Genomic DNA, 72,089 nt, shown 5'->3' with positions numbered 1-72,089 from the left:
CACCCACCATTCTCATTGTTTATTTCCATTATTCTCCACCACACCCACCATTCTCATTGTTTATTTCCACCTCTCCACTAAGTTTTTCACTATATAAAGAGAGGTGATGAGAGGAGGAGAAAAAAAAAAAAAAACACATTGTTTTTGGATAGTTTTCAATGAAATTATCCAATGAAATTTCATAGAGTCGATCTGCTTGGATGTCTGACGGCATACCACCCAGCAGAGTCGCCAGACTGTGGGACAGGATCCCGCGAGAGGGGTGGGGCGCGAGCCGCCATGCACTCTCTTGGTGTCTAGTACCCACGCGATTGGCGTGTGCTTCTTAGTGTTGATTTAGATTCGTCTTTTATGTGAACTTGGGATCACTAAGGCAATCCGAATTCCACATAAAAAAGACTGACAGAGTCGCCACCTAGATGTGGGATCTAGGACCCGTAATTAACCAGAAATCTAGACTCGCTACCTGGTTACAAAAATGGAAGGTATGGGGATTTATCCACCACATGCACCATTCCTGCCCGATAATCGGTCTTCGATTCCAAAAGCTAACTCTTTTAAATTTATTTTAAATGGCTCATTCAACTCTATGTTAATATGTTATCTACGGGACATGCATCCTATGATTTAATTTCAATGTGAATCCTAAATGTGTATTTTGATTTCTTGATTTGTCTGGATTCAATCTAAGTGCAAGTTCTCCTAAGATTCTAATCTCATGGAAGATCCTAAGTGATTTAATTAAGAATTTACAATAAAATTAAAATACAAAACACCACAATTTGTTGTGGTGCCGACTCGCGGTTGGTATGCCATCTGACATCCAAGCTGCCTACGTACCCAAGCCTCACTGGGATCAGAGTCGACGTAGTTCGGTGCACCTAAGCCAAGCTACTTATGCCTAACTCAACTAGGACACCGACCTAGACAGAATTGACTGTTTCAACAGTTTTGAGAGAAGTTATTTAATTCAAGTTGAGGATTTTATTATCTTAGGATTTCATCTGAGATGCTATATGATTCTTATCTAAATGCAAATTGTTCCTTAGACTAATGCAGGTTTGCCTACATCCTAGGTTACTAGGCTCGTCTTAAGGAAAGATTGGGTGACTAGTGTGACTAGACCTATGGCACGGTTGTTATACATAACAAACGTCCGTGATGAGGCTGGACTCCTAACTCTAGGACTCCCTAAAACTTAGGACACGACACAACACTAGTGTTCCTAAATTGGGCTCTAATGGTTCTTAGATTGGAAACCATAATCCAATGGTTCCGGAAGACTCGAGACAAATCAATTCAAATTCTTGAAGTTAATTAATTTCAGATTTCATGGATTTTCGATTTATGGACACTTGAGGATTACCAATGGTTCTAGGGTTCACCAATTTCGGCCCAGAATAGCATCCAAGGAAGGGAATCGTGCGTTCTTTCCTTGCGCAATTTAATATTTAGGTTATAACATCTTATTGCCTGGCATATCTCAGGATTTCCGTGGACAGTAACCTCGGAGCCAACAACATGCTATAGCTTAAGTATTCAAATTGTCAAAGATCGGTTGCAATTGGGATACGATTATGGATGCACTGACCATTTTTCCAGGGAATTCTAATGATCCTAAGATTTCTGTTTCAATGGATTAAGGAGTTAATGTGTGACAGAGATTTAAGGTTCTTTAGAAATATTCAGATGATTTTCAATTAATTTCGGATTTTCAATGAATTTTATCAATTTTAAACATATGAGTGATTTTACAAGTGAAATTGTAGCAAACGAATTCGAAATGAGTTGAAATTTCTACAGCAGCAAGATATGATGAAATGTAGCTTACGGAAAGAGTTTTACAGATTTTTACATTAAGCTCATATTTAATTTCGATTTAACAATTGATTGACCAGATTGCACAAATAACACAGAAACCACTAGAAATATGAATCTAAATTCAATGAAATTTCTACATTAATAAGATATAAGTAAAAATAACATACTGAGAAATTTTCATGAATTTTGGAAACCATTTACTATCAGTTTCAGATTTTTTAATTTTCAGACCAGATTATGAATTAACCCTACATCCCATATGAAAACAGATCCAAATCACTTGAAACTTTTACAGTAACTAGAAATGTGAGATTGAAGACTACTGTAAAAATTTTAAGAATTTTAGTTGTGATCTGATGTCAGTAACAATTCCTCCAAAAGCTGGTAAATTTCAAAGAAAGCATAAAATAATATACCAAACAAATTCTCAAAATTCTCAAAATTTCATGGTAGAATGTACTGGTATCATATTAGTTTCCCACGAAATTTCATTAATTTTGGAATTCATTTAGTATATATTTTATTTTCGAAACACTCATGGAGATCATGATTTTGAGCATACATATTTAATTTTCAACTAAATCCAATTAAATACTAAAAATCATGCAAATATACCAAATAATTCTAGAAAAATCTAAAAATTAAGTACCTACCTGTGATCGAAATCCTCGCCGAATCCGAGAGCCGAAAAATTCAAAAATCGCACCGCCGCTTGATCCGCTTCCGCTTTCTTTCTCTTTTTCTTTGTTTTATTTTCTTTTATATTTTTTTTTATATGGAACAAGGGAGAGAGATGGGGAGAAACAAATAAGGAGAGAAAGTAGATAATGATAGTGTGAGAGTGAGAGAGTGAGAGATATTGAGGGAGAGAAAGAGAAAACTATCCAAAAACAATGTGTTGTTTTTTTTTTTTCTCCTCCTCTCATCACCTCTCTTTATATAGTGAAAAACTTAGTGGAGAGGTGGAAATAAACAATGAGAATGGTGGGTGTGGTGGAGAATAATGGAAATAAACAATGATAATGGTGGGTGTGGTGGAGAATAATGGAATATATAATGGTAATGGTGGGAATTGTGGTGGGGAATAATGGAATATATAATGTGAATGGTGGGTGTGGTGGAGAATAATGGAAATAAACAATGGTAATTGTGGGAATGGTGGTGGGAATAATGGAATATATAATGGTAATGGTGGGAATGGTGGTGGGAATAATGGAATATATAATGGTAATGGTGGGAATGGTGGTGGGGATAATGGAATATATAATGGTAATGGTGGGAATGGTGGTGGGAATAATGGAATATATAATGGTAATGGTGGGAATGGTGGTGGGGATAATGGAATATATAATGGTAATGGTGGGAATGGTGGTGGGGATAATGGAATATATAATGGTAATGGAGATAATGGTGTTATTTTAAAGGGAAAAATGAAGTTAGTGGAAATGGTAGAGAAAGTTAAGTCATGCTAATGGTGAGTCCCACATCAGCGGGTTCCGCACAAGCGGGTCCCACATCAGCGGGCCCTACACAAGCGGGTCCCACATCAGCGGGTACAAATTCTCCCTAGTTTAGATTTTTCTGAATAATCCTTCTCAACATTTAGCGGGAAAATGCGAAACACGACGGAAATGACCAAAAATATTTAGAAATGTAACAAACGGATGCGGGAAAGAAAGACATTGGAAAACCGACGGAAAACAAACCCTAATTTCTTTATCGATTAAGGTAGAGCAAAATGGGGTGTCTACAGATGCCCCTCTTTGGTAGAGATGACGTAGTCATCGAATACCAAAGTCAAAATGACAGAGCCATTTTGCGTAGCTTTAATCGACAAAAGACTCTACACAAAACGGAACTTAGACGCAAACATTTACTACCTAATGCAAGGCCCTAAATGAAATCCTAGAATTAGAACATAATAAGAAATCCTGATGCGGTGCCGTTTACAAACGAGCAACGAGAGAATGAGATACCACTTTCGAATGGATTCCGAAGAGAAAGAACAAAGATCGTTCTCAAGCGGTTTTTTTTTTTTTTTTTTTTTTTTTAAGAAAATGAGACATCTTTCACAAGCGGGCTCAAGGAGGATAAGAGACCATTCACAAATGGATTCAGAAAATGAGGTACCGTTCACAAACGGGCTCAAGGAGAAGACGAGACCATTCACAAATGGACTCGAAAATGAGGTACCGTTTACAAACGGGCTTAAAGAGAACACATGACCATTCACAAATGGACTCGAGAAACGAGGCACCGTTCACAAACGGGCTCAAGGAGAACATGAGACCATTCACAAATGGACTCAGAAAATGAGGTACCATTCACAAACGGGCTCAAGGAGAATAAAAGACCATTCACAAATGGGCTCAGAAAATGAGGTACCGTTCACCAACGGGCTCAAGGAGAAGACGAGACCATTCACAAATGGATTCGAGAAACGAGGCACCGTTCACAAACGGGCTCAAGGAAAACATGAGACCATTCACAAATAGACTCAGAAAATGAGGTACCGTTCACAAACGGGCTCAAGGAGAATAAAAAGACCATTCACAAATGGGCTCAGAAAATGAGGTACGGTTCACCAACGGGCTCAAGGAGAAGACGAGACCATTCACAAATGGATTCGAGAAACGAGGCACCGTTCACAAACGGGCTCAAGGAAAACATGAGACCATTCACAAATAGACTCAGAAAATGAGGTACCGTTCACAAACGGGCTTAAGGAGAAGACGAGACCATTCACAAATGGACTCGAGAAACGAGGCACCGTTCACAAACGGGCTCTAGGAGAACATGAGACCATTCATAAATGGACTCGAGAAATGAGGCACCGTTCACAAATGGGCTTAAGGAGAAGACGAGACCATTCACAAATGGACTCGAGAAACGAGGCACCGTTCACAAACGGGCTCAAGGAAAACATGAGACCATTCACAAATAGACTCAGAAAATGAGGTACCGTTCACAAACGGGCTCAAGGAGAAGACGAGACCATTCACAAATGGACTCGAGAAACGAGGCACCGTTCACAAACGGGCTTAAGGAAAAGACGAGACCATTCACAAATGGACTCGAGAAACGAGGCACCGTTCACAAACGGGCTCAAGGAGAACATGAGACCATTCATAAATGGACTCGAGAAATGAGGCACCGTTCACAAACGGGCTCAAAGAAACAAGATAGCTTCAACAACGAAGAATTTAGAGATTTTTCATAAACTTGAATTTGACGTAGGATTGGATTTGATGAATTTTTGATTTTTCAGAAATAAGGCACCGTCCACAAACGGGCTCAAGGAGGACATGAGATCATTCACAAATGGACTCAGAAAAATGAGACACCGTTCACAAACGGGTTCAAGGAGAAGACGAGACCATTTACAAATGGACTCGAGAAAAGAGGCACCGTTCACAAACAGGCTCAAAGAAACAAGATAGCTTTGATTGATGAATTCAACAACGAAGAATTTAGAGTTTTTTCATGAACTTGAATTTGACATAGGATTGGATTTGATGAATTTTTGATTTTTCAGAAATAAGGCACCGTCCACAAACGGGCTCAAGGAGGACATGAGACCGTAAATGGACTCAGAAAAATGAGACACCGTTCACAAACGGGTTCAAGGAGAAGACGAGACCATTTACAAATGGACTCGAGAAACGAGGCACCGTTCACAAACGGGCTCTAGGAGAACATGAGACCATTCATAAATGGACTCGAGAAATGAGGCACCGTTCACAAATGGGCTCAAAGAAACAAGATAGCTTCAACCACGAAGAATTTAGAGATTTTTCATAAACTTGAATTTGACGTAGGATTGGATTTGATGAATTTTTGATTTTTCAGAAATAAGGCAGCGTCCACAAACGGGCTCAAGGAGGACATGAGACCGTGGGACAGGATCCCGCGAGAGGGGTGGGGCGCGAGCCGCCATAAAAAAGACTGTGGGACAGGATCCCGCGGGTGGTAAAATTTCAAGTTTAATATGGTATTGCTAACCGATCGACTCTTCCTAATCCTTTACCAGCAAATTGGCGAACAGATCAACACTGCGAATACCATAGAAATTCTGGCCATCTCACTGATAATTGCATTGCCCTAAAATTCAGAATCCAGAGGTTGCTCGACAATAAAAGCCTTGTGTTTGAGCCAAGTCCCGTTGCTACCAATAACCCATTATCAAATCATGCAGTACTGCCGCCAGCCGTTCGCAATGCTTAAATAACTGAAGGTTCAAAGGGGCACAGGTCCGGTTGCAATGAAAATAATCAGAAGTTGAAAGTACCATTTATGAGCCAGCTTTCGCCGAGCCTCCGAAGCTAGACAGTTGCGGCAGTTAAAGTTTTAGTCGTTTATTATTTTATTTTGAGTCAGCCATCATGGTCAGTACAATTGTTGAGTCCGGTTCTACAGTTCAAGGTTAATGCCTAGTCCAGGCAAGTTATCTTTTGCTTTTCTTTTAGAGTTGTGAATCCTGAACATGTTCAGGATAGGTTGTGAGATGTAGTATTTTTTTCTTTAAATAAAATTTCAGTTCCAATAGTTCACTTGTGTCTATTTCTTAAGTGTGCTTCTGATCTTAAAATAAGACTCCCTCCTCAAATGAGGACAAAATTGACGAAACTCCACTTGAGTCACAACGATTACTTGAACAAGAGGAGGAGCGCCAATCTCAGCCTTTCAAAGATGAAATTAAAGTGGTAAACACTGGTACTGAAACCTTGATCCAGTAAATGCCGATTGAAAATACATTACCCTCTGAAGAGTGTGAAGAATTGGTAAACCCATTTTGAGGATAAAAAGATGGTCCAGTAAGCGTTACCATTAATGCCAAGAGAAAGACCCAGGTAGAAGGTTCAAGAAAGAATGAAGTGAATATCATATGCTATGCAAAGGGCATGGAGTGGAAACAACTTTCATATTTCCAATCAATGACCTTGGTTCTCAAATTCATAACATGAAGCTAACAAATTCAAGATAAGAAGTTCAAGAGCAAGTATTGAAAAGTGGTCATCAGATATCAAGAGTTACAAATCCATAAATGGACGATGTCAAAGAACAAGTTTCGCTCTATGAAAGTCGAAAGCACGTATTAGAATCTTGAAAGAAGAAGATCCATTATCTCTTACCTGGAAATGCCGTCAAACTCCGAAAAAAAAAAAAAACAACACATTGTTTTTGGATAGTTTTCTCTTTCTCTCCCTCAATATCTCTCACTCTCTCACTCTCACACTATCATTATCTACTTTCTCTCCTTATTTGTTTCTCCCCATCTCTCTCCCTTGTTCCATATAAAAAAAATATAAAAGAAAATAAAACAAAGAAAAAGAGAAAGAAAGCGGAAGCGGATCAAGCGGCGGTGCGATTTTCGAATTTTTCGGCTCTCGGATTCGGCGAGGATTTCGATCACAGGTAGGTACTTAATTTTTAGATTTTTCTAGAATTATTTGGTATATTTGCATGATTTTTAGTATTTAATTGGATTTAGTTGAAAATTAAATATGTATGCTCAAAATCATGATCTCCATGAGTGTTTCGAAAATAAAATATATACTAAATGAATTCCAAAATTAATGAAATTTCGTGGGAAACTAATATGATACCAGTACATTCTACCATGAAATTTTGAGAATTTTGAGAATTTGTTTGGTATATTATTTTATGCTTTCTTTGAAATTTACCAGCTTTTGGAGGAATTGTTACTGACATCAGATCACAACTAAAATTCTTAAAATTTTTACAGTAGTCTTCAATCTCACATTTCTAGTTACTGTAAAAGTTTCAAGTGATTTGGATCTGTTTTCATATGGGATGTAGGGTTAATTCATAATCTGGTCTGAAAATTAAAAAATCTGAAACTGATAGTAAATGGTTTCCAAAATTCATGAAAATTTCTCAGTATGTTATTTTTACTTATATCTTATTAATGTAGAAATTTCATTGAATTTAGATTCATATTTCTAGTGGTTTCTGTGTTATTTGTGCAATCTGGTCAATCAATTGTTAAATCGAAATTAAATATGAGCTTAATGTAAAAATCTGTAAAAACTCTTTCCGTAAGCTACATTTCATCATATCTTGCTGCTGTAGAAATTTCAACTCATTTCGAATTCGTTTGCTACAATTTCACTTGTAAAACCGCTCATATGCTTAAAATTGATAAAATCCATGGAAAATTCGAAATTAATTGAAAATCATATAAAAATTCCTAAAGAACTTTAAAATTCTGTCACATGTTCACTCCTTAATCCATTGAAACAGAAATTTTAGGATCTTTAGATTTTCCTGGAAAAATGGCCAGTGCATCCATAATCGTATCCCAATTGCAACTTGATCTTTGACAATTTGAATATTTAAGTTATAGCATGTTGTTGGCTCCGAGGTTGGTGTCCACGGAAATCCTGAGATTCTGCCAGGCAATAAGATGCTATAACCTAAGTATTAAATTGCACAAGGAAAGAGCGCACGATTCCCTCCTTTGGATGCCATTCAAGGCCGAAATTGGTGAACCCTAGAACCATTGGTAATCCTTAAATGTCTAGAAACTGAAAATCTTCGAAATCTGAAACTCATTAACCTCGAGAACTTAAATCGATTTATCTTGTGTCTTTCGGAACCATTGGATTATGGTTTCCAATCTAAGAACCATTAGAGCCCAATTTAGGAACACTGGTGTCGTGCCGTGTCCTAGGTTTTAGGGAGTCCTAGAGTTAGGAGTCCAGCCTCATCACGGACGCTTGCTATGAATAGCAACCGTACCATAGGTCTAGTTACACTAGTCACCCGATCTTTCCATAGGACAAGCCTAGTAAACTAGGATGTAGGCAAAACCTGCATTAGTCTAAGGGACAACTTGCATTCAGATAAGAATCATATAGTATCTTAGATGAAATCCTAAGATAATAAAATCCTCAACTTGAATTAAATAATTCCTCTTAAAACTGTTGAAACAGTCAAATCCGTCTAAGTCGGTGTCCTAGTTGAGTTAGGCATATGTAGCTTAGCTTAGGTGCACCGAACTACGTCGACTCTGATCCCAGTGAGGCTTGGGTACGTAGGCAGCTTGGATGTCTGATGGCATACCACCCGCGAGTCGGCACCACAACAAATTGTGGTGTTTTGTATATTAATTTTCTTGTAAATGCTTAATCAAATCACTTAGGATTTTTCATGAAATTAGAATTTTAGGAGAACTTTCACCTAGATTGAATCCAGACAAATTAAGAAATCAAGATACACATTTAGGATTCACATTGAAATTAGATCATAGGATGCATGTCACTTAGTTCGCACAATAACATAGAGTTGAATGAGCCATTTAAAATAAATTTAAAAGAGTTAGCTTTTGGAATCGAAGACCGATTATCGGGCAGGAATGGTGCATGTGGCGGATAACTCCCCATACCTTCCATTCTCGTAACCAGGTAGCGAGTCTAGATTTCTGGTTAATTCGGGTCCTAGATCCCACATCTAGGTGGCGACTCTGTCAGTCTCTTTCGTGTGGAATTCGGATTGCCCTAGTGATCCCAAGTCCACAGGAAAGACGAATTAAAATCAACAATTAAAAATGCACACGCCAATCGCGTGGGTACGAGAGACCAAGAGAGAGCGCGGCGGCTCGCGCCCCACCCCTCTCGCGGGATCGTGTCCCACAGTTTGGCGACTCTGCTGGGGAAAGTTAGGAGGCCTCGAGTCGATCGGTTAGACATTTAGTCGAACCGATGGCTAGACTAGGCATATAGTCATCCCGTGGTTTTCATTAGGTTGCACGGCCTAGTTACACATAGGATTGTAGGAACCACCTGCATTAGCTTAAGGCTAATCAATCTGCATTTAGTTAGGGCATATAGGATGTCCTAAAATCCACCATTCATTGGAATTTAAATAATAGTTCAAGAAGCTTTAATAACTAGTCCGGTCTTTTAGATCGAGTCTAGGATAGAGGTCTAGGTGTCTTAGGCATCATAATTTTGAATAGGGCATCGAACTACGTGGGCTCCGATTCTTCCCGAGGCCGGGATACGTAGCGCAGCTAGGATGGATGGCCATTCTGGTCCGAGTCCAGTCCTGCATTAGAGTTAGGACTTGTCGTGTCCCGTCATACATAGCATAGATTTGTGTCTCATGTTTTGATATGTTTTCTTACTTTCTTGTACTGATACTATACCTTTGGTTGTAGCTTGCATGTGCGTGTCCACCAGAAACTTAGACACCCATTAGGCATGTCACTCATAACCTAGCTTTGCTTAGGTGACACATTTTTCATTTCATTTTACGTGTTTATTTCTCCATTCTCAGGAAATGCATGCTTAGGTAGACGATTCCTGAGGATTGTTCCCATTTCACATGATTTTTACTCAAACTTCTTTGGAATTAATGAAAATGGCATAAGAGACCAAGTGCTTGCACTCGGGCGAATTGGGGGTGCTCTCAGACCTTCCCCATTCGTAACCAGGCACGAACCCATATATATTTCTGGTTATCCATTGCACAGAGGATTTGATTTTAGGGTTCCATGGCCTATCCATGGATGGCGACTCTGAGTTTATTTCAGGTATGTCTCGGTTTCGAACCTCGGTTCCGGATCGAGACATATCTCTTTCTTTTTTATATCGCCACTCGTGCTATGCTGTGAGGGTGGCATCCGTTTCGAGAGTTCCTTGGCAGAGCTCTCCTTCACATTGTGGAGATCTTAGAGGATTGCTGTGGGGACCTCGCGTCCCTCGCCGCACATCGTATCCTCCGGATCGGGGTCCACAAGCGCCCTTCTGAGGAAGAGCAGGTCCAAATAATCATGAAAAATATTTCCCCCAGCTCCAGTATCACATGTCGTTGCAGTATTATCCGGACTTCAAACACTTTATCGTGGCAGGTACCCAAATAGAGGAGGCTATGGCTCAAGGTGTGTTCAACCGAAGTAACCCGAATACCAAAGAATTCAGGAAGCCTCCATCAGCTGAAATTAATAACCTTTCCCGCTCCAAGCCTCAGCCTTCAAAACCTCAGAACCCCATGGTGATGGGTTATACCCAACCTGCTGTCACACCTCGGCCACAGGCCCAGACAGAATTTACCCCTCTCCCCCTTCCGCCATCTGAGATACTCAAGGAGTGTTTAGCCTCAGGTCGCATAATCCTGCCCGACATTAGGGCTCTTCCTAATCCTTTACCAGCAAATTGGCGAACAGATCAACACTGCGAATACCATAGAAATTCTGGCCATCTCACTGATAATTGCATTGCCCTAAAATTCAGAATCCAGAGGTTGCTCGACAATAAAAGCCTTGTGTTTGAGCCAAGTCCCGTTGCTACCAATAACCCATTATCAAATCATGCAGTACTGCCGCCAGCCGTTCGCAATGCTTAAATAACTGAAGGTTCAAAGGGGCACAGGTCCGGTTGCAATGAAAAGAATCAGAAGTTGAAAGTACCATTTATGAGCCAGCTTTCGCCGAGCCTCCGAAACCAGACAGTTGCAGCAGTTAAAGTTTTGTCATTTCCTATTTTATGATTGAGTCAGTCATCATGGTCAGGACAATTGTTGAGTCCGGTCTTACAGTTCAAGGTCAATGGCTAGTCCAGGCAAGTTATCTTTTGCTTTTCTTTTGATTGAGAGTTGTGAATCCTGAGCATGTTCAGGATAGGTTGTCAGATGTAAGAACTTTCTCTTTAAATAAAATTTGAGTCCCAATAATTCACTTGTGTCCGTTTCTTAAGTGTGCTTCTGATCTTAAAATAAGACTCCCTCCTCAAATGAGGACAAAATTGATGAAACTTCACTTGGGTCACAACAATTACTTGAACAAGAGGAGGAGCGCCAATCCCAGCCTTTCAAAGATGAAATTGAAGTGGTAAACACTGGCACTGAAACCTTGATCCAGTAAATGCCGATTGAAAATACATTACCCTCTGAAGAGTGTGAAGAATTGGTAAACCCATTTTGAGGATAAAAAGATGGTCCGGTAAGCGTTACCATTAATGCCAGGAGAAAGACCCAGATAGAAGGTTCAAGAAAGAATGAAGTGAATATCATATGCTATGCAAGGGGCATGGAGTGGAAACAACTTTCATATTTCCAATGAATGACCTTGGTTCTCAAATTCATAACATGAAGCCATCAAATTCGAGATAAGAAGTTCAAGAGCAAGCATTGAAAAGTGATCATCAGATATCAAGAGTTACAAATCCATAGATGGAGGATGTCGAAGAACAAGTTTCGCTCTATGAAAGTCGAAGGCGCGTTTTAGAATCTTGAAAGAAGAAGATCTATTATCTCTTACCTGGAAATGCCGTCAAACTCCGTAAAAAAAAAATAAAAATAAATAAATAATCAGTACCAGAGGGACTCTAGTAAACTAGATCGACTCCCAATCTAAACATCGGAAGGCCTTCTTTGGCCGAATAAATCCCAAAATCAGAACCCAATGTCAAAACAAATACATGTTTGCAAACCCTTTTGAGCCTGAATGAAATTTTCTTGAAAACCCATCAAACTAGGGGCATTCGCCCCGAACTACGCGAGACCTGATCCCTACACTGGGGTACGTAGGCAGCTCGGTTAAACTGAGTTCGGTCGATTCAAAAAAGAAAAGCAATTCAATCAATCAAAAAAAAAAAAAAAAAAGAAATTCAATCCTTTCAGAAAAAAGAGGGACAAGTTCCTAAAGAAGAGAAGTCAATTATTCCAGAAAGAAGAGAAAAAAAAAAGAAAAATCAATAAACCTTCGAACAATTTATCTTCAAACTAGGGGCATTCGCCCTGAACTACACACGACCTGATTCCTACCTTGGGATATGTAGGCAACCTGTTCACAGGTTCGGTCGAAATCTTTGTTGAACCTTAAGCCATTCTTTGAAAAGCCCTATCCTACCTATAAAGTCCTTCCGATGTTCAGAACTAATGATCTAGGTCCCGAAAAAAAAAAATGATGATGAATAAAAAAAAATGGAGTTTGAAGATCTGCTAGACTGAAAACCTGAAAGGGCGGTTTAGGCAAAATTTAAGATCATTCCCTGCTAAGTTGAAAACGCGAAAGGGCGGCTTAGGCAAAAGCTAAGGGGATAGCCTGCTGAATCGAAAACCTAGAAGGGCGGTTCAGGCAAAAGCTAAGGGGATAGCCTGCTGAATCGAAAACCTAGAAGGGCGGTTCAGGCAAAAGTTAAGGCTACCACGGTCCGCCAAGTTAAAAACCCTGAAGAGGTGACTTGGTCATGGTAAGAGAATCATTGTAAGAAGGCTACAGCCGGTATCAGGACTGAAGATCAACTGAAGTTCAAGCAAATTCAAGTGACATCCTCAAAACTGGGGGGCATTGGAGCTAAGCAATCCTAGGAGTTGTAATTAAATCATTGAGGCATTACTGTTTTAAGGAAAAAGTCCAGTGTTTACCAATTGAAAAAAATATTCCTTGAAAGGATAGACTTACCAAATAAAACGTTAACTAAGTTAGAAGCATTACTGTGTCTGTCAGTATAGTTAATCAATCGTTGTTATTCTATGTTCATTCCTTCAGAGCTCCTCAATCCTTTGAGTAGTGTCTTTTATCTAAGTTTTCTCTTTAAAAAGAGTCAATCGTCGTCCTTGTGTCCAAAATGATGCAACTGTCTCGGTGAAGGAGGCCCGGCTTCGTCAGCTCCCTGCGATTGTACCTGAAAGAGCTTGAGAATCCAGTCAAACAGCTTCATTTCAAAGATGATCAACTCAGAAGAGTTCAGAAGTAGAAACATCAGAAAGCCCAGCTTCCGTAAAAAGATCATACCCCAGGAAGGCATCTTAAGCTTGGAAGAGCCTCAGATGCAATGATGGTCGAGCCAATTTCTCAGAAAGATGAACCGTTAAAATTCAGAATTTCCTTCCAGTTAGTTAAATACTTTCCTGGTCAAGAAATGTTTATCTAAACACCTATCAAGAGGCAAGTCCCACTTTTCCATGATTATATCCAAGAGAGCCGTTGTTCTAGATTACCAATTTCAAGTGTCTTGTTCAAGGTTTCAGTCATCCAAATCCCCAAAGACAAGACCAGCAGTCTCTTTGAGAAAAATCTTGTTGAAGTTTCATAAAAGTGTTTCTAATCCATTCTTGTTAGTAATGGTTCTTTGGTTTGCCGTTTCATCATTCGTCACGGTTTGCCGTTTCATCATTCGTCAAAGTCCTAGTTTCCGATATCTTTGTCAAGCACGATCTGTAACATCCCCGATTTCATTAAGTTCAAAAAATCAAAAATTCATCAAATCCAATCCTATGTCAAATTCAAGTTCATGAAAAATCTCTAAATTCTTCGTTGTTGAAATCATCAATCAAAGCTATCTTGTTTCTTTGAGCCTGTTTGTGAACGGTGCCTCTTTTCTCGAGTCCATTTCTAAATGGTCTCATCTTCTCCTTGAACCCGTTTGTGAACGGTGTCTCATTTTTCTGAGTCCATTTATGGTCTCATGTCCTCCTTGAGCCCGTTTGTGGACGGTGCCTTATTTCTGAAAAATCAAAAATTCATCAAATCCAATCCTATGTCAAATTCAAGTTCATGAAAAAACTCTAAATTCTTCATTGTTGAATTCATCAATCAAAGCTATCTTGTTTCTTTGAGCCCGTTTGTGAACGGTGCCTCGTTTCTCGAGTCCATTTGTGAATGGTCTCGTCTTCTCCTTAAGCCCGTTTGTGAACGGTGCCTCGTTTCTCGAGTCCATTTGTGAATGGTCTCGTCTTCTCCTTAAGCCCGTTTGTGAACGGTGCCTCGTTTCTCGAGTCCATTTGTGAATGGTCTCGTCTTCTCCTTGAGCCCGTTTGTGAACGGTACCTCATTTTCTGAGTCCATTTGTGAATGGTCTCTTATTCTCCTTGAGCCCGTTTGTGAACGGTGCCTCGTTTCTCGAGTCCATTTGTGAATGGTCTCGTCTTCTCCTTAAACCCGTTTGTGAACGGTGCCTCATTTCTCGAGTCTATTTATGAATGGTCTCATGTTCTCCTTGAGCCCGTTTGTGAACGGTGCCTCATTTTCTGAGTCCATTTGTGAATGGTCTCTTATTCTCCTTGAGCCCGTTTGTGAACGGTGCCTCATTTCTCGAGTCCATTTGTGAATGGTCTCGTCTTCTCCTTAAGCCCGTTTGTGAACAGTACCTCATTTTCTGAGTCTATTTGTGAATGGTCTCATGTTCTCCTTGAGCACGTTTGTGAACGGTGCCTCGTTTCTCGAGTCCATTTGAGAATGGTCTCATCTTCTCCTTGAGCCCGTTTGTGAACGGTACCTCATTTTCTGAGTCCATTTGTGAATGGTCTCGTCCTCTCCTTAAGCCCGTTTGTGAACGGTACCTCATTTTCTGAGTCCATTTGTGAATGGTCTCATCTTCTTCTTAAGCCCGTTTGTGAACGGTACCTCATTTTCTGAGTCCATTTGTGAATGGTCTCATATCCTCCTTGAGTCCGTTTGTGAATGGTACCTCATTGTCTGAGTCCATTTGTGAATGGTCTCTTATCCTCCTTGAGCCCGCTTGTGAAAGATGTCTCATTTTCTTTAAAAAAAAAAAAAAAAAAAAAAAAAAAAACCGCTTGAGAACGATCTTTGTTCTTTCTCTTCGGAATCCATTCGAAAGTGGTATCTCATTCTCTCGTTGCTCGTTTGTAAACGGCACCGCATCAGGATTTCTTATTATGTTCTAATTCTAGGATTTCATTTAGGGCCTTGCATTAGGTAGTAAATGTTTGCGTCTAAGTTCCGTTTTGTGTAGAGTCTTTTGTCGATTAAAGCTACGCAAAATGGCTCTGTCATTTTGACTTTGGTATTCGATGACTACGTCATCTCTACCAAAGAGGGGCATCTGTAGACACCCCATTTTGCTCTACCTTAATCGATAAAGAAATTATGGTTTGTTTTCCGTCGGTTTTCCAATGTCTTTCTTTCCCGCATCCGTTTGTTACATTTCTAAATATTTTTGGTCATTTCCGTCGTGTTTCGCATTTTCCCGCTAAATGTTGAGAAGGATTATTCAGAAAAATCTAAACTAGGGAGAATTTGTACCTGCTAGTGTGGGACCTGCTAGTGTGGGACCCGTTTGTGTGGGACCCGCTGGTGTGGGACCTGCTAGTGTGGAACCTGCTAGTGTGGGACCCGTTTGTGTGGGACCCGCTGATGTAGGACCCGCTTGTGTAGGGCCCGCTGATGTGGGACCCGCTTGTGCGGAACCCCCAAAGTGGGACTCACCATTAGCATGACTTAACTTTCTCTACCATTTCCACTAACTTTATTTTTCCCTTTTAAAATAACACCATTATCTCCATTACCATTATATATTCCATGATTCCCACCACCATTCCCACCATTCCATTATATATTCCATTATTCCCACCACCATTCCCACCATCCCATTATATATTCCATTATTTCCATCACCATTCCCACCATTCTCATTATCTATTCCATTATTCCCACCACCATTCCCACTATTCCATTATCTATTCCATTATTCCCACCACCATTCCCACTATTCCATTATATATTCCATTATTCCCACCACCATTCCCACCATTACCATTATATATTCTCCACCATACCCACCATTCTCATTTTTTATTTTCCACCTCTCCATCTTCTCCCACTAAGTTTTTCACTATATAAAGAGAGGAGAGGAAGAGGGGATGAGAGGAAGAAAAGAGGACCAAGGTGGCTCATCTCATAAAAATCCTTCTTCCAATCACTTCCTCTATCAACAGTGAGGGAAACAAAAAAATAAAAAAAATAAAAAAGAAGAAAGAGAAAGCGAAAGACGGCGGAGCGGATCGGCGGCGGCGATTGTTCTTAACTCTTGGATTGGGCGGAGATCTTCACCACAGGTAGGTACATTGTTTTTCGAATTTTTCCGAATTTTTCCGCAAATCGTGTTTTAAAAATAGAAAACTCTTCAAAAAAAAAACATCTTTTGACAAAGAAACATAAATTATATACTAAACAGACTCCAAAATTAATGCAATTTCGTGGAAAAATACTATGATACTGACACATTCTACCATGAATTTGTAACGATTTTTGGAGTTTATTTGGTATATTATTTAATACTTTCTTTGAAAATTATCAGATTTTGTGAGAATTGTTACTGACACTAGATCACCATTAAAATTCTTCCAATTTTTACAGTAGTCATATATTCCATATTCCTTGTTTCTGTAAAAGTTTCAAGTTCTTTGGATCTGTTTTCATATGGGATGTAGTGTTAATTCACAATCTGGTCTGAAACTTGTAAAATCCGAAATTGGTAGTAAATAGCCTTTAAAATTTATGAAATTCTCACAGCATGCTATGTCTATTCATATCTTATATCTGTAGAAATTTCATAGAATTTAAATTTCTATTTCTTGTAGTTTCTGTGTTAATTTGCAATCTGGTCATTGAATTGATAAATCAAGATTAAATATGAATTTAACATAAAAATCTATAAAACTCATCCAGTAAGCTACATACATTCCCATCTTGCTGCTGTTGAAATTTCAAATCATTTCGAATTTATTTGCAACAATTTCACTTGTAAAACCACTCATAGGCTTAAAATTGTTAAAATCCATTGAAAATTCGAAATTAATTAAAAATTATTGTAAAAATTCCTAAAGAACTTTTAAATTCTGTCACATGTTCACTCCTTAATCCATTGAAACAGAAATTTTAGGATCTTTAGATTTTCCTGGAAAAATGGCCAGTGCATCCATAATCGTATCCCAATTGCAACCGATCTTTGACAATTTGAATATTTAAGCTATAGCATGTTGTTGGCTCCGAGGTTACTGTCCACGGAAATCCTGAGATTTGCCAGGCAATAAGATGCCATAACCTAAGTACTAAATTGCACAAAGAAAGAACGCACGATTCCCTTCCTTGGATGCTATTCTGGGCCGAAATTGGTGAACCCTAGAACCATTGGTAATCCTCAAGTGTCCATAAATCGAAAATCCATGAAATCTGAAATTAATTAACTTCAAGAATTTGAATTGATTTGTCTCGAGTCTTCCGGAACCATTGGATTATGGTTTCCAATCTAAGAACCATTAGAGCCCAATTTAGGAACACTAGTGTTGTGTCGTGTCCTAAGTTTTAGGGAGTCCTAGAGTTAGGAGTCCAGCCTCATCACGGACGCTTGCTATGTATAGCAACCGTACCATAGGTCTAGTTACACTAGTCACCTCATCTTTCCCTAAGACATGCCTAGTAGACTAGGATGTAGGCTAACCTGCATTAGTCTAAGGGACAACTTGCATTTAGATAAGAATCATATAGCATCTTCGATGAAATCCTAAGATAATAAAATCCTCAACTTGAATTAAACAACTTCTCTTAAAACTGTTGAAACAGTCAATCCCGTCTAGGTCGGTGTCTTAGTTGAGTTAGGCATATGTAGCTTAGCTTAGGTGCACCGAACTACGTCGACTCTGATCCCAGTGAGGCTTGGGTACGTAGGCAGCTTGGATGTCTGACGGCATACCACCCGCGAGTCGGCACCACAACAAATTGTGGTGTTTTGGATATTAATTTTCTTGTAAATACTTAATCAAATCAGTTAGGGCTTTCCATGAAATTAGAATTCTAGGAGAACTTTCACTTAGAATGAATCCAGACAAATTAATAAATCAAGATACACATCTAGGATTCACATTGAAATTAGATTCTAGGATGCATGTCACTTAGTTCGCACATTAACATAGAGTTGAATGAGCCATTTAAAATAAATTTAAAAGAGTTAGCTTTTGGAATCGAAGACCGATTATCGGACAAGAATGGTGCATGTGGTGGATAACTCCCCATACCTTCCATTCTCGTAACCAGGTAGCGAGTCTAGATTTCTGGTTAATTATGAGTCCTAGATCCCACATCTAGGTGGCGACTCTGTCAGTCTCTTTCGTGTGGAATTCGGATTGCCTTAGTGATCCCAAGTCCACAGGAAAGACGAATTCAAATCAATATTAAAATGCACACGCCAATCGCGTGGGAACGAGAGACCAAAGGAGAGCGCGCGGCGGCTCGCGCCCCACGCCCCTCTCGCGGGATCATGTCCCACAGTCTGGCGACTCTGCTGGGACATGATCTAGACTTGAGCCCGTTTGTGGACGGTGCCTTATTTCTGAAAAATCAAAAATTCATCAAATCCAATCCTACGTCAAATTCAAGTTTATGAAAAATCTCTAAATTCTTCGTTGTTGAAGCTATCTTGTTTCTTTGAACCCGTTTGTGAACGGTGCCTCATTTCTCGAGTCCATTTATGAATGGTCTCATGTTCTCCTTGAGCCCGTTTGTGAACGGTGCCTCGTTTCTCGAGTCCATTTGTGAATGGTCTCGTCTTCTCCTTGAGCCCGTTTGTGAACGGTACCTCATTTTCTGAGTCCATTTGTGAATGGTCTCTTATTCTCCTTGAACCCGTTTGTGAACGGTGCCTCGTTTCTCGAGTCCATTTGTGAATGGTCTCGTCTTCTCCTTAAGCCCGTTTGTGAACGGTGCCTCGTTTCTCGAGTCCATTTGTGAATGGTCTCGTCTTCTCCTTGAGCCCGTTTGTGAACGGTACCTCATTTTCTGAGTCTATTTGTGAATGGTCTCATGTTCTCCTTGAGCACGTTTGTGAACGGTGCCTCGTTTCTCGAGTCCATTTGAGAATGGTCTCATCTTCTCCTTGAGCCCGTTTGTGAACGGTACCTCATTTTCTGAGTCCATTTGTGAATGGTCTCGTCCTCTCCTTAAGCCCGTTTGTGAACGGTACCTCATTTTCTGAGTCCATTTGTGAATGGTCTCATCTTCTTCTTAAGCCCGTTTGTGAACGGTACCTCATTTTCTGAGTCCATTTGTGAATGGTCTCATATCCTCCTTGAGGCCGTTTGTGAATGGTACCTCATTGTCTGAGTCCATTTGTGAATGGTCTCTTATCCTCCTTGAGCCCGCTTGTGAAAGATGTCTCATTTTCTTAAAAAAAAAAAAAAAAAAAAAAAAAAAAACCGCTTGAGAACGATCTTTGTTCTTTCTCTTCGGAATCCATTCGAAAGTGGTATCTCATTCTCTCGTTGCTCGTTTGTAAACGGCACCGCATCAGGATTTCTTATTATGTTCTAATTCTAGGATTTCATTTAGGGCCTTGCATTAGGTAGTAAATGTTTGCGTCTAAGTTCCGTTTTGTGTAGAGTCTTTTGTCGATTAAAGCTACGCAAAATGGCTCTGTCATTTTGACTTTGGTATTCGATGACTACGTCATCTCTACCAAAGAGGGGCATCTGTAGACACCCCATTTTGCTCTACCTTAATCGATAAAGAAATTAGGGTTTGTTTTCCGTCGGTTTTCCAATGTCTTTCTTTCCCGCATCCGTTTGTTACATTTCTAAATATTTTTGGTCATTTCCGTCGTGTTTCGCATTTTCCCGCTAAATGTTGAGAAGGATTATTCAGAAAAATCTAAACTAGGGAGAATTTGTACCCGCTGGTGTGGGACCTGCTAGTGTGGGACCCGTTTGTGTGGGACCCGCTGGTGTGGGACCTGCTAGTGTGGGACCTGCTAGTGTGGGACCCGCTGATGTGGGACCCGTTTGTGTGGGACCCGCTGATGTGGGACCCGCTTGTGTAGGGCCCGCTGATGTGGGACCCGCTTGTGCGGAACCCGCTGATGTGGGACTCACCATTAGCATGACTTAACTTTCTCTACCATTTCCACTAACTTCATTTTTCCCTTTAAAATAACACCATTATCTCCATTACCATTATATATTCCATTATCCCCACCACCATTCCCACCATTACCATTATATATTCCATTATCCCCACCACCATTCCCACCATTACCATTATATATTCCATTATTCCCACCACCATTCCCACCATTACCATTATATATTCCATTATCCCCACCACCATTCCCACCATTACCATTATATATTCCATTATTCCCACCACCATTCCCACCATTACCATTATATATTCCATTATTCCCACCACCATTCCCACAATTACCATTGTTTATTTCCATTATTCTCCACCACACCCACCATTCACATTATATATTCCATTATTCCCCACCACAATTCCCACCATTACCATTATATATTCCATTATTCTCCACCACACCCACCATTATCATTGTTTATTTCCATTATTCTCCACCACACCCACCATTCTCATTGTTTATTTCCACCTCTCCACTAAGTTTTTCACTATATAAAGAGAGGTGATGAGAGGAGGAGAAAAAAAAAAAACAACACATTGTTTTTGGATAGTTTTCTCTTTCTCTCCCTCAATATCTCTCACTCTCTCACTCTCACACTATCATTATCTACTTTCTCTCCTTATTTGTTTCTCCCCATCTCTCTCCCTTGTTCCATATAAAAAAAAATATAAAAGAAAATAAAACAAAGAAAAAGAGAAAGAAAGCGGAAGCGGATCAAGCGGCGGTGCGATTTTTGAATTTTTCGGCTCTCGGATTCGGCGAGGATTTCGATCACAGGTAGGTACTTAATTTTTAGATTTTTCTAGAATTATTTGGTATATTTGCATGATTTTTAGTATTTAATTGGATTTAGTTGAAAATTAAATATGTATGCTCAAAATCATGATCTCCATGAGTGTTTCGAAAATAAAATATATACTAAATGAATTCCAAAATTAATGAAATTTCGTGGGAAACTAATATGATACCAGTACATTCTACCATGAAATTTTGAGAATTTTGAGAATTTATTTGGTATATTATTTTATGCTTTCTTTGAAATTTACCAGCTTTTGGAGGAATTGTTACTGACATCAGATCACAACTAAAATTCTTAAAATTTTTACAGTAGTCTTCAATCTCACATTTCTAGTTACTGTAAAAGTTTCAAGTGATTTGGATCTGTTTTCATATGGGATGTAGGGTTAATTCATAATCTGGTCTGAAAATTAAAAAATCTGAAACTGATAGTAAATGGTTTCCAAAATTCATGAAAATTTCTCAGTATGTTATTTTTACTTATATCTTATTAATGTAGAAATTTCATTGAATTTAGATTCATATTTCTAGTGGTTTCTGTGTTATTTGTGCAATCTGGTCAATCAATTGTTAAATCGAAATTAAATATGAGCTTAATGTAAAAATCTGTAAAACTCTTTCCGTAAGCTACATTTCATCATATCTTGCTGCTGTAGAAATTTCAACTCATTTCGAATTCGTTTGCTACAATTTCACTTGTAAAATCACTCATATGTTTAAAATTGATAAAATTCATTGAAAATCCGAAATTAATTGAAAATCATCTGAATATTTCTAAAGAACCTTAAATCTCTGTCACACATTAACTCCTTAATCCATTGAAACAGAAATCTTAGGATCATTAGAATTCCCTGGAAAAATGGTCAGTGCATCCATAATCGTATCCCAATTGCAACCGATCTTTGACAATTTGAATACTTAAGCTATAGCATGTTGTTGGCTCCGAGGTTACTGTCCACGGAAATCCTGAGATATGCCAGGCAATAAGATGTTATAACCTAAATATTAAATTGCGCAAGGAAAGAACGCACGATTCCCTTCCTTGGATGCTATTCTGGGCCGAAATTGGTGAACCCTAGAACCATTGGTAATCCTCAAGTGTCCATAAATCGAAAATCCATGAAATCTGAAATTAATTAACTTCAAGAATTTGAATTGATTTGTCTCGAGTCTTCCGGAACCATTGGATTATGGTTTCCAATCTAAGAACCATTAGAGCCCAATTTAGGAACACTAGTGTTGTGTCGTGTCCTAAGTTTTAGGGAGTCCTAGAGTTAGGAGTCCAGCCTCATCACGGACGTTTGTTATGTATAACAACCGTGCCATAGGTCTAGTCACACTAGTCACCCAATCTTTCCTTAAGACGAGCCTAGTAACCTAGGATGTAGGCAAACCTGCATTAGTCTAAGGAACAATTTGCATTTAGATAAGAATCATATAGCATCTCAGATGAAATCCTAAGATAATAAAATCCTCAACTTGAATTAAATAACTTCTCTCAAAACTGTTGAAACAGTCAATTCTGTCTAGGTCGGTGTCCTAGTTGAGTTAGGCATAAGTAGCTTGGCTTAGGTGCACCGAACTACGTCGACTCTGATCCCAGTGAGGCTTGGGTACGTAGGCAGCTTGGATGTCTGACGGCATACCACCCAGCAGAGTCGCCAGACTGTGGGACAGGATCCCGCGAGAGGGGCGTGGGGCGCGAGCCGCCGCGCGCTCTCCTTTGGTCTCTCGTTCCCACGCGATTGGCGTGTGCATTTTAATATTGATTTGAATTCGTCTTTCCTGTGGACTTGGGATCACTAAGGCAATCCGAATTCCACACGAAAGAGACTGACAGAGTCGCCACCTAGATGTGGGATCTAGGACCCATAATTAACCAGAAATCTAGACTCGCTACCTGGTTACGAGAATGGAAGGTATGGGGAGTTATCCACCACATGCACCATTCTTGTCCGATAATCGGTCTTCGATTCCAAAAGCTAACTCTTTTAAATTTATTTTAAATGGCTCATTCAACTCTATGTTAATGTGCGAACTAAGTGACATGCATCCTAGAATCTAATTTCAATGTGAATCCTAGATGTGTATCTTGATTTATTAATTTGTCTGGATTCATTCTAAGTGAAAGTTCTCCTAGAATTCTAATTTCATGGAAAGCCCTAACTGATTTGATTAAGTATTTACAAGAAAATTAATATCCAAAACACCACAATTTGTTGTGGTGCCGACTCGCGGGTGGTATGCCGTCAGACATCCAAGCTGCCTACGTACCCAAGCCTCACTGGGATCAGAGTCGACGTAGTTCGGTGCACCTAAGCTAAGCTACATATGCCTAACTCAACTAGGACACCGACTTAGACGGATTTGACTGTTTCAACAGTTTTAAGAGGAATTATTTAATTCAAGTTGAGGATTTTATTATCTTAGGATTTCATCTAAGATGCTATATGATTCTTATCTGAATGCAAGTTGTCCCTTAGACTAATGCAGGTTTTGCCTACATCCTAGTTTACTAGGCTTGTCCTAGGGAAAGATCGGGTGACTAGTGTAACTAGACCTATGGTACGGTTGCTATTCATAGCAAGCGTCCGTGATGAGGCTGGAATCCTAACTCTAGGACTCCCTAAAACCTAGGACACGGCACGACACCAGTGTTCCTAAATTGGGCTCTAATGGTTCTTAGATTGGAAACCATAATCCAATGGTTCCGAAAGACACAAGATAAATCGATTTAAGTTCTCGAGGTTAATGAGTTTCAGATTTCGAAGATTTTCAGTTTCTAGACATTTAAGGATTACCAATGGTTCTAGGGTTCACCAATTTCGGCCTTGAATGGCATCCAAAGGAGGGAATCGTGCGCTCTTTCCTTGTGCAATTTAATACTTAGGTTATAGCATCTTATTGCCTGGCAGAATCTCAGGATTTCCGTGGACACTAACCTCGGAGCCAACAACATGCTATAACTTAAATATTCAAATTGTCAAAGATCAAGTTGCAATTGGGATACGATTATGGATGCACGGGCCATTTTTCCAGGAAAATCTAAAGATCCTAAAATTTCTGTTTCAATGGATTAAGGAGTGAACATGTGACAGAATTTTAAAGTTCTTTAGGAATTTTTATATGATTTTCAATTAATTTCGAATTTTCCATGGATTTTATCAATTTTAAGCATATGAGCGGTTTTACAAGTGAAATTGTTGCAAATAAATTCGAAATGATTTGAAATTTCTACAGCAACAAGATGAAAATGTATGTAGCTTACAGGATGAGTTTTGCATATTTTTACATTAAATTCACATTTAATCTTGATTAAACCATTAAATGTCCAGATTGCACAATTAACACATAAACTAGTAGAAATATAACTCTAAATTCTATGAAATTTCTACAGAAATACTATATGAATCAAAATAGCATGCAGTGAGATTTTCATGAATTTTAGAAATTATTTACTACCAATTTCGGATTTTACAATTTCCAGACCAGATTATAAATTAACACTACATCCCATATTAAAACAGATCCAAATCACACGAAAATTTTACAGTAACAAGTAATATAGAAGATAAGACTACTGTAAAAATTTTATGAATTTTAATGATGATCTGATGTTAGTAAAAATTCTCCTAAAATCTGATACGTTTCAAAGAAAATATTAAATAATATACCAAATAAACTCCAAAAATCTTTACAAATTCATGGTAAAATGAATCAGTAACATATTATTTTCCCACGAAATTTCATTAATTTTAGAATCTGTTTGGTATATAATTTAATTTTTCTTCGTCAAAAGATGTTTTTTGAAGAGTTTTCCATTTTTAAAACACAATTTGCGGAAAAAATCAGAAAAATTCGGAAAAATACAGAAATATTTTGAGAACAATGCACCTACCTGTGGTGAAGATCTCCGCCCAATCCAAAAAAATATAAAAAATCCTGCCGCCGCCGATCCGCTCCGCCGTCTTTCGCTTTCTCTGGAGTGTTTAGAGGGAGTGATTGAGGGAGTGAAGAGATAATGGAAGAAGAATATTAGGGAGAGGGATGGAAGAATATATTGAGGAAAGGGATTGGAGGGAGTGATTAGAAGAGATAATGGAAGAGAAAGAGATAATGGAAGATAAATTTCTTTTTTTTTTTTTTTTTATGGATGGGAAGGGAGATATATATAGGGAGAGAAAGGGAGAGAGAGAGAGATGTTGGTGGAGAGCTCATCATGTTGTCCCTCTTAGTGGAGAATCCATCATTATTGTTCTTAGTGGAGGGCCCATCATGTTTCTTAGTGGAGAGTCCATCATTATTGCTCTTAGTGGATGGCCCATCATGTTTCTTAGTGGAGAGTCCATCATTATTGCTCTTAGTGGAGGGCCCATCATGTTTCTTAGTGGAGAGTCCATCATTATTGCTCTTAGTGGAGGGCCCATCATGTTTCTTAGTGGAGAGTCCATCATTATTGCTCTTAGTGGAGGGCCCATCATGTTTCTTAGTGGAGAGTCCATCATTATTGCTCTTAGTGGAGGGCCCATCATGTTGTCTTAGTGGAGAGCTACCATCATTGCTCTTCATAAGAGGCCTCACAAGAGGCCCCACTGAGGCCCCCCAACGCGGGCCCCACAATGTGGGCCCTCGGTTGATTCGATTTTAAACAAATGTTCAATGCGAGTCCAAATTTAATCAAAATGCATCATGCGGCCCCACCAAATGGGTCCAACTTTCTCGATCCAAATTTAATCGAAGCACCCAATGCGGGCCCACCAAACGGGTCCCAATTCTCTCTGGTTTAGATTTTTCTGAATAATCATTCTCAACATTTAGCGGGAAAATACGAAACACGACGGAAACGACCAAAAATATTTAGAAATGTAACAAACGGATGCGGGAAAGAAAGATATTGGAAAACCGACGGAAAACAAACCCTAATTTCTTTATCGATTAAGGTAGAGCAAAATGGGGTGTCTACAGATGCCCCTCTTTGGTAGAGATGACGTAGTCATCGAATACCAAAGTCAAAATGACAGAGCCATTTTGCGTAGCTTTAATCGACAAAAGACTCTACACAAACGGAACTTAGACGCAAACATTTACTACCTAATGCAAGGCCCTAAATGAAATCCTAGAATTAGAACATAATAAGAAATCCTGATGCGGTGCCGTTCACAAACGGGCAACGAGAGAATGAGATACCACTTTCGAATGGATTCCGAACAGAAAGAACAAAGATCGTTCTCAAGCGGTTTTTTTTTTTTTTTTTTTTTTTAAAAAAGAAAATGAGACATCTTTCACAAGCGGGCTCAAGGAGGATAAGAGACCATTCACAAATGGATTCAGAAAATGAGGTACCGTTCACAAACGGGCTCAAGGAGAAGACGAGACCATTCACAAATGGACTCGAAAATGAGGTACCGTTTACAAACGGGCTTAAAGAGAACACATGACCATTCACAAATGGACTCGAGAAACGAGGCACCGTTCACAAACGGGCTCAAGGAGAACATGAGACCATTCACAAATGGACTCAGAAAATGAGGTACCATTCACAAACGGGCTCAAGGAGAATAAAAGACCATTCACAAATGGGCTCAGAAAATGAGGTACCGTTCACCAACGGGCTCAAGGAGAAGACGAGACCATTCACAAATGGATTCGAGAAACGAGGCACCGTTCACAAACGGGCTCAAGGAAAACATGAGACCATTCACAAATAGACTCAGAAAATGAGGTACCGTTCACAAACGGGCTCAAGGAGAATAAAAAGACCATTCACAAATGGGCTCAGAAAATGAGGTACCGTTCACCAACGGGCTCAAGGAGAAGACGAGACCATTCACAAATGGATTCGAGAAACGAGGCACCGTTCACAAACGGGCTCAAGGAAAACATGAGACCATTCACAAATAGACTCAGAAAATGAGGTACCGTTCACAAACGGGCTTAAGGAGAAGACGAGACCATTCACAAATGGACTCGAGAAACGAGGCACCGTTCACAAACGGGCTCTAGGAGAACATGAGACCATTCATAAATGGACTCGAGAAATGAGGCACCGTTCACAAATGGGCTCAAAGAAACAAGATAGCTTCAACCACGAAGAATTTAGAGATTTTTCATAAACTTGAATTTGACGTAGGATTGGATTTGATGAATTTTTGATTTTTCAGAAATAAGGCAGCGTCCACAAACAGGCTCAAGGAGGACATGGGACCATTCACAAATAGACTCAGAAAATGAAGTACCGTTCACAAACGGGCTTAAGGAGAAGACGGGACCATTTACAAATGGACTCGAGAAATGAGGCACCGTTCACAAACGGGCTCAAAGAAACAAGATAGCTTTGATTGATGAACTCAACAACGAAGAATTTAGAGTTTTTTCATGAACTTGAATTTGACATAGGATTGGATTTGATGAATTTTTGATTTTTCAGAAATAAGGCACCGTCCACAAACGGGCTCAAGGAGGACATGAGACCATTCACAAATAGACTCAGAAAATGAAGTACCGTTCACAAACGGGCTTAAGGAGAAGACGGGACCATTTACAAATGGACTGGAGAAATGAGGCACCGTTCACAAACGGGCTCAAAGAAACAAGATAGCTTTGATTGATGAATTCAACAATGAAGAATTTAGAGTTTTTTCATGAACTTGAATTTGACATAGGATTGGATTTGATGAATTTTTGATTTTTCAGAAATAAGGCACCGTCCACAAACGGGCTCAAGGAGGACATGAGACCGTAAATGGACTCAGAAAAATGAGACACCGCTCACAAACGGGTTCCAGGAGAAAACGAGACCATTCACAAATGGACTCGAGAAATGAGGCGCCGCTCACAAACGGGTTCCAGGAGAAAACGAGACCATTCACAAATGGACTCGAGAAATGAGGCGCCGTTCACAAACGGGCTCAAGGAAACAAGATAGCTTTGATTGATGAATTCAACAACGAAGAATTTAGAGATTTTTCATGAACTTGAATTTGACGTAGAATTGGATTTGATGAATTTTGGATTTTATTATTATTATTTTTTTTTTTTGATAAATTTTGGATTTTTCATGAATTTGACGTAGAATTGAGGTAGAGCAAAATGGGGTGTCTTAGTGGACATTCAATGAAATTTCTACAGACCATAGTTAGCAAAATGTGACTTGGCAAAAAAAGAGGCGGAAAAATTCAAGTTTAATATGGTATTGGTTAACACAGTAAAAAACGGAAACACAAAATATTGTGTTTAGAATTTTGTCATTTTCAAAAAGGAAATAATAAATGCGTTCCTTTTCATTACTTGGGACACCAAGCTCCAGTGTATCTATGACTACAAAGGTGCTGATGTACTTCACATTTGAAGGAATGAAGTGGCTTGATTGCCACGTATAGTGCAACTTGGTGTCCCAGGTGATGAAAAGGGGCGCACTTATCATTTCCCTTTTTTTAGCTATTTGAATTTTCTATGGGGGTCCAGATTTTTAAGGAAAAATCAAAGTAAAGGCACGCTTGGCTACCATGATTTTTTTTCATGATAAGCCTGCATTTATGAGTGAAGATGATGATGAACTTACTAAAAATCGGAAAACAAAATCCAAAAAACTAGTGTTATCGGTGATGAGATGTGACTGAAAAATTAGGAAACAAAAAACTCTACTCAAAATCGGATCAGCCTTTTCCCAGCCACTTCTTATCACCAGAGATATTAATTTCCTAGATTTTGTTTCCTGATTTTTAGCGACTTCACCCACATCTTCACTTTGAAACGCTGATTTATAATGAACAAATTTCCAGCTGTCAAATATGACCTAAAGGAACTTTTTCCACCTTTTCCTCGAGAAAAGTCGAACCGTAAAATACTACCCGCATTTGGAAACTTTGCAGCATACAAGGACTATCATCTGGAAAAGTAGCCAAAGTTTGGAACATCCAGGCTTCACTCAGGATATGCGTCTTTTGCTGGGCAGAGTTTCGTGAAAGACTTTTTTAGAGCCCGGTAGATGTTGATCATCGGTCATTGTGCGTGGTGCATCGAGGCTGGGGAATCAGTGGATCACATTTCCATGCATTGTAAGATGACCATAGGGGTGTGCAGTGGAATACTAGTGTCTAGAATTGATATCGAATGGGTATTCCTAGCAAAACTTTTTTAACTGTTACAGAGTTGGCCCACAGTCCCATGGAGAAAAAAAGGAAGATCATATGGAATGTATCATTTTTATAGCTACCATATGGGTGTTGTGGAGAGAGAGAGAGAGAGAGAGAGAGAGAGAGAGAGAGAGAGAGAGAGAGGTTGCGTCTTTAAAGGACACTCAAAGGGACCGCATTTCAACAAAGTGATTAGAGTGACTATACCATGGGTAAAGACACTGCCATGCTTTAAGCTTGTGTCTGCTCGTGAATTTGGATGGAAGGAGATTTGCCTTGGTTCTGTTTGAGAACCCAAGATTGTCCATGGTTGGGAGCCTCCTTCTCGTGGCTACTTGAAGCTTAATTTTGAAGGGTCTAACATGGAGAACCCAGTTTATCTGGAATAGGGGGAGTTTGAGACGAGTATGGAGCTGTGAGATGGGCATTCTCAAGTCCCGTAGGAGTAGCAGTTGCTGGCCAATCAAAAGTGCGCGCTATTCATCAAGGAATAAAGTTGATTGTGAATAAAGACTCGAGTAGAGTGGTCGTAGAAGGGGACTCTCTTAATATCATAAGGTGGCTTAAAGGCTCCTACTCTTTATCCATGGAGGTTTGTTTCTTATTTTGATGAGATCCAAGATAGGGTAGGGAACGCATCAATATCTTTCCACCATGTAAGGTGGCTAGCCAACGGAGTGGCCGATAGGATAGCTAGAGATGGAGTTTACAGGGAAAGTGGAGCTATTCGACTTTCTCCCCTCTTGACTCTCTAATATCCTTGGTCGGGTGGGGGAATGCATTTGTATTTCCTTGATTATTCGATTTTTTCCTCTTTGATTGTATAGACCTCCTCGGTATTTGTTTGATTTTTAATGAAAGTACCTATCATTAACAAAAAGAAGAAAGAGAGACTGTCACATGGCAACCAAATATAGCTAGGAAAAGGGGAAAATAGTTCCTTTAGGCCATGTCTGACTCCCATGATTTTTTTCCATGATAAATTGGTTTCTCCAAGTGAAGATGAGTGTGAAGTTGCTAAAAATCAGGAAACAAAATCTAGGAAGCTAGTGTCTCCGGTGTTAAGAAATGGCAAGGAAAAGATCTATCCAATTTTGAGTAAAGTTTTTTGTTTCTTGATTTTTAGTCACATCTCATCAACACTAGTTTTCTGAATTTTGTTTCTTGATTTTTAACAAGTTCTCCCTCATCTTCACTCATAGATACTTGGCTTATCATGAAAAAAAACAATGGTAGCCAAGCGTGCCTTTACTTTGATTTTCCCGTAAAAATCCAGACCCCCATAGAAAAATCAAATAGCTTAAGAAAAGGGAAATGATAATTGAGCCCCTATTCATCACCTGGGACACCCAACTGCATTTTACGTGGCAATCAAGTCACTTCATTCCTTCAAATGTGAAGTACATTAACACCTTTGCAGCCATAGATACACTCTAGCGGTGTCCCAAGTAATGAAAAGGAGCGCATCTATCATTTTCCTAAAAAAAAAAATTTGCTTGCATAAGAAAATTTAGAGTAGACTAGGAGTGTCCTGTGAATGGTAATTAGCAACCAAATATTATTACGAAAAAGAAATTATGTCCTCTTACTTTGATTTTCTCTATTTTTGGTGCAACCAAACGCTCTTCAATAATCCGTAACCAAACGGTCATGAAAACTTCTTAATCTCCAATGGTCAGTCTTGTGTTAATCTTCAAAATTCGCAACTAAAATTGGATTATCTTAACCGTTCATACCGCTGGCCTTCTCTATACTACAAAACCATATTTAGACAAAAGAAATGACAATCTCTCTTCTTTTTTGACTCAAATTGGATGATCTTAACCGTCCATATCGTTGCCCTTCTCCATGCCACAAATCGGGTACTTTCACAAGACACATCAATCTCTCTTCCTTTTTCCTAATCTACCCCTGCCCTAAAACCCGTCTCAAGACACGACGAACGAAGCCCTAGAACCCGTATTCTTCTTCTCCTTCGTCTGCAACTCGGAGATCGAGGTGGGATCTCCACTCCTCGCGTCGGCTACCACCACATCCCTTCTGCTAACACCTCCTCCCTTCGGGTAGCACAGGTAGGCATCGTCTCCTTCTCCTTTTTCCCTCGTTTTTTTTTTTTTTTTTGATTTCTTGTTGGATATGCTAAGATCTATGATTTTAAAGGCATGGATAGATGTTTTTTTTTTCTATGGAAGCTTTCGATCTATCCGCTTTGGGGCTTCTTCTGTGTTTTTCTGCATTTTCTTTATTTTCTGTGTTTTTTTTTTCTGATTTTTTCAGCAGATCCTGTTTATTTTCTTCGTTTTTGTTCGGACATTTGTATTCTTGGTGTCTGAATTGGATGTCTTGGATGCATTGTAACCTTTGCTTTTAGTTTCGGTAATTTTTTCATTTTTGTGTGTGATTTTCTTAAGCTTTTCTTATTTTGTTCTCTCCTTTTCGTGTCTGAACAGGATATCGTAGATCTGTTGAGTGGGAAAACTAGTTTTTTTTTTTGTTCTGATTTTGTAACTTTTCTTGTATTTTTCTGATCTTGTTCTTTCCTTTTTGTGTCCGAAGAGGATGTATTGGATCTATTGAGAGGGGAATATCAATTTTTTTTTTGAGCTAATTTTGTCACTTGTCGTAAATGGATTTCCTGGATGAATTGTAGCTTTTGCTCTTATTTTCGGCAATTTTGTCATTTTGTTTTGTGATTTTATTCTCTCCTTTTTGTGTCTGAATAGGATATCTTGGATCTATTGAGAGGGGTAAATAGATCTTTAACTCTGATTTTTGAAACCTGAAGGTCTGATAAAACCCCACATTTCAATACTTTGATTTTTTCTGTTTTCTTACTCCAAATATTAAATCTGTGATGGTGAATGTTATTAATTGAGGTATTGAATGTTCTGTACGTGGTCACCCGCGCATTTGATTTTCATTTTCATTTCCAAGGTAATCAACAGTCACAGTTATTTTTTTTTCTATTTAGATAGATGTGCTTGTGTTGTTTGGATGTGCTTGAGATAGGGGTTTTTGCTGAAATTCCGAGAAGGAAGTTATGGTTCTTTTTCATGTCCTTTCATTTATTTTTGCTCGTATTTGTCTTGCAGGGTGTTGGTGTCCTCATCTGAGCTTCCTTTTTAAGAACTTTTCCTTTTTTTGCAAGGTAATCAATACTCACACTTAATTTTTTTCCTTCCATTTCGTATTTAGGTAGATGTGCTTGTATGTGTTTGGATGGATGGGTGATTTATGGAGGGATGGTTTGTGGATGGATTGTTTATGGAGGGATGGATGGGTTGTGGATGGATGGATTATTTATGGAGGGAGGGTTTGTGGATGGATGGATTGTTTTTTATTGTCTTGTTTGTGGTAAAGAACATATTCTGTGCTATTTCTTTTTTGTTTCCTGTCAACTGAATGCACATTCCTGCTGTTTCTTTGCTGTTTCTTTTCCGTTTTCTGGCAACTGAATGCGCACTCCTACTGCTTTCTTAGCAGTTTCTTTTCCTTTCAATTTCCTTCTGCCATGTCATTTCCTTTTCTTTTCCTTTTCCTTCGCGCAACTGAACAGACTATAGATTTTGTGCAGAAAAAAATCTGAAGAAGGAGGAGAGAAAAAGAAGGTAAAGCTCTCATCAGCGATGGCAAACCAAGGAGCAAAGAAGAGAAAAGAACAGAATCATCGTCACATGAACAATCTCTTTCGCCTCATCCTTTTATGCAATGTATGCCCTAATCCCTCTCTCTCTCTCATATTCAAGCAATTGGACATTCCAATTCTATGCAATTAACTACCTTTAATTACACTTTAGATGGATTTTCTCACTTTGATGATGACCCCTTTTTTTTTTTAGACCAAACAAGCTTCAGAATTTCTTCAATTGGAGCAACTAGGGTTTCTGTACAGCCCAAATATATTGCTTTCTGCACTATTGTGCTTTAGATAATGTAGTTTCTAAAATTATTACACGAATCCACGGCTATTGTATTTTTTAAGTTGTTCTTTTGGAAATTCACTAGGGTTTCCTTTCTGGTGAGATTGGGATGTTGTCTTTTTTCTTTAGATGAAGTAGAATACTACTAGTTAATAATGCTTTTGGGTTTTTGACGTTGGGATGTTGTTGTTTTTTTTTCTTTTGATGAATTAGAATACTACTAGCCAATTATGGTTTTGGGTTTCTTATAAATTCTCATTTTATTAGTACATGAATTATGTTTTTATCCATTAAATTTGATTTTAGTAGTGAGGTACTGTACTTTTCTAAATTATTATAATTGTGCAGGTTGTATTCTTTCTGGTGAGGGTTGTTATCTTTCATTCTACGATGACTTGGAAGCATTGGGTTGGTCTCTTAGTTACATCGATGGCCTATGCACTTCCGTATCAACAACTGGCCAAAATGGCGAATCCAACACATGGTGATGATGGGGAACTTTTGGATGGTGGTTTCGATATGAGCACTGGTGGAGTTTGTGGGTAATGTCATTGAGTTCTCTTACTGCATTCACATGGCTCTGTGTTTTAGGAAGAGATTCACACGGACATTTGCATCAATTTTATAGTCTATAGTTTGCATGAAATGCCTTATAATGTGCTAAGCAGATACATGTAGTGTTGATTGAGTGTCAGAAATACCCAGCTCTGATTAGAAAGTGTAAAAGGGTGTGTCCTTCTGGTTTAGTAAAATCGGGGTTTTTACTCACAGGAGTATTATGACATGCAACACACAATCAAACATTTATTCAAGCTGTAGAATTCCACATTCTCAGGAAGTACCAAGAAACAACAAAGGACACAACTTCTCAACTTATATGCTGTGGAAGACTTAAAAAGAAACACCAACCATAATCCCTCTGTCTCTCTCTCACGTGAGTTTCTCTTAGAGAGGTGCTTAAAGTAAGCAAGGCTTATGGTTTTAACTTGTTTCGACGTTATAGTCATGGCGACAACTGTGTCCAGTAGCTGACATTATAATCACATGCTATCAGAGGTTCAGCTATTCACATTTTAGATGCTCGGTTCTTTTCTTTCAGGTCTACATGCATATATTTTATTTATTTACTTTTTCCGTGCATTAATATATTTTTTTCCAGAAAATGAAAAATAAAATACAAGGACTTAGGACTAGATGTGCCTACTGCTGGAAAATGAAAACCCCGCCTATTACAACTTGACTGTATTCTTCACTGTCAACTCTTCTCACTCCATCCCTCACCAACACATCTGCCATCTCATTGGAATATTTCGTCCTATGACACAGTATCGGATTTAGTCTGCTACATAGATCCAAAATCTCCAATATGAAAATCGTAAGTCTCCATGGTCCTATCGAGAGTCTTTGGGCCATGATAAAACGTTTGTAGTATCTCCTTATATCATAACATTCCCACTCGTCGATTCTGCAAAGATACGAAGACCCATAAGGAGTTATTTCGCTTCCACTTCATGTAAATCACACTCACCTACTGGTCCCTTTGGTTACTTCTCTAATCTCTAGTTGGTTCCCTACCCTCCTCTCACCTTTGCTTACTTGAATTCCTTCTAGACCTTCCATCCAAAATCTAATTTGACGCAATCTTGAGGTGGTGCCGTCTATTGGGCCATACGAGCTACATTAGGAGTTTGCACGAATCAACTAACAAGTAACAACCCCAACGACAAAGTATATGTCAAGCCTCGTAATGGTAAGATATAAGACGTTATCAGCTAGCCACCTGTACCTTTCTAGGTTATCAAAAAAATTCACCGTAGTCATCTAGTTCGTTGTTAGGATCCATAGCTGAGTCAACTGGTTTACTGCCTAGATTAATTCTAGCTTTAGGCCGTGTAACTTCTATGTCAAGAAAGTAATAAAGATGTTCCAAATCCTTGATGAAGAAATTTTGCTTTTGAAATTCCTTCAACTTGCCAATTCCAAACTTGTCATTGCCCGTGACAACAATATCATCCCCAAACAATAAGCATGATATGACCGGCTTTTATGTGTTGAACAAAACAGTGGTTAGCTTCACTTTGACACAACCCACATGAAGTAACAACCTTACGAAACTTGTCAAACCATGCTTGGATTGCTTTAACAACCTGGTTTGTTGCTCCATGTAGACTTTCTCAACAAGGTCTCCATGAAGAAAAGCATTCTTTATATGTAACACATACAATGATCATCCTTTGTTAGCAGTAATAGAAATAATACGTCTGAAATCCTATTTGGCAACCCAAGAGGGGGGTGAATTGGGTTTCCTTTTAAAATTTTGGATTTTTAATTTATAAAGCTAGGTTTTTGTATTTTGTCTTGAAAGTATAAAATAAAAGAAAGAGTTTTACCGATCACCAAGAGAAGGAAGAGAAAGATGCAATCCATACAACACACGCGATTTATAGTGGTTCGGTCTCCCGCGTCGAGAACCTACGTCCACTTTGCCAAGTTTGTCTCCTTGGCTTTCTCCACTAAAAATCTCCGAATTTACACCAAGCCCGATTAGGAAAGGCTTACAACACCAATAGAGAACTTGTCTCTCTCACCACACCATCACACTACAAGTGTTTTGAATAACGGGGTAAAGAACTCTGTAGCTTCTTTTTAGGCTTGATACAACTCTCAAGGCTTTCTCACTAAAGGGTATTACAATAAATGAACATATGATCTCTCAATTGACAAGAATCAAAAGCTAGGGCACATCAAGGTAAGAGATCATCAATGCAAAGATATTTTCAAAAGCTTAAGCTAATGATAATGAAGGCATGGAACCCTTTTTATAGAAATCAAAGAGGATTTGCCCGTTTTACTTTCCAAACAAAGAAGATTTATCAAATCCCGTGATTTAGAAAATCAATTTTAAGTTTCAAAATTCAAATCGCGACGTTCACGGACGGCCGGAAGTTTCGCGGACGTCCGGAATAACGGATGTCCGCATATTGCGGTCGTCCGAGATTCTCACTGGAATTTTTTTTATAAAACTTCTCTGGTAAAACAGTACACTCCGCGGACATCCGATTTTTAGGGTCGTCCGTCTGAGACAAAAACATGGTTTTTAAGATTGTTTTGAAAAACCACTTTGTGCCCTAACAAGAATACAAGTCATGAGAGATCTTGTACATACTATTTGGAAATAAACTTGGCCCTAGCCTAGTTGTTTAAGTTCTAGTCTTCGAATCTCCAGATCGTCAAGAATTCGTTTGCTTGGTTCCTCATGGCTTCATTCTCACTTGACTTCCTTTTGCTCTTCATGCTAGATTGCTGCTTAAGATTAATGGCTAGCCACCATAACTATGATTATCTTGACCTGCTAGATACACACATCTTTGCGAACAAGTCATTAGTCCATTTTATTTCAATCAATATAGGTTTGTGATCTATCAAAACTGGGTACATGTGAAGCTCTTAGGCTAACAATCTCCCTCTTTTTTATGATGGCAGACCTAGATTGATTAGGGGTTCAACGGAGATAATATAACAGGATAAATGCTCCCCCTGAATGTAGGCTCCCCTTAAGTTGTTCGAATTCAGATATATTTACCATGTTGTATGTAAGTTTCAACAAATATCCAATCAAGCTTACTCATTCTCCCCCTTTTGACATAAACAAAAAGGGAGCCAATGACATTCTGAATATGCACACGAACAAAGTTCCAAAAATAACAACATGAACGCAATAAGAGGAGAGCCAAACCAGAAACAAAGACAGACAAATCATCCATCAAGTAACCCAATAGAATCCAAAATAACGAGAGGAAATGCAATAAGAGAATTATCCAGAGGTTAGCCATCAAAAAGTTATCCAAAGCTACCAGAGAGAGTGTCTGAGCACTGTAAACATTTAACCAGCCAACGAGAAGTGAGTAAACATCACCACATCAAAAAAAAGGAATGTTCCCATCAGCCAAAAAGAGATGGTTAGAGACTATCATATCAAAAGAAGAACCAGTCAAACCCGCATCAAGGTCTATGCATCGGCTGGATGACTGCGGGGCGGCAGACGAGACCGAATAGTGGAAATCTCCCTGGACTGAGTCTGTAAAGTACGTTCGATGTTGCCAATAGAAACATACATGCTCGAGAGCTAGTGTCGGAGACCAGTATAGTGGGTCGTATGAGCTTCAGATAGCTCAATCAAGCGACCGACGGAGGATTCTAAACTAGTGAAACGATCCCCAAACTGGCTTAGATCAGGAGGGGCAGGCGAGGAGGGCTCAGCGTTATCACCATCGTCTTCATCAATAGCAGCAGATCGAGAGGCGCGACGACGAGGAGGGGCACGGAATATAGGAGGAAGAGGGACCACAAGAGTGGGATTTGCTGGATCCCAGGCAGGTCCGTCAGGCGGAATATTCATCCGACCAAAAGTAACACGATCAATTTTTGGTTTCGAATTTTCACGAGGTTCACGCTGGAGGTTGATATTGAAATGTTGAAGAAGCTTGGTGACAATAAGACCATATGGAAGATCCGTGTGAGGACGAGTTAGGGCAGTGACCATGTGATGAAGAAGAACATACTCAAAGTTGATGCGAAGGCCAGTGATGAGTGCAAACACAAGAACAGCCTCATAAGGACGAACCTTGTCCCTATTACCTGCCCGATGAGTGATATTGTTGTACACGACATTATGAAGGATACGAGCATAATCATGCAGATGGTTTGTAAGGTCACCACTCATGTTTGCCTCTTTAATGATGACGCGATAGACAGTACGACGACGTAAGTCATGCTGACCCATGTCGTCATCCGGCCAAAAATAAAGATCACGGCCGTCATTTTGAATTTCAAGAATCGTGCAAAACTCAGCAAGGGTAAGATGAAAGGGCATGTGACGAAATTTGAACTCAAACAAGAGCTGGGTAAACGAATCCTTGTAGGTGAAGGATCTCAGTCTATCCTACACGTTCAAAATCAGACACAAGAGGAAAACGTGTAATGCCACGAAAATCTACATACCGTCCAGTGAGGATTAATCAAGAAGTTCTGAATGGAAAACTCCCCAATTAAACCAAGAAAAATACACTAAAGCATTAATCAATTCATCTGCATGATTATGCTCGTATCCAAACATGAGTGGTGACCTTACAAACCAGCTGCATGATTATGTTCGTATCCTTCATAATGTCGTGTACAACAATATCACTCATCGGACAGGTAATAAGGACAAGGTTTGTCCTTATGAGGCCGTTTTTGTATTTGCACTCATCACTGGCCTTCGCATCAACCTTGGGTATGTTCTTCTTCGTCACATGGCCACTGCCCTAACTCGTCCTCACACGGATTTCCATATGGTCTCATTGTCACCAAGCTTCTTCAACATTTCAATATCAACCTCCAGCGTGAACCTCGTGAAAATCCGAAATCGAAAATTGATCGTGTTACTCTTGGTCAGATGAATATTACGCCTGACGGACCTGCCTGGGATCCAGCAAATCCCACTCTTGTGGTCCCTCCTCCTCCTATATTCCGTGCCCCTCCTCGTCTTCGCGCCTCTCTATCTGCTATTATTGATGATGACAATGGTGATAACGCTGAGCCCTCCTCGCCTGCCCGTCCTGATCTTAGCCAGTTTGGGGATCGTTTCAATAGTTTAGAATCCTCTGTCGGTCGCTTGATTGAGCTATCTGAAGCTCATACGACCCACTACACTGGTCTCCGACAGCAGCTCTCGAGCATGTATGTTTCTATTGGCAACATCGAACGGACTTGACAGACTCAGTCCAGGGAAATTTTCACTATTCGGTTTCGTCTACCGCCCGCAGTCCCCCAGCCGATGCATCGACCTTGATGCTGGTTTGACTGGTTCTTCTGTCAAACCGGGCGAAAGTCTGCAAGTCTAAGAAACAAGGTGGCCTAGGTATAAAAAAAGGTAAGACTTTGCAATATCGCTTCGCTTGCTAAGTGGCTGTGGAGATTTGGGACGGAAAAGGAGGCACTATGGCATGCTATTTTGGGTGATAGATATGGGCGGGGATGGGGGGGATTGGGGATGTCACAATGCAATGCGTGGAAAGGGTTCAGGAGCTTGGAAGTCCATTTGCTTGGCAAGGGAATCCTTTAAACCTCTTGTACAATTCAAAGCAGGGATGGGAGATCAAATAAGATCCTAGATAGACTTATGGCTTGGTGAGGAACCATCATGTAACAGTTTCGCAGATATTCACCAAGTGGCAGCTAACCCGAATGCACAGATTGGAGACTATTTGAAGAGAGGGTTGGGAAATACATTGGATTTTTGGGATATTCGGCTTCGTAGAGACTTGAAAGACAAGGAGACCCCAAGATTCACAATGCCTCTGTCCATACTCGATTCCTGCTATTTATCGCCAAATGAGGAAGATTCATGGATCTGATCGCCGGAATCCCAACACGGTTTCTCCATGCGGTCATTCTTTGCATGGATAAATGAGGGAACGCGGACCGTCCGCGTTCCCGTAGGGCTAATTTATGGAAAACACATGCTCCCCCTAGATCGTTGGATTTGCATGGACGGTTTCACACCGTTGCATTAACACATGCGACAGATTAAAGAAACGTGGGTTCCGACTCGCAAGCTCGTGTGTGTTATGCAGAAATGAGGAGGAGACGCTGGATCATTTGCTATTGACTTGCCCTTTCTCCTACTCTATTTGGATGGGGAATTTATGCTTCTTTGGGATCACATCGGTCCTTCCCAATAATATCGTCACGCTTTTTCTCAATTGGCAAGGTGCTTTTCACGGTTGTGTGGGGAATATGATGTGGTCTTTGATCCCCTACGCTGTGATTTGGCAAATTTGGATGGAACGCAATAATCGGACAATCTGTGCAAAACGAAAATCCCAATACCAAATACTCCTAGATTTGAAGATGTGCATCATTGCATGAACCAAAGTCAAGGAGTCGATTCCGTATTCTATCGCTATCTTGCTCCGGAATAGCCGTACAACTGTATCGGAAAAGAAGTCGAAGCCTCTAATTATGCCAAGGTGGGATGCTCCACCGGAGGGGTGGTTCAAATTAATTTTTGATGGATCATCACTCGGCAATCCAGGATTGGCGGCCATTGGTGGAGTCCTTCGTGATTCGGCTGGGAAACTATCATAAACATTGGTGCAAACCCGGAGGCTAGCGACTTTCTACAGGAACTTTTAGGAGCTCGTGGGAACCAACTTCATATTCGCGTAATCATATCCAAATCTAAAATAAATGAGCAAATAATAAAAGATGGTTAATGGCCACTTAAAGATTCAACAGTAAGCTTTAAAGAGAATTCATGAATGGGAAAATAATCTACACTAAGCATGAATGCATATAATAGCATAAATAACACCAGAAGAAGGAAGTAGGAGGCTCAAATACTTGAATTTATTCAATGTTTAACTACTGGTCATGAAGGAAAATAGCAATCTAGGGCCCAAATATTATTAGAAATATGATAGAAGGCTTAAACTAGGATAATTAACTAAGGATGTCTAGGGAAAATTTTAGAGGCTAAAACATGACTAAACGGGGCTAAAATATGGAAAAATAATACCTGCAAAGTGCAGCAGTCCTTCCACTTGTAGATTTCACTAGCAAAGAAGCCAAGAGGGTGGTGGAGAAACTTGTTGTAGCATTCGAAAGTCCCGGACAACAGCGTGTCATCAATTAAGGCTTGTAATTAGGGTTGAAAGAGAAAAAAAAGAGAGTAGAAGAAGAGAAAGAAATATAATAAATGAGTGGAGATGAGAAATCAAGAAAAGTGATGACAAGGGAGAAGATAAGGGTCGAAAGAGAGATCAAGAAAAGATGCCTAGGTAGGAAGATTAAAGGAATATGAAGAAAATAAGGGGCGAGGGAGAGAGAGAGATCAAGAAAAGATGGCTAGGCAAGGAGATTAAAGGAATAGGGAGAAAATAAGGGGCAGGGGAGAGAGAGATCAAGAAAAGATGGCTAGGTAAGGAGATTAAAGGAATAGGGAGAAAATAATACCCGGGGCTGAAATATGGAAAAATAATACCCGCAAAGTGCAGCAGTCATTCCACTTGGAGATATCACTAGCAAAGAAGCCAAGAGAGTGGTGGAGGAGCCCGTTGTAGCATTCGAAAGTTCGGACAATAGCGTGTCATCAATTAAGGCTTGAAATTAGGGTTGAAAGAGAAAAAAGAGAGTAGAAGAAGAGAAATAAATAGAATAAATGAGTGGGGATGAGAAATTAAGAAAAGTGATGAAAATGGAGAAAATAAGGGTTGAGAGAGAGATCAAGAAAAGATGGCTAGGGAAGAAGATTAAAGGAATATGGAGAAAATATGTGGTGAGGGAGAGAGAGAGATCAAGAAAAGATGGTTAGGTAAGGAGATTAAAGGAATAGGGAGAAAATAAGGGGCGAGGGAGAGAGAGAGAGATCATGAAAAGATGGCTAGGTAAGGTGATTAAAGGAATAGGGAGAAAATAAGGGGCAGGAGAGATCAAGAAAAGATGGCTAGGTAGGGAAATGAAGAAGTTAAGAAGGCATGAGAGGGAGAGAGGACAAAAGAGGGTTAGAACAGAGAGAGAGAGCGAGAGGAAGATGAGAAGAGAGAAATAGAGAAGAGAGGAATGGAGGGAGAAAAACCTACCTCGTGTAGGGGGGAGGGAATGACGCACATGGCGTCTCTGGAGAGAGGGAGGTTGCGGCTTCTTTCTTTCTTGGGTTTTTTCAAAACGTCAAATCTAGGGTTTTCTCCCCTCTAATTATTATTTATATGCTTTTTGGTGGGCCCTCCTTTGCTAACTCAATCTTTCAAGTGAAAGTACTCCCGTACCCCTTCAATAAAACACAAATAAATAGTGAAATAAGGGTGAAAATGGAAAAGGCACCTAAATAAATAAATAAAAGCATGTGTGGTGTGTGCAAGTGGGCCCTAGATGATGTGGACATCTCCCACATCTCTGCATATCAAATAAACATAAATAAGTCTAATAATCCAAATAACATGTGCAATAATGAAAATAAAGATGATCCTTTTTAGTTCGGATCACATCAACACGAGGCACTGGGGCTATGACCTCAAGTCATTTTCCTTAACGATGTTTGACTTAAAAAGATATTTTTCTCATTTTTATTATCATCTTTGTGCTTAGTTTTGTATCTGTGATGATGTTATAAAGTTATTAATGTTTACCGGTTGGTTTGCATTTCTAGTGTTAAGATCATGGTTGTCATTGTTGAATAGCTGACGCCTCCATTAATATGGACATACAGTTTTAGGTTTATCAAAATTTGCAACTGTCTCCAGAATAACAGAGGCATATCTTCCTGAGATATAATGTTGTTCGTAGCACTAATCTTTTTCCTAAATTTTATTTTCCGTGTTTCTCGACTCACTTCGTGGACATTTTTTATGTTGCATTTGTAAACATTCTCATAAATTTCAGAAGTCTCTCTACCTAGGAGTTCTCCACGTCCTGAAGTGAGCATGTCCTTATTATACATTGTATTATACCCACAATTTTACAAAAAAAAAAAGAATAATAATCACAACCTTCGAACTTAAAATCAACTGAAAACAATACAAAGCACATATCTCAATATATGATGAAGAGGGAAAGATAAGCTGCTGTCTCAAAGAGAAGACAGCAGAGAAAAGGCAAAACTTCCTTTATAAACTTCAAATTTTGACAATGATTATAAACTATAAAGCTAGTCCAATGACCCTTATATTGACCATATACTAAACCTTTTGTGACTCCAAAGCCTTCCCAAACTAAAGACACCTAACTCTAGACACTTTCCAACTTAAAAACACTTATAAAACAGTTCTAAACAATCTATAACTGTCTCGGAACAAAAATAGAAACTTTTGAAAGAAAGCTAACCCAAATCACTTTTAAAAATATAACTGACTATCTTAAATTATTTCTAACTATAAACAAATCCTAATCCAACCTTCTTACCTCAACTTCACCCTCCACAATTCAAAGTATAAACTCCTGAAAGATCTCCCAGAACATCAAGTTTCTAAAACCCAACAGAAATATCCCTAAAATGTAAAAAATCATCAAACTTCAAAAAAATAAAAATAAAAAATAAATTCAAATTCGTTATTAATTGACCTTTAAATTTTCTCTGCATCACGCCATGCCTGAACCTGGTTCTTTTTGACATCTATGGAAGATGGGTAGTTCACACAATTTAGTTGATTTTACACTGTTAGCTCCATATTTTATAATCAAAGTGGGTACTGTTGCTTTTGGAGCACTTCCATAACTGTTTTCTAGATTTGTTTCTCTGACTCACTTGGATTCTTACAGCATACCTTTGTTTTTTGTCATCCCTGAATTGAAGATGGATTGTGTAATTAATAATAGGAGGATAAGTGTTAGCTTCGATGGAATTATAAGCTTTTATCATATATGCGACAGACATAAGCTTACTCTGTTTACTTGAATTTGTCACAATTTAGTTAGGGAGATGATATTTTCACCCCCCTCTGCAGCACGCATTCGCCCCCTTATAATGTGAACAGTGGGCAAATTTAACGCACCCCCTCTGCAGTACGCATTCGCCCCCTTATAACGTGGACAGTGGGCAAATGTAACACTTATTGATGTCAAATAACGTTAAAAGGGGGGCGAATGCGTACTGCACGGGGGTGAAAATATCATCGCCCTTTAGTTAAAGCTTGTTTATTTTCTTCTGTATTTGGCCAGCATGGGCTGTAAAATCATGTTTATCTACATGCCATTTGATAAATGATTCATCTTGCAGCTATTTACATGACGTGATCTATATAACAAGCTTTGTACAGCTGATGTCCATCTTTTCTGGCAAATTTTGGTACACGTATTTATTGGTAAGATCCAAAACCCCTTCTCGCTGGCTTCTCATAGGTACAGTGTTTAATGGACATGCATCTAATTACCTTTGAAATGTTCTCATATTGTAAAACGTCAAGATAACTTTCATTGCCAACAAAACTTGAAAACTTCTGAATCGTAGTGCCGGAAATGGAAACTGATATCCTTTTGAATGTATATTAAATGAGCGACTAAACTGGAAATTTTGATCATACCAATCCAGTACCTCATGAGAATCTTTGATTTCCGTCTTCCATGACTAATTTGATATTGATATGAGATTTTAAAATGATTTATTTGAGAAAAAACAGAGCAGTTTCAATTTGAACTGAAGATCTCATGTTCAAATCGGCTGCACTATAAAATGACCGGCTGGTTGTATGATACATTTGGTGGATCACTAATGAAAGAATATTTCTAAAAACTTCCAAGTTATAGCAGAAACAGAACAAATCACCCTGAAATAAAATTTGACATACAATACTTGAACTCTTTTTTGGAAACAACTATGGTGTTGCTTCAACATTTGAGAGATCCTTTTGCAACTTTTGTTGACTTTGACTTGTTTTGCCCAATTTCATTTGTTTCCGTACTTGTTCCTTAATGAAGCCACTTCACTGCATTGGCTTTCACTTGCTGCATTCAAACAAGGGATTTGCTAGCGTCCATCGCTGAAGGCATTTCGCAGATGGGCTGTTGCATGAGAGCAGCCACCTCATGAATAAAGACAAAATCTATTGAAAAGTGAGCCTGAGCCTGCCTGGTTGCAATCACAGGCAACAGCCCATCCGGGAAATGCCTTCTGCGATGGACACGCTAGGAAAACTCTGCAAACAATTTTCTCTGTCATAAGCTGTAATGACAAAGTACAACGAATAACTATAGTAGGCCTCCACTTCTGACGATGTAATGGGCTTAATTTGTATTCACGAGTGGTCAGTACCAAATTTTGTTACTTTGATGCTCACAATAGGTGTAAACAATAGGAGCCACCTGTGGTCAGTCGGGGACCCATCTAATACATGATGGGCTCCCCTTCATTCTTTAGGTACGACTCTATTGTTTCCACTGATAAGAGCCCATGGAGCACTTCATTTCGTTGCTCTATTGAGTACAAGATATACAAGATAGTTGGCTGCTACACCAGCTGTTAAGGCTGTTCACCATGGTGATAGAAATCCTTAAGCAAGCTATTTCTTGAAATTATCTTGTCCGATGTTCACCAATTTTGTTCTGGTAACCTGGCTTGCTATCCTCATGGTGAACAGCCCCAACAGAGAGCAGGTGCTCTCAGAAGAAATCCTGCATGCTTGCCTATGCAAGTAAACAAAGTAATGCACATACAGCCCTCATGCTTATCCATCACATGACTCAAGTATTCTCTAAACTTGTAGGTAAACATGCAGATAGACCTCGAAGTTGCATTTGGGTCATGACCCTGCTGATGAAGAGGCAACTCTATGTTTTAGTATATTTTCATGTATTAAAACTTTTTTGAATGCCCCATCTTCTTGTTTCAGATACCGGGGTTTGGTATATACCAGTGTTCTGGTCTTATAAAGGGATACTTGAGTCAAGGTTCAGAGGTATGCCCTACTCTTCCATCCATGTCGTTATAGTTAATGTCTGCAATAACTAGATCTATTTCCAATAATTTGGATTTTATACTGCTTGCAGGGAGCTGTGGAGGATGAGAAGGGCCGCAAGAAAAGGGAAAAGATGGAGAAGAAGGCTTCAAGACCGAAATTTGCCAAGACAAGAAATAGGTGATTTCTTGATTAAGTTGACAATTCATGTCTAATGAAGGTACTGAATTCAATGAAGGCAGGCCTCCATGACCCTGGTTTCTCAACCCATGAGTTTGAAAAGGCTCAGATATGCCTGGGGTATAATTTCTTACTATTATTATCCTTTCCATATAGCTATCATGTTTTGATTTGTGAGAGCTAACCAATTCTCTAACCCTTGTCGTGCCAACCTTTTTAATAAGAAGTTATAATTTACAGCTGGTTCTATACTAATTGGATTACCCAAGAACTTTGATCAAATAAGGTGTCTAGTGCACAAAAGAAGCTAGGCCGTTGATTTTCATTGACATTGATCTTTTAGATAGAGCATTCATGTGGCCTGAGACCACGATTACGTAGGTTGCCTCACAAAGATCCTCCAAATCAGCAGCCTTTACCACACATTTATGCTGTGGGACCTAGCTTGATCATAAAGAGCAGTCCATAAATACACTAGGGGAGGGTGTGGGGGGCCCTTTTTTTTCCCCACTTGGGACAGCCCCCTCTAATATAAAAAAGTTTGTCACTTCCCTTTTAACTTGGAAACAATTTGCGCAGGAGTTTGTAAAAAAGTTTATAATGGCTGAAAATCAAAGTGCATTAAATGCATGACTGCCCCTTGCAGCCAATGGGGGCGCCCTTTCACCCCATTTCTCTGCAAGGGCGCCATTCAGTTAGAATACCTCTAAAAAAGAGTTCTCATTAATCCCAGTGCTTACTTTCTCCCTTGTTCTAATTCTTCCATTCAATGTTAGTGATACATGTAACTTTGGACTCTTCTCAGTTGCAATACACAATAGTAAGGTCATGTCTTACGAGAATTTATATGATGGGTGGACGTGAAAGCACGTGAAGTCTAAAAAATGTAGGTACGGCCCACTTTTTTTGATGATCCAAACCGTTCAACTGTTTCGGCACAACGTAAATAGGTTGTGCCCCAAAAATCAGTTCCATAGGATGATCCTAACCCTCCGATCTGTTGAAGATTCCGTAAGTGAGTTTTGGAAATCTCCATATTCAGATCAGTTCATATCGGAGGGTTAGGATCATCCGAACGTGTTTTCACGGCCACCCATCATATAAATTCTCCATGTCTTACATCTTAGAGTCCAAAATTGATCCTTTACAAAATGTGGCGCGTTTGGTTTTCTGTGCAGAAGGGATTTTGGACAAATTGATTCAACGTCCCAACATTGTGTCTAAATATGTAGACTTTGACATGATATTCATCATCCAGCATAGGTCTTCAATTTTTTCCCACCATATAATATATAAGTAGGCGCCAAAGGATTTCAAGCTGATTTTATTTTGCTTTCATCATTAAACATGCTGGTTTTGTTTTACTTTATTCGTGAAACGTGATATTTAGTCGAACTTTGCTTTATACTTTATACTTTATACTTTCTACAGTTTGGATTAATTTCAGCCATTCACATTAAAGTGAAAGGCTGATATTCGGGCAACGCATGTAATTCCGACAATAAAACAACCTCTTATTGGCTGTCCCACGTAAAAATAGTGGGGCAAATATATCACTTCCCTATGTTAAGTGGGACTTGCTAGGCAATTTTGCGGCAGACTTTTGCACCAGAGAACAGCCACAAATGCTCACTGTTCAGCAGATTTTGTCTTATTCATATAATTCAACTATGGTGGCTGTTCTCATATAAAAGTAAACCGTGAAATGGGTTTACACGGAATTGCCAAGCAAAGCCCCTGATAAGTATTAGAGAATGGGGGTATTGAGCCTCTATAGCTCAATTGGTCAAGGGTTTGTTCTTCAACCTTAGAGGTCGTAGGTTGCCAAAATTTCTAGTAGTGGTAAAATTAAGAAAGTGAAGAAGAATGAAAAATGCTGAAGGTACAGTAAAAATTACTTTATTAATAATACATAGATGGGTTTGTGTAAAAACCAAAAAAGGTTCTCTGAAATTTTGAAAATTAGTAATGGCACTCAGTGGAAATGCAAGAATCCGGTATGGGTACAATCTAGCAGGACATGGGTTCAATGATCCAAAATGTGTTACATGTTACTTATGATTTAAACCATTGTAAATTAAAAGCGTAAACATAACCAAAACCAACTAGAGATAAAAAGTACATGAGGGACTATTGTATTTTTGATATACAAAAATGAATAAAAAGTAGCCCTACACAATACCACACCTCACAAAGAAAAAAGAAAGAAAGAAAAAGAGGCTAATCTCTACATGTTTCTTTGAGGCTAAACGACTGATCTTTTGAAAGAAGGAAAAGAGAGAGAGAGAGAGAAAAATTACATGATACTAAAACAAATATAAGCTGGTTAGGAGTTAGCCCATCACCACCTTATGAAAACCTAGGCCTTTTCCAATTATTATTACTATTTTCACACAAGAACAAGAGAGAAGAAAAAAGTCACCTAGGACCAGAGAGCTCCATTTCTTGAACATGATGGTCATCGTCATCATCATGGCCATCCATCATCACGACCAACATGTTACAATCGTCATCATGTGATGTTTTTTTACTAGAAATGGTGTGGGTCTTGTTTTGGGAAGCTTCCCATCTTTCTGCTAGACCATCACCTTCCAACATCCTCACCACTTCGGACATTTTGGGTCTGTGGGCAGGAAGGTATTGAGTGCATAAGAGAGCTACTTGCACCATCTCCCCCACCTCTATTTTGTCATAGTTACTCCCAATATCCTTGTCTACTAACAGATCCAGCTTTTTCTCTTGATGTATTTTCTTCACCTGCAAACCACCCTCACAAATTTCAGAAAAAGGAGATTGTGAGGCCCACTTCATATAGGATGATCCAAACCGTTAATTTGTTGGGCCGAACGTAAATAGGATGTCCTTTGTAAATCATTTCCATAAGATGATCCTAACCCTCGGATCTGTAGAGAAATTGCACATTATAGAAACCTTTATAGGTCGGAAGCTTAGGAACATCCTATGAAAATGATTTTACGGGTACAGCCTATTAGGTTCTGGCCAACAAATGATCGGTTTGGATCATCATATGAAGCGGACCCAGAGTACTTTCTCACAAATAATGGATACGACACGCTTATAAAGTGGGGCCACTTCATATGATGATCAAAACCGTTCATTTGATGGGCCATGGCGAAAATAGTGTAAGGAATTTAACCGGGTAGAACTCACCCCCAAAAGCTAGCCGTTAGAGGGAGGATGCCTATTCCCCTTATAACCCCTAATAACTCCATCCACATCCCTTGACATTTCCAATGTGGGATTTTTTTGCTTCTGTGTGGAACCCCAACAAACAGGCCACTAAATCATCTCCATATGATTCCTAACACTCTAATCTCTGTACAAAACCTGTACGGGGTTGGCACGTTGGCTGGCGTCGTGGGTTTTCTCCTTAGTGACACGAGTTCGATTCCCCAAGGCTTACCCGATGTGTGTGGTTTAAGGGTGATTGCGCACATGAGTAGAGTGGGGATACCCTATGTCAACAAAAAAATCTCTATAGAGTGGAAAGTCCTATGGAGGTGATTTGCAGGGTACGGCCTATTTAAGTGGTGGCCCATCAAATAAACGGTTTGGATCATCCAAAGAAGTGAGCCCCTTTAAACTTTCTGAAAAATAAGTGAAAACATTTAAACATCTGAAAATGGGGCTTACCCAGTCTAGCATGACTCCCTTCTGGTTTGTGGCCTTTCCGAAGTCGAGCGCTCGTTGCCCTGTAATCAGTTCTAATAATAGAATTCCAAATCCGAAAACATCAGTCTTCTCTGACGATTGTCCGGTCGATAGGTATTCCGGCGCAATGTGTCCGACAGTTCCCCGAACGGCGGTGGTGACGTGAGAGTCACTGTGGTCCAGCAGCTTTGCCAGCCCAAAGTCGCCCACGATGGCTTCACAGTAGTCGTCAAGGAGTATGTTGGCAGCCTTCACGTCTCTGTGAATGATCTTGGGATCACACTGCTCGTGTAGATACAATAGTCCCCTTGCTGCTCCAAGAGCAACTCTCTTCCTTGTCTGCCAATCCAATGGAGGTTTCCCTGTAAAAGAAAATGGATTTGACATGAGTATGGACCATCCATTGCAGGGCCATTGTAATAAATTTTGGCGCCCCCACTATTAAATTAGTAGGTCCCACATTGGATTCATCTGAACCCGTCCTCTTGATTGACTGTAAAATCTACTAACAAGCAAATGTTCAACCACATACAATACACTTTATTGGTAAGTCTAGCGATATTTCTTTGGCCATGGGTGATCTAAATCCAGGGTTATTAAATGAACGGTTTGGATCAATTGATGGTGAGACCCCACTATGCAGTGGTGGTGGTGACCGTACCACGTTGGCCCAGAAATAATATACGTGAAATGCCTAGTAATCCTGGGCTATCAAATGAACGGTTCAGATCGCTTCCCAAAATCCAAAACAACACAGGGCATAAACATTTTTTTTAAACGAAAACACAATTCTGGTAAAATGTCCCTTAAAAATAGACGGAGTGCATTTGGCTACAGAGTTTAGGGCATGTTTTTGCAATCATGGAAAAAAATTATCTGAAGAACGATTTTTCCAATGTCTAATAATGCCCTTTTTGGTGTAAAAATTAACTTTCCTAGAAAAAAAAAATCCTTAGCATGTAAAAATTTGGAAAAAAAAAAATCAGGAAAAACTAATTGCATGATTGCCATGCATGCCCTTAGTATCAAATCTATGTTCAATTAAGTAGCAAATATAATTATACCTTATTAAAAATATATTTTAAAAGTTTAATCATAAATTAGGAATAATCATAGGTAAAAATCCAATTTACAAAATGCCGGTTCCATGAACGAACAATATGCTAACGTTCCTTATTCCAACTCCTATCCTTTTGGACGCAAACATCCCCTATTCCAAGTTTCCAACTCATTGCAGACACTGGCTCTGTTCACTTGTTTCCCGGGAAAGGAAAAGAAAAGGTTTTCTGGGAATTTGATGTGGCATTAGGAAAAGAAATCCAGGGAAACTGTATAGGAAAAGGTTTCCCGCGTCTATTCACGTGCGCAGGAATTGTGCTGGAAAAGGTTTCCCGAGAAACTGCTCGCCCACCTTTTTTCACTAGTTTTTCAGGGAAAGCAAATCCGACCAAAATTGTGGGATTTGTTTTCTAATGCTTGTGAGAAAAGACGCTTCCACAACATTTTTGGCAATCTCCGTGTCATTATTTGACATTTTCCACCTAGGCTTGTTACTTTCTCATAAAATCAAGTGAACACCAGAATTCTGTCTTGTCAAGGAAAAAAGAGGTTGTATTCCAGGGATTTGCTTTCCCGGGAAAGCAAGTGAAGAGAGCCCCTGGGAGAAACTAAAGAGCCTCAAAAAGTTAAAACTGGTCCTACACAAGGGTATTTTGGTCAATTGGCTCAGCTCGTTCAAAAGAACATATCGAGGGCTACTCTGGTAATTCAAGAAAGCAGCAAAAGCAAAAGCAAAAGCAAAAGCTGAACAGAGAGAGAGAGAGAGAGAGAGAGAGAGAGAGAGAGAGGTATAATAGTACTCACCTCTGAGTCTAGAAGCAACACTGCCATTAGACATGTATGGATAAACAAGCAACCTCTCAGTAGAAGTAGCACAGTAACCCAACAAACGTAGTAAGTTCCGGTGCACCGCTAAACTAATCATCTCCACCTCAGTCCGGAACTGAATCTCTCCATTAGTGCTCATGGCCCCACCACCACCCACATCTTTCAGTCTCTTCACAGCCACCACAGTCCCCTCTCCTAATGTCCCCTTATAAACATTCCCAAATCCACCCATCCCTAATATATTCTTGCAACTAAAATTATCAGTCGCTGTTACAAGCTCTTTGAAACTAAACTGCCTCAGGTTCCCCAAACCTATCATCCCTTCCTCTTGTTTATCTGACAAAGACAAAAAAAAAAATTGTTTTCTATTAATATTCCTTTCGTTTTTTAACTAATGTCTGGTTACTTATATTGGCACTACCATATTTTGATAGCTGAAGTAACTGACCTTGTCTTTTATGTTTTAACCAGCTGTCTAAGGTTATTACAATTCCCAAAAGGGCACCCAGAAGCCAATTTAAAAAAGAAAAGACAATGTGAATTTGTGCAATTATCAAAACATGGTAGTGCCAATATCAACAACCTAAGTTTTTGGCTATTGATAATTGCACTAATTTATTTTGATAATTGCACTAACTCATCTTGTCTTTTATTATTTAAACAGCTGTCAAAAGTTAATTCAGTTCCCAAAAGTTCTTACAAGCAAATTTCAAAAGAAAAGACAAGACGAGTTTGTGCTATTATTAAAGGGTTTCAACTTTTGATACTGACCGTTGATGTTTAGAACCATTCGATTCTTTTGCATTTTTCTCCAACAGAGTAGTAAACCCAAGAAGAACAGAGATGTAGAACTGAGAGTAGCCCCAATTGCTATGACTAATTTTTTTGTTTTGCTTTTTCTCCTTGATGACTCAAGAGAGGTGGAAAGAGGAATGGGAGTGGCCGTTCCAGAGCATTCTTCAGAAGAACTACTTCCACAAATGAGAGGATTTCCGACAATACTAAAAAGAAGAAAGAGAAATGTAAGAAAATTTTAACAAACTTGAATGAAGAAAAGGAAAGAACATTGAAAAAAAAAGAAAAGAACCCACTTGAACGTTCTGGCGGGAAACCTAGGGACAGGTCCGCTGAGATTGTTGTATGACAAATCCCTGAAAAAAAACAATATTAATTGAAATATTTCATCCTCAGATATTTCTCAAGAAATTACATAAAGAAACAAACAAACAAAAAAACTCACAGGAAAGCGAGTTTGGGGACTTTTGCTAGAGTTACAGGGAAAGGTCCAAATAAACTGTTGTTGTTCAGCCTCCTGTTCAACAAAGACAGAAAAACAGATATCAGAAACAGGGTTATCAGGATAAAGCAGAACAGATTAACACTGAAAGAGAAATTGCTATTGCTTTTTTCTTTTTCTTTTTTGAGTTGTGTGATGAAAATTGAAAAATACTAACATGTACTGAAGACTCGTGAGCTGACCCAACGAGTCGGGAATGAGTCCGAAAAATTGGTTGTTAGAGAAATCCAAGGTCTGTAGTTTAGAAAGCTTTCCAAGCTCAGCTGGGATTTCTCCAGATATGTTATTGTTCTGCAGTAACCTGAAAAATCACATACCCAGATTTAGAAAGTAGAGCAAAAGAAATAATAAGAAGAAAATAAGGAAAAAGGGAAAGGCCTTGATGGATTTTTGAAACAATATTTTTCTTACACTTGCTGTAGATTTGTGAGATTCCCAATCTTTTCAGACAATGTTCCAGATAAATTTTGGCTTGGAGCTCCCCTGCAAAAAATATATAGAACTTAAAACCTGATTTTTTTCTTCTATTTTGCCCATCAAACAAACCTTAGAGAGAGAGAGAAAGTAAAAGTAAAAATAAAAGACTGACAGGGCAATAACGAGATTATTTGAAGAACAAGTGATCATGGCCCAGCTACATGGATCGACAGAATCTTCATCCCAATTGTTCAATACACCATGAGGATCATTCAAGGCACCCTTGATGCTAATCAAAGCCATAACTAATTAAACAATACAAAACCCAAAGAAATCCGTGAGAGAAGACAAAAACAAGGGTGAAAGAAAAAGCAAAAGAGGAAGTTTCAATTAACATATATATTACCCTCTTGATTCAGTGGCTCAAAGGAGAAAGAGAGAGTTGGAAAGGAGACAAAGAAGATGAGACAGATGATGTTCAACGCCATGAGAGTTGGAGAGAGAAGAGTTTCACAGCTAATTTATGATATACGGGTAAAATCATATATACATATACAGAACAGAAAATATTGAGACAGAGAGAGAGAGAGAGAGAGAGAGAGAGAGGGAGGGAGATCAAGGAAGTGATTTGGGTGTCAGAGTGCGCAGAATTTGAGAGGGACGGGGAGTGGTACTGTACTCACTGAAATAACATGCGCGCTTACTCACCCACGCTCATTCCACAGAGAGAGAGAGAGAGAGAGAGAGAGAGAGCAGGTTTTTTTCCCCTCTTTTGCTGTGTTTTTTGAGGAAAAGGGTAAAGGTGGCTTATTGCATAATATCGCCTTTATCTTTGCACGAAGAATAAGTGAGGAGTACCGTTATTGTGTGAAATGTCGATAATACCAATTGTCTCTAATTCTTAAATTGTAACTGATCTGCTTTTGCTAACTCCTAATTGTCCGAGATGGGATTCATCAGCCATCTCCGCCGTACGCTCTCTGTATGGGTAGATGATCCGAACCGTACATCGAGAGTGAATGGGTCAAGGTACAATAAAATAATCTTTGATATGGCCCAAAACATCTACTCGGACTTTTTGCCTATTGTCGATTTTGTTTGCAAGGGTATGTTTGGTAACCATCAAAATTTTCTCTTGAAATTTTTTTCTTGGAAAACAATTCTTACATCCTCACCAAGCGTAGTTGGACAAGTTGCTACTGGGATTGGCTATCCTGCTTGGATAAAGTATATTTTGAATTGATCTTGTTCTTTGTTTATGGATTTTGTTATGGTAATATTATATCGAGGGGAATGATAGAATGAAGGGCGTCCTTGGAAAAAAAAACAGCTTCAAGGGGACCCTTATCACTCATCTATGTGGGGCCTATAAATAGCAGCTAAAGATAAAACACCATGACCCACACATGGTCTGTAGTTTATGGGGGAATGAAGCTCGTTGAGAAGCTTAAGCCCCTTCTTAGATACTTCTAAAATTTATTTGCATTTGATCTTGCACGCTAACGTGGGACGTGATTCATGCAACATAGACGAGTTCATTATGTCATCAATGCCAACAAAAATCAATGGCTAAAATTTAAAACAAAAATAAATCAATGGCTAAGCATTTCTTGGCAAAGCCCACTTTATTACGCAGGGTTCTAAGATAATTCAATTATAGTTGGCTTAGGTGCAATGGGTTAGAGTGGTGGTTCTCATCATGCCAATAAATCCCATTACACGTGACATGCATGGGCCTAGATTCATCTTTTGTTTTATTAATTACTATATATTTAATCACCTTAGACTATGGTTTTATAATATTTTATAGATTCCCTTAAATAAAATATTAGTCATGTAAGGGATTTAATATCCATAGAGAAATTTGCATTTATAAGCTTTTAAATTACCTCTTTTTTGTTATTTTACACCAGCGCGTGTCATGGACTCATGGGTAGGGCCAACATTCTCCACTCAAACCTGTGTATAAGTTGGGGCCCACCATTTTACATCTCATGTTTTGATGGGGTCGCGCCTCTATTTTATACTCATTGGTGGGCCCACTATCTTCCCCTAAACACAGACATTGGGTAGGGCCCACCAACTCCACCCAAGTCCATCCAGTCCACTTCTTTACTAGGCCTTGATATGGATGGACCATGGAGCAAAATCCTTCCTAATACGATTCTAACTCTTGACTTTCAGTATGTTGAAAAAAAACTACACTTATCAAGTATTCATTTACAAATTGGAGAGTTTGAATAGTCCAAGACGGCTGATTTTGCTTCATGGCCTATCCATCGCTGAGAAATTAATGGCTTGGATCAGAGGACAAGTGGCCCCCACTTGTACTTCTACAGTTGTACTACCAAAGCATTTATGGGAACGTTATCTTATTTTGCTTATGGCACTACTCAGTCTGTTTTAATTAGCTTTTGCACCAGTGTTAGATTACTTAAGAGGCAATCAACGCCCAATCAGAAAACTGTAAAACGAAGTGAGGGGTGACATTATCAAAATTTGAGAGTTCGTATATCAGTCCCCAAAGATCAGGCATATATTTTGCGTGATTGGTTGGAGTTGGAGGAGCAGAGAAATTCAGTAAGCTTCCTAAAATGCACTATCCAAATAAGGGTTATTTAAGTATCAATTCGGTAAGCTTCCTAAAATGGTGTTGTGATCGTAACCCTTTGGGCCCCAAAACATCAGGCAGATACACTCCATTTTTTTATATTTAAAAACAATGCTATTTATAAAGAAATCCGAAAGGATATGAGCCCCGTCCCTTCAAATGCAAGGAGTCAATAGAATAAGGAGGTTAGAGTATATGGGGAGTGGTAATGCAGGTGGGCCACACCTTTAGATGATGTGGCTTTGCAATTGGAAAAAAATTAGGGGTGTCAACGGATCCACTTCGGGTCGGATCCACCTATGTCACAGTCACGATCCATTCAAATTCCTTACACGTCATGATCACGGCCCATTTTAATTCGGACCGTCCATATGAGTGTCCTATTATGTCCCACTAAGCTAAGTAAACAATTAATTTTTTTTTTTAAAGAGTTAGAATGGTAATACACTATTAGTGTGTCTCTATGCATTTTCTTCAACTAAATTAAAAATTTATCTATATGTAAAATAATGCTTGTAAACGATAAAACTAATAAAAATTACATACTCGAATATAATGTATAACTATTATCAAGGAATAAATTACCCTAAAACCCCTCTATTTTCCTTTGTGAAAGTATGAAATGAACCAACTGATATGAGTGAAATCGCACTCCATCCGATTCATAGAACTGTTTGCATTAATAAATTTGGAGGATATATTTGCAAAACATATCAGATCGTGACTATCCAATGGGCATCTGTGGAGTGCCCATACCCAATCCGAAATTTTTCGGATACCAGATTTGATGATCCAAAATATGCTAATGGATTCTTTAAATCCCATTCATTAAAGTTCGGATTTAGGCGATCCATCGGACCGTCTGGATCCATTAACACCCCTAGATAAAAAATTGGATAAGCTGGATAATCTGAATCATGATCAAGTTGTTGCCAATTGATACAAAATGGGAAGATATATGTATTCGTATCCCCCTTTTCCTCTAGTCTATTTATGACTACTATTTTTACACTGCAAGGGAGTGGAACGGGAAGAAAAGGGGATGAATATAATTCCTCTCAAGTAAATAGTAAAAACGCGAGAGGCCAAAAGTACATTGTTCGGATAGTTGTGGTCTCCAACAGAATGATTTATGGGCCATGGGCAATCGAAGGTGGGGGCCCACCTAAGTACACAACATGGACTCATCAAAGTTGTAGCTCAGAATTACAAAAAAAGACGCGCCTAATGAGCATTCTTAACCCGTCAAAGTTGAAATACGCAGCTAAAGCAATACATTTAACAAATGATTATAACAATAAACTAAAAACAAAACAGAAAAGAGCTTTAATTTCGTGTAATTTTAGTATAAACAAAAGAAAGTAAAAGGGAGAGAAATTCCACTTTAGTGGGAACTCATCATCAAAGAGCCTCAATTTCCATGAAAATATCGAAACTACCTTTATTCATTTTAAATTTTGAAGTGAAGAAATCACCTAGGCTGTGTATTTTTTTTACGTGAAATGGGGATAAATAAATTTTATTTTCACGTATTTTTGGTGTAAATGGGCATAAAATTTGTTTTACGCCCAATTTACGACCAAAGAAGTTCAGTTTTAGAGTCACCCTAATAAACAATTAAGGCAGAGCATTGCTTTTGTCAAGGCTTTGTTTCTTTCGACCTAAAACAGGGTAAAACAAATTTTACCCCTATTTTTAGTGTGAATGGGCATCCACTTCTTTGGACACCCAATTTACGTCAAAACAAAAAGAGCCCAGGAAAATAATCGTGTACAACTTGGACCCACATCGATTGGAATGATGGGTCCATGAAATTTATTGGCCTTCAGATCAATGTCCCCAACCGGCGGGCACAGATACCGCACGTGCATAGGGTCAAGGTAATTTTTGTTCATCAAGATGAGAGTGCCTTGTTAGTCTATCTCTAAGTAGTTGCACTTCAATGGCTATTTTTCATTGACCTAATGACCTACTGTAATTTAATTTTTAAAAAATCATTTTTATGTCTGGGAATTAAGAGAAAAAAAATAAAAGGAAAGGAAAAGGCTTGGGAATTGAAATGATAAAAATACCCATAAGATCTGCTCACTTCTTTTCCCCGGCGCTGTTTTCTCTAGAAAACAGCTTTTTTTTTCCGATAAGACCTTGACAAGACAAAATTTCTATGTTAACTTCTTTTCCTGGGAAAAATATTATCAGATGTGGAATTTCTTATTTAAAAGTTAAAAATGACTTAGAAATTGACTTCTTCTTTGTTACTCGAGATTTGGTTTCTGATTAAATATATCGGAAAGAGGCTTTCCAAGGCTTTCCAAGGAAAGAAAGAAGATCTGAAACCTTTTCCTTGACAGTTTCCCTGGATTCCTTTTCCTTCTGTTACGTCACCTGGAAAGTAAAGGAAAACGAAATCCTTTCATTTCCTTTCCTTTCCGGGGAAAAGAAGTGAAAGAGCCATAGTTAAGGGTTATATTATATACAATATCAACCGTCTTGATTCCTCATACGTTCCATATGAAACCTTAGGATTGATCTCGACCATTGATCAGATGGTAACTGTATACTCAATCTCCTACTCTTTGTCTTCCTTTCATACGTGTCATCGATCATACTGTGTAAAGCATTCCCTTTTTTTACTACCATCTCACAGACAATAAAAAGCAAAAGAAGGAAACTCAAGAAAGAGAGGGTCGTAAAAAAGGAAAAGGTAAAAGAAGAAGAGATGTTTTTGGTTTCTAGGGAAGGGTGTTGCGCGTTCCACGAAAACCATTCTCTTTGCTTATATGGATTGTGCCAGGTCAGCAGGCGTGGGCTCGTGGGCAAAAAGGGCAAAACAAAAAGAGAATCCACTGGGTAAAACCGTAAAAGTAAAAGTAAAAGGTGCCCGGCCCTCACGCACACACCACACACATACAAATATTCGTTTTAGAGGGATGGTGCCCAATTGCCCACGAACCTTCCTTTCCTTCCCTTTCTTTTTACATTCTTCTCCTATTTTTTTATTATTTACTCTGCAAATGGGTTTCGAATATCTTTTCTGTTTTTAAGATTAAAAAAAGGGATCACGTGAGGGAGACAATCTCCCTCTTGCCTTTCTTTAACTAGAAAATTGGAAAAATCGCACTAAATATATGCATATTTGTTGAGGAATAATATGTTTAAGTGTTGTTTGATCTTAACCGTTCATCTGTCAGATAATGTGCTATGCTTCAAATTCTAATCCTTGAATTTTCGGATATTTTACTATTCAATGTGGACCGTTATATTTTGATAATGGGAAATGATATTAGGACAACCATTCTTTAATAATTGCACAAACTCAGTTTGTCTTTTCCTTTTTAATTGGTTTGTCAGAGCCATTTGGGATTTCTAATGACCCTCTACCGCTCTTTAAATAATAAAAACCAAGATGGGTTTGTGCAACTATAAAAAGAGTGCTGCTGAAGAAACCGAGAGCGGAACCTATAGTGGAACCAAACCAACCCCTGCACCCCCACGTTAGGAGGAGTAGTAGTTTTGCCATTTTAAGAGAATGAAAACCAAAAAATTAGGAACTGGATCACTAATTGCAAAAAGTCTATTTGTTCAGTTCCACTTTAGGTTACCAAATCATTATTTTTATAAAAAACATGTTTGTGCTGATATAATTTCCCATTGATAATGGCAATACTCAATTTATTTTTTCACTTTTTTTTTTAAATAGTTCCTCACCCCCTTATCAAAATAAGGTATTGCATATATAAATCCCGAGAAATTAATAGCTGGAAGGCCGTGCATGCGCGCGCAGCTAAAAAAAATACTGTGGGGCCTACATTGTTTGAGTGGTCCAGACCGTTCATTTGTTAGGCCGTTACGTAGATAAGGTGTGCCCAAAAAATCTTCACCATAGGATGATACTAACCCTCTGATTTGTGGAGGGTTAAAATTGACAGCACAGTAAAGAAACCTCCATGGATCAGAGGGTTAGTAACATCCCAGGGAGAAGATTTCTACTAAGGGCCCAACAAATGAACAGTTTCGATCACCAAATCACCAATACAATGTGGGCCCCACAGTATTTTTGGCTGCACGTGCAGGCCTTCCGCCATATAGTTTCTCTATAAATCCCTTTTATTTTCTGCAGGGTGGAACTGGGTCCGCGAGACGAGTTCAACCCGATTTCGCTTTAGGATGAGTTGGCATTCCCTATTGTTGTGTTGGGCTAGGGTTGTGAAAAGCCAATCAGATTTAATTTCGGGTTTGATCAGGTCAAGTTGACCAGATTGCTTGTCCCTCTAGTTTTATTGTGATTTAAAAATAAAAAAAAAAGTTTTTTTAATGGTAAACATTCTTTAAAAAATAACTTAGGCCATGTTTGGATACCAGCAAGATTTAGATTTGGATTTAGTTGATATTTTGAAATAGATCAGATCCTTTGAATTTCCATATCAGTTACAACAGTGCAAAAAATTTCGATTTTCAAATCTTTTATGCGAGACATTATTTGGAAATCAACGTTTGTGGCAACTTCCGTCACCATCGCTGCTCCTCACATTGCTCCGGCAGCAGCGAGACATCCCTCCCTCCCTCACTCTCTATCTCTTTCTCTCCCTCTTAAAACATGATCATGAAGATGATTGATTTGTTTTGTATCCAAAACTCAAATCCAAATCAAAATACAAATGCACGAGGTATCCAAACGGGCCCTTAGGTTTACAGGTTTTATTGGTATTTTTTTCCTGTTTTGCCGTGGGACAAGCCAAACCCAACCGGACTAGATTTGAGAGATCGAGTTAGACCGGTTGGATCAGGTTTGAGAGTTTAGAGACGGGTTAGGGTTAGGATATGGTAGGCCCTCCTTGACCCAAGGCTCAGATTGGGCTGGGTTAGGGTTGAGTTAATTCTACCTTAAATTGGCCTAACGACTGGCCTCAAACCGATCCAACCTAGCCCTTCCTTAGCCCAACGCTATGGTTGGCCAGGTTAGGGTTACCGTAATTCAACCTCAAGTTAGGCTAGGGTTGGCCTCAAACCAATCCAAAATGGCTTGAGTTGCACTGCTATTTTTTATTCCACTTGTCATGGCTATCCAGGCCTTGTTTGGATTACAATATTTTTTTGAAGAAGTTTGGAAAAGAAATTTTTTTCTTGAATTGCAATTGTTTGATTACACATGAAAAAGGTAACTTGAACCAGTGAGTTCAAGTTTTATTTGATAGCCCCTCTAGATACGGTATGTTAGAAAAATATAATTTTTTGAAGAAGAGAGAATATGAAAAATACAATCCTTTTCATAGAGTTGATTTTCAAAGAGAAAAGTCATTTTAACTAAAAACTTGTTTCACTTTTTTGATCGATCGGAGGTGGATACATGATCCATTGTAGAGAAGTGCAACTCTCTTGGATGTACATGGAATCTGGGCTTGGTTGAATCCCAGAGATAGTGCTGTCATTGTTGTCTTCTGTTTGCAAGTGGGAGAAGCTTCAACTATCTTCAAGAAGCGTTTACGGGCCTCTAAGTCTTGGTTCTTTCTTGTTTTGTTTCGGGAAATATCTTATTTTATTTTGTGCATTTATTCCAACACGGTATATTCATATATCATTTTAATCTAAATTGTGGAAACGAAAAAAAAAAAAAAACCTAAGAAAATATTCTCCGTAAAAATTGTTTTTCTTGCATTCCAAACAGGGCCTTAAGTGATAGCCATGGAATACACAACAAACCAAAATGGCATATTGAATGGAAGAGAGGAATTCTAGGGACAGAAAATAAAATCCAATTCCTTATTTGAAAGTAATTAATCCTGTTTGTGCTAAGAGCATCTCTTCTAATTTTGCTGTTAGGCCTAAAATCGGTAACAGGTTATGGTAGGGCTGGATGGTCCGAGCTAACAAGCCACGACTGAAGGGCTGGTTGAGTCCTGCGCTGCACAAGGGTACAGACAAGAAAGAAAAGGGTCAGAGGACCAACCCGGAGTGATACTCCGGACGGGCGCTTCGACACTCAAGTCAGTATGAGCAGGAGTGCAGAGCAATGTCAGAGCAAAAGCTTAGAGTTTTGATTCTCAGATTTCAGGACCCTCACCTTAGTACAAGTGAAGGCTATTTATAGTGATTCTGAGCCACCTGTCTAGGACAGGTGGTAATTCTGAGCCACCTGTCCAAGACAGGTGGTGGGCTCTGTATGGACCAGGTCTCATACCTAAGGAGGGCAGGTGGAAGTCCCTGATTGGTCCAGGTGCCACACCTAGTGGGGACAGGTGTTGGCCTTCCAACGGTCCTTGTGAGGGCCACGTGCCAGCAGCCAATTGGATGCTGAGTTTGGACCCATCAGTGCTGAGTCCGGATTCCCTCAGTGCTGAGTCCGGACCCCATCAGTTGCCCCCTGGTTCTTCAAGCCATGAAAGTGGCTAGAAGAAGCAAAGAGAAGGTAAAGACAGCGTCGGGCCGGCCTTAAGGCCTCTGGGCAGCTCAGGCCGGGCTCAGATTCAGCTAGGAGAAATCGTGGCCGGACAGGAGCCTCTGGGCGCCCTGGCCTGGCCTTGAAGTTTGGCCTGAAGGAGCAAGGCCGGGCAGAAGGCTTTCGGCTATCCAGTACGGCTAAATTTTGGACCAGAAGTCTGGCCGGCCCGGCTTCCTGGGCGTCATAGCCGGGCGTAATTGGTTCAGGAGGTTTATGCGGTCCTGTTTGGCTAAGGCTGTGGACGGCCAGCCGGGCAGGTCTTTGCTTGTAGCGCTTTTTGTCTTCTAGCGCTTTTGTCGTCTAGCGAATGCGCCATATCCTGTCCGGACAGCCGGACAGGTCTTTTGTCTTCTAGCGCTTTTGTCGTCTAGCGAATGCGCCATATCCTGTCCGGACAGCCGGACAGGTCTTTTGTCTTCTAGCGCTTTTGTCGTCTAGCGAATGCGCCATATCCTGTCCGGACAGCCGGACAGGTCTTTTGTCTTCTAGCGCTTTTGTCGTCTAGCGAATGCGCCATATCCTGTCCGGACAGCCGGACAGGTCTTTTGTCTCTTAGCGCTTTGGAACCTGTGCCTTGTATTTAATGCGGACGGCGCATTTAATGCGAACGGCGCATTAAATGCGGCAGGCGACGTGGCGCACTCCGGCTGGCGGGAAAAGGGCGGGATTTTTCCCGCTCTTCCCAGCCTCTCTATAAATACTGAAGTTTACTCTTCATTATTTACTTTTCATCTTTTACTCTCCTCCTCTTCTGTTCGGCTATTCAAGTTTTCTGCCCGCTTCGGATCAGTGAGCCCGGAGATCTTCGTCCAACACTTCAGTTCGGTAATCTCTTTTAGCTTTTCTTTTCTTCCCTTTTTAATGTCTAGCACTAGTTCGGAGACGGACTCCAGCTCAAAGGAGTCCGGTTCGACCAGTACCACCACGGGGTCCGGGGCGTCGGAGAGGGCGGTGCCGGCCTCACCTATGGTGGAGGCCGGTATTGAGGGCGAAGAGATAGTAATCGTATTAGACGAGGAGAGCGGTGAGGAAATGAGTGTGGACTTAGACACAATTCCGGTCTGTGGGGACGGACCGGACCGGGTAGAAACCAGAGACGATGAATAGGACGTCGAAACGGAAGTTCCTCGATCGTCGCGCATGCCAGTCGAGGTGATAGCGGAGGCACAGATGGAAGCCAATCCGCAGTATAACATCAGGGCCCTATACGAGGTGAACCATCTGTGGCCGGGCAGGCTTCAGACCGTCAGGGACAAATACTGTATTCCTAGTCGGTACATTCTGAGGGCGGCTGTTGAAGGGGATCGGGCCAGCAACGATAGTGCAGACCTCTGCCTATATGAAGAGGCCTTACGGGCCGGGCTTAGGCTCCCCTTCCACCCCTTTTTTGCTGACGTACTGAATTATTACGGGCTGACAGTTACACAGGTCGTCCCAAACTCTTGGAGAACGCTGGTCGGCTTCTTGTACCTTCTGGAAGTCCGGCTCCATAGGAACCCCACCGTGCCCGTTTTCAGGATGTGTGCGCACCTGAAGAGGCATAAGGACGGCGGCTGGATCTACATTAGCCAGAGGCCTGAAGTGAGAATGATCACTGGGATACCTACTTCCATTCACACATGGAAGAACAGGTTTTTCTACGTAAAGGACACCGTGCCGGGCTCCCACTGGCCGTTCTCATTACAATGGAGAACGCCGGACACTCGCCGCCTTAGTAAGAAACCATCCCTCGAGGACTATGACCATATGACCTTCGCTCTGATCAAAGAAGAGCTCAAGCGAGGTCAAATACACTGCTCAGAGTTCGAAGAGGAGGCCGAGCTGGTAGCACTCGGGGTCAGTCGTGCGACGCCGGCACGTATGTAGACTTTTTATGCCAGCATTTTGTTTTCCTGAACTGTTCTTCAATTTTTCATAGTTCTGACTGCGTTCCGTTCTCTCTTGCAGAAATGGTGAAGCAGATGTCCCTATTGGACAGAATCAAGCAGACCTCTGGCGCGTCCCCAGCGCAGGAGCAGCCCCAAACAAAGGGCAAGAAGAGGAAGGTGCCGGAGTCGACTCCGCCGATGGTCGCACTGGCTAAGCCTCTGAAAAGCAGCCGGGCGACGCATAAGCTTGCCCTATCGAGCCGGGCAGATACCACGGGTCAGAGCTCCAAGTCCGGAGCGACGACAGGGCCGAAACACGGCGGGGCAGTACTGGGCATTGCTGCCGCCGCGTCGGTTGGAGGCGACAACGTCTTCCGCCCGAACTGGGCCGTGCAGAAAACGGACACCGGTCTGGGGGATACCCGGGTGGCCACAGAGTTGATGTACAAGGGCGTCCTCCCACGCGACCGGTTAGAAGTCGAAAAAGAGGTGCCGGAGACCTGCGAAGCGGCAATCAGCTCCGCCCTCTATCAACTCCAAGTCTACTCGAGGGACATGGCTAAGAAGCGATATCTCTTCTCTGAGACGATCACAAGGATCGAGTCCGAGAAGGCCCAGCTCCAGAAAGAGAACGGCGAGCTCACCGAAGCCGTCCAGATCAAAGAAGCCGAACTCAACAGCTTACAGGACGAACTGCAGAGGGTCAAAAACCAGGCCGTGCAGGATCTCCTAAGTTCGGCGGAGAGGGCCGGAAAGAAGGAGAAGGCGGCCGTGGAGAAGGCCGTGAAGGAAACCGAGGAGAGGAAGGAGGCTCAGCACTTCGACTTGGGCCTCCAGGCTTACAGGGCGGGTTTCCTTCTCTGCTCCGAGCAGGTGAAGAGGCTTCACTCCGGCGTTTCCTTGGACGGGCTGACCGTTCCGTATGCACCTCCGGAGGGGGAGGAAGACGAAGAGGAAGACGAAGAGGAAGACGAACCGGACTCCTCCCGGCCTGTTGAGGTGGATGCGGAGGTGACTGTGGCCGCAGTCTCCTCTGCTGAGGGCGGCGAGCTCGCAACCCTCACTCCCACAGAGGTCGTCACCGAGGGAGTGGCCGACGAGGAGGCCTGAGTAGCAGCCCTCTTTCTTTTTGGTGATATGTTTTTTGCACAGTTTGTAAGGCCCATTCTTTGTAAGCCAGCTCGGCGAAGAGAGCAATTTTGTAATATGAATACTATGAATACAAATACACTTTTGTTCAACTGTCTGTACGGCATTCTTGTTTTTTGTACGCATCATTTCTGTGCTGCTTTCTTCTCTTTCTGTCGAGCCGGAGTGGTTGTCCGTCGTTGACCGAGAGGATCTGTGAGCCAAAACCACTTCGGCCCCACTTCAACGACCGAGAAGGTCTGCAAGCACCGAGCTGGGAACTAACTATGCAAACACTTAGATTCTTTGGAAGTCGTTTCAACTGCGGGCGTCCTCGGCTGGAACTGATCTCCAAGCCACCAGGATGAGCCGGAGTGCACCTTGTACGCATCATTTCTGTGCTGCTTTCTTCTCTTTCTGTCGAGCCGGAGTGGTTGTCCGTCGTTGACCGAGAGGATCTGTGAGCCAAAACCACTTCGGCCCCACTTCAACGACCGAGAAGGTCTGCAAGCACCGAGCTGGGAACTAACTATGCAAACACTTAGATTCTTTGGAAGTCGTTTCAACTGCGGGCGTCCTCGGCTGGAACTGATCTCCAAGCCACCAGGATGAGCCGGAGTGCACCACTACTGCTCGTCCTAAGTCTACGGGCGTCCTCGGCTGGAACTGATCTCCAAGCCACTAGGATGAGCCGGAGTGCACCACTACTGCTCGTCCTAAGTCTGCGAGAACCGAGCTGGAAGCTTGGTACTCAAACACTTAGAAAATATTTGAAGGTGGTTTCCACTGCGGGCGTCCTCGGCTGGAACTGATCTCCAAGCCACTAGGATGAGCCGGAGTGCACCACTACTGCTCATCCTAAGTCTGCGAGAACCGAGCTGGGAGCTTGGTACTCAAACACTTAGAAAATATTTGAAGGTGGTTTCCACTGCGGGCGTCCTCGGCTGGAACTGATCTCCAAGCCACTAGGATGAGCCGGAGTGCACCACTACTGCTCGTCCTAAGTCTGCGAGAACCGAGCTGGAAGCTTGGTACTCAAACACTTAGAAAATATTTGAAGGTGGTTTCCACTGCGGGCGTCCTCGGCTGGAACTGATCTCCAAGCCACTAGGATGAGCCGGAGTGCACCACTACTGCTCGTCCTAAGTCTGCGAGAACCGAGCTGGAAGCTTGGTACTCAAACACTTAGAAAATATTTGAAGGTGGTTTCCACTGCGGGCGTCCTCGGCTGGAACTGATCTCCAAGCCACTAGGATGAGCCGGAGTGGTCCAGTGCTGTATGTTGATGTTTATATAAGTGACTCAAAGAGGGACACTTGTTCGGGAAACTTATTTTATTCATTCCGGAACTTGGATAATTACAGCAGTTCTTTACAAGCCTATGAAGGCAAACAAAATCACTGATAGTAGATCCGAAGATTTCTAGAATTCCAGGCGTGCGGTAGCATCTGTTCGTCAAGGGACTCTAGCCGATAGCTTCCTGGGCGGATGACTTCTTTGATTCGGTACGGCCCTTCCCAGGTCGGAGAGAGCTTGCCTATGCTTCTTGGCTGGGAGACGGAGGCCTTCCTCAGGACTAGGTGCACGGCACGGAATTCTCTTGGTCGGATCTTGACGTCATGATATCTGGATACTTTCTGCTTATAGGCCGCAGCCCTGATCTGAGATTCCTCACGGACTTCTTCAAGCAAGTCAAGGTTGGCACGGAGTCCGTCCCCGTTGAGCTGCTCACTGAAATGGACGATCCTTGGGGAGGGGACGCCGATGTCAACCGGGATCACTGCTTATGTTCTGAAGGAGAGATTGAAGGGTGACTCGCCTGTAGCCGTGCGCGGAGTAGTCCGATACGCCCAGAGCACATGATACAGTTCGTCTGCCCAACGCCCGGCCTTGCCATCCAGTCTCTTCTTTATCCCCTGCAAGAGGGTCCTGTTCGTCACCTCTGTTTGCCCATTCGTCTGAGGATGTGCCACAGATGTGAATCTCTGCTCTATCTGCAGGTCAGAACAAAACTTTCGGAAGTTCCTTGAGTCGAACTGCTTGCCATTGTCCGTTATGAGGACCCGGGGGATTCCGAACCTGCACACCACTGATTTCCAGAAGAAGTTCTGTACATTCTGCTCCGTGATCTTGGCCAGAGGCTCTGCTTCTACCCATTTGGTGAAATAATCGATGGTGACAACGACGAACTCACGGCCTCCCGAGGCCGGCGGAAAGGGGCCCAGAATATCCATTCCCCATACTGCGAAAGGAAGAGGACTGATGATCGGGGCCATTGGAACGGGTGGCTGGTGGACGGCCGGAGAGTACTTCTGGCACTTCTCACACTTTTTCACAAGGCTCAGAGCGTCCTTCCTCAATGTAGGCCAGTACAGACCTCTCAGGAGGACTTTAATGGCGAGGGCCTTGCCCCCGAGGTGCTCTCCGCAGATTCCTTCATGGGTTTCCTGCAGGGCTAACAAGGCATCACTGGGGCGGAGACACTTTAGATACGGGAGGGTATACGACCTCTTGTATAGGGTCCCGCCATCCAGTGAAAACCTCGCTGCCCGCTGCATGACCTTGCGGGCCTCCTTTCTCTCTCCCGGGAGCCCTCCGCTGCGCAGATACCTGATTATCTCATCCATCCAGCACGGCTCATCGTCAATCTGCATCACCACGACGGACTGGGCATCGAACTGGACCTCTTCAGAAACTCCATGCGATTTTCTCTGAGGGCGGTATAACCTGATGCTGCAAGCTTTGATAGCACATCCGCCTTTACATTCTCTGCTCGGGGGATTCTGACAACCTCAAAGCTCTTGAAATGATCGGCCAGACTGCGAACCCTTCCCAAGTACTTGATCATCCGCTCCTCACGGGCTTCATATACCCCCTGGATCTGACAGATGACCAGCTGTGAATCGCAGTACGCCTTCAACCTCTGAGCACGGGTCTGCACAGCGAGATTCATCCCGGCTATGAGCGCTTCATATTCTGCTTCATTATTGGACGCACGGAAACCAAACCTCAGGGCATAATTCAGGACGAAGTCCTCTGGTCCAGTGAGAACTAGCCCTGCACCACACCCTGTCTTGTTCGATGACCCGTCCACATAAACTTCCCAGAGCGGCTCTCCCAAAACTGGATGCGCGATGACGGACTCAGTCCCGGGGGGCGGTGATGCTCTGGAAACGATTCGCGGCTCCGGTACAGCCAGCTCTGCTTCTGGAGACGGAACTGCTACCAGCCCGGGGTCTGGGTCCGGAACTGTGCACTCAGCTATGAAGTCAGCGAGAATCTGAGCTTTGATCGCCGGCCTGGGCAGATACTTGATATCAAACTCGCTGAGCTCCACGGCCCACTTGACAAGTCGGCCGGAAGTGTCTGGTCGGTGGAGGATCTGCCTGAGAGGCTGCCCTGTCAAGACCCTGATCGTGTGCGCCTGGAAGTACGGCCTTAGCTTCCTGGCCGCCATAATGAGGGCGCACACGAGCTTCTCTACTCGCTGATATCTGGTCTCCGCATCGTGGAGGACCTTGCTGACATAGTAGATCGGCTTTTGCTGGTTAGACTCTTCTCTGATCAGTACTGCTGCAACTGCCAAGGGTCCCGCTGAGAGATACAGAATCAGCTCTTCTCCTGGCTCCGGCATGGACAACAAGGGGGGAGAGGATAAGTACTGCTTCAGCTCCTCGAATGCTGCTTGACATTCCGGAGTCCAGGGCGCGGTTTTTATACCTTTGACCGCATTGAAGAACGGGAGGCATCTTTCGGCGGATTTAGAAATAAACCGCCCCAGAGCTGCCACCAGCCCGGTCAGCCGCTGCACTTCTCTGATAGTGTTGGGAGGAGTCAGCTCCATTACTGCCTTGATCTTCTCTGGATTCGCCTCTATTCCTCTCTGGCTTACCATGAAGCCCAGGAATTTGCCTGCTCCGACGCCAAACGTACATTTAGTCAGATTAAGCTTCATGTTGTGTTCCCTCAAGACTTGGAAGGCCTCTTCGAGGTCGGAGACGTGGTTGGAAGCACTTATGCTCTTCACTAGCATATCATCAACGTAGACCTCCATGTTCCGACCGATCTGATTTCTGAACAGCTTGTTGACGAGCCGCTGGTAAGTGGCTCCTGCATTCTTCAGTCCGAAAGGCATCACCCGATAGCAATAAGTCCCCTGGTCGGTAACGAACGATGTCTTCGGGATGTCTGACTCGTACATTCTGATCTGATTGTATCCTGAAAAAGCATCCATGAAACTGAGCAGCTCGTGACCTGCTGTAGCGTCAATGAGCTGGTCTATTTTTGGGAGTGGGTAGCTGTCCTTTGGGCAGGCCTTATTCAGGTCTGTGAAGTCTATACAGGTCCTCCACTTCCCGTTGGACTTTTTCACCATCACCACATTCGCGAGCCAGTCCGGATACTGGATCTCACGGATGAAATCGGCCTTCAAAAGCCTCTCCATCTCTTCTCTGATGGCTCTCCGCCTTTCTGGTGCAAAGTGTCTCCGCTTCTGCTTCACGGGCTTGCAGGTCTGATCGACACCGAGCTCATGGGTGCTAATCGACGGGTCGATGCCGGGCATGTCTGAAGGAGTCCAGGCAAAGACATCTGCATTGGCTCTGAGGAACTGAGCGAGATCCTGCTGCGCGGCCTTTGGCAGGGCAGAGCCGATCTGGACAACCCTCTGTTCGTCATCGTTGTTCAATTGAATAGAGATGAGGTCTTCTGCGGGCTCGTTGACTGTGACCTGCGCTTCGTCTCTCAGATCGTACAACTCGATTGGCAAAGACTCAGACGCATTCTTCCCTCTCAGCGCCGCCGCATAGCATCGTCTTGATTGGGGCTGATCCCCTCTGACTTCACCTACGCCTCCTGGCGTAATGAACTTCATCTTCTGATGATAAGCGGAGGGAATAGCTTGGAGGAGGTTCTGGCCAGGGCGTCCTAGAATGGCATTATAGGCTGACTTGGCCTTCACCACCAGGAAGGTCACCATGGCGAAGGACTGGCAGGGCGGCTCCCCGATAAGAACTGGAAGCTCAATCTGCCCTTCAACCTTGACAACTTCTCCTGAGAACCCGAACAGATCAGAGTTGGCCGGCTTCAGACGGTCAGTTCCGATCAGCATCTGCTCGAAGGCGTGATAGTAGAGGATGTCGGCGGAGCTCCCATTGTCGACCAGGATCTTCTTCATTTCCCAGTTCGCCACTAGCATGGTGACGACCAGGGCATCATCGTGCGGGAGGATCAGGCCGTCAAGATCTGCTTCCGAAAAAGATATCTCATTTTCCGGCTCGGCCTTCTTGCTGCAGGCATGGACGGCGTTGACCTGCCGGGCATAGGTCCTGCGGGCCGATGAAGAGGTCCCTCCCGCGGTCGGCCCTCATGAAATGGTACCAATAACACCATGAGGTTGAGGTTGAGGTACCTGAGGAGGGAGAACGGCCGGGGCAGGAGCTTGGATGCGGTCGCCCAGAGGTTGGGCGTCTCAGGGGCTTCTGTCTCTGGGCCTCGGGTTGTCTTGGCGCTCCCTTCTGTTGTCATTATTTTTTAAGTACCTCCCGAGGTACCCTCTGCTTATCAGCTGCTCGATCTCCTCCTTGAGATGAATGCAGGCATTGGTGTCATGGCCGTGACTCTTATGGAACCGGCAATACCTGGACATATCTTGCGTGCCCGCCTCTGATGTCTGCTTCTTCGGCCATCGGATGAAGTCTTCCTTCCGAATGGCTGCCAAGATTTGGGCCCTGGATGCGGTGAGCGGCGTGTAGCGCTCCCTCGTCGGGGGGCTTCTCTCCTTTCGGGGCCGGGGGGAGCTCCTTTCCTTCCGGGGCGGGCTGCTCTCCTTCCTCTGAGGTCTATCGTCCCTACGTTGCTTGGCAGGGTTCTTCTCCTCTGGTCTTCTCTTGCTGACGGAATCCAGGGCGGCGAGAGTTTCCTCGACGGAAATGTACTCTTCCGCCCCGGTCATCAGATCTGCCAGGGACTGCGGATTGCGCCGGGCGACTGCTCTTCTGAAGTCAGTGGACCGGGCTCCGGCCAGAAGAGCATTCGTTGCCGCGGAGGGATCCAGGTTGGGTACCTGCAGGGCCTCCCTGTTGAACCGGCCAACGAACGCTTTTAAGGCCTCACCGTCTTCCTGTCTCAGGGCCATCAGTGAAGCTGTTGTCTTTCGAGGTCTTCTACTGCTCATGAAATGTCGGGCCAGGTCGTCCCCGAAGTCGTCGAAATTGTCCACAGACTTGGGCTTCAGCCGCGAGTACCAGTCTCTCGCGGCTCCAGTTAATGTGGTGGGGAGTGCCCTGCAAAGGAACCCGTCCGACGCCCCGTGGAGAAGCATCGTAGTTCTGAAAGTCTGCAGGTGATCAACGGGATCGGTGGTCCCATCGTACTGCGGGATCTGCGGCATCTTGAAGCCCATGGGGACTGCCGCACCGAGTACTCTGTCTGTGAAAGGAGGATTGCTACTGAAGATCCTCGAAGCAGGGCGGCCATGATCTCTGGCCAGCTCTTCGATTCTATTATCGATCTTCTGGATCCTCAGTAACATTGGATCATCCCTCTGCTCGGCCAGACGGGCAGGTCTGCTCCTCATGGCTGATGGGCTCATTGCAGATCCGAACTGGCTGAGCGGACTCCTTCGCCGGTGCCGCGATCCCTCTCCGTGCATGGGGTCTCTCTTGCTGCCACGCTTCTGCACGGAGGGAGATCGCGACCGGTGATGCTGACGAGGCTCAGGGCGCACGTTCCTGTCCCGCGAGCGGTGGTCTCTTCTTGTGGAGTGACGAGTTTGGTCCCGGGGTGGAGACGCGCGTTCTCTGCGGGA

The 72,089-nt window shown here is 41.3% G+C and overlaps 2 protein-coding genes across 4 annotated transcripts; one reads left to right on the top strand and one right to left on the bottom strand.

The window, feature by feature from the left end:
• The first annotated feature begins 31,315 nt into the window (after positions 1-31,315).
• On the top strand, positions 31,316-46,213 carry LOC143879622 (transmembrane protein (DUF788)). Of its 3 annotated transcripts, none has more exons than XM_077382099.1 (7): positions 31,316-31,503; positions 32,524-32,579; positions 33,006-33,141; positions 33,700-33,893; positions 44,108-44,192; positions 45,717-45,782; positions 45,874-46,213. In XM_077382099.1, the coding sequence occupies exons 3-7, from the start codon at positions 33,058-33,060 to the stop codon at positions 45,964-45,966; spliced, it is 522 nt and encodes a 173-aa protein (XP_077238214.1). In that variant the 5' UTR covers positions 31,316-31,503; positions 32,524-32,579; positions 33,006-33,057; the 3' UTR covers positions 45,967-46,213. The 3 variants fall into 3 exon arrangements, with proteins under 3 accessions (XP_077238214.1, XP_077238213.1, XP_077238215.1); XM_077382098.1 differs by having other exon boundaries at positions 32,995-33,141; XM_077382100.1 differs by lacking the exon at positions 32,524-32,579 and having other exon boundaries at positions 32,995-33,141.
• A 1,861-nt stretch (positions 46,214-48,074) lies between these two features.
• Positions 48,075-54,032, bottom strand: LOC143879621 (putative LRR receptor-like serine/threonine-protein kinase At4g30520). The gene is made up of 10 exons (XM_077382097.1): positions 53,642-54,032; positions 53,408-53,540; positions 53,230-53,301; positions 52,976-53,119; positions 52,762-52,833; positions 52,613-52,672; positions 52,293-52,522; positions 51,498-51,857; positions 49,617-49,996; positions 48,075-48,719 (listed from the first exon to the last, which is right to left on the bottom strand). The coding sequence occupies exons 1-10, from the start codon at positions 53,721-53,723 to the stop codon at positions 48,381-48,383; spliced, it is 1,872 nt and encodes a 623-aa protein (XP_077238212.1). The 5' UTR covers positions 53,724-54,032; the 3' UTR covers positions 48,075-48,380.
• Positions 54,033-72,089: the final 18,057 nt, after the last annotated feature.

The sequence above is a fragment of the Tasmannia lanceolata genome, unplaced genomic scaffold (genome assembly GCF_043159265.1).
Source record: "Tasmannia lanceolata isolate RefF3 unplaced genomic scaffold, GAP_Taslan_0.1 ptg000006l, whole genome shotgun sequence".
Classification (NCBI taxonomy): Eukaryota; Viridiplantae; Streptophyta; class Magnoliopsida; order Canellales; family Winteraceae; genus Tasmannia; species Tasmannia lanceolata.
The sequence above is the reverse complement of the archived record's forward strand: the minus strand, read 5'-3'. Positions and strand labels throughout refer to the sequence as shown.

Bases quoted from the DNA above. Each gene is read 5' to 3' on its own strand.
- LOC143879622 (XM_077382100.1), top strand. From the start codon at position 33,058: ATGGCAAACCAAGGAGCAAAGAAGAGAAAAGAACAGAATCATCGTCAC. The intron at 33,142-33,699 runs GTATGCCCTAAT...ATAATTGTGCAG, and splicing joins GCCTCATCCTTTTATGCAAT to GTTGTATTCTTTCTGGTGAG. The intron at 44,193-45,716 runs GTAAGATCCAAA...TTCTTGTTTCAG, and splicing joins TTTGGTACACGTATTTATTG to ATACCGGGGTTTGGTATATA.
- LOC143879621 (XM_077382097.1), bottom strand. From the start codon at position 53,723: ATGGCGTTGAACATCATCTGTCTCATCTTCTTTGTCTCCTTTCCAACT. The intron at 53,120-53,229 runs GTAAGAAAAATA...GTGATTTTTCAG, and splicing joins CTCACAAATCTACAGCAAGT to GTTACTGCAGAACAATAACA. The intron at 52,673-52,761 runs GTGAGTTTTTTT...GTTTTTTTTCAG, and splicing joins GTCCCCAAACTCGCTTTCCT to GGATTTGTCATACAACAATC.